Source organism: Tachypleus tridentatus, chromosome 7 (assembly GCF_004210375.1).
Source record: "Tachypleus tridentatus isolate NWPU-2018 chromosome 7, ASM421037v1, whole genome shotgun sequence".
Taxonomy (NCBI): Eukaryota; Metazoa; Arthropoda; class Merostomata; order Xiphosura; family Limulidae; genus Tachypleus; species Tachypleus tridentatus.
The window spans coordinates 81,871,344-81,934,374 of record NC_134831.1 but is presented as its reverse complement, the minus strand read 5'-3'; the positions used below and the strand labels follow the sequence as shown (position 1 = coordinate 81,934,374).

At 30.8% G+C, this 63,031-nt stretch overlaps 1 long non-coding RNA gene across 1 annotated transcript; it reads right to left on the bottom strand.

Moving 5' to 3' along the window:
* Positions 1-23,303: 23,303 nt before the first annotated feature.
* LOC143258041 (uncharacterized) lies at positions 23,304-24,262 on the bottom strand. Its single transcript, XR_013032109.1, has 2 exons — positions 24,162-24,262; positions 23,304-23,844 (listed from the first exon to the last, which is right to left on the bottom strand). It is a non-coding gene; the product is annotated as an uncharacterized LOC143258041 (long non-coding RNA).
* Between the last annotated feature and the right edge of the window lie 38,769 nt (positions 24,263-63,031).

Here is a 63,031-nt window from a genome sequence, read left to right as displayed (position 1 = left end):
TTTAAAAGTTTCAAAATCATGATGAAATTCATAAGAACAAAAATATTCAATTTACCTATGTCAGCGTTTCTACCACATGAAATAGTGAAAACGCTCAATATACAACCGCGAATACATTCATCTGTGTCTGAACCTACATAGGTAACAATGGATAAAAGGAAAGTTCTCACAACTTGTAAATGTGATACTTAGAACGATAATAAATGAATTTATTGTTAACCATTGCAGGCATAACACGGATAGCACATTATATAGCTTCGAATAATATTGTATTAATTTTGCAGTGTTTTGTGGAAACCTTCAAAGTATAGTTCTTAACGTCCCTAACTTTAAAATGCTAAAGATAGAAAAACAATTCACCGTAGTAAGAGCTGAGCAACCAATATATAGGAAAACATAAGCCTTCAATTGACAGAATGCACAAAGCTGTGTTTCTGTGGGCAACACGCTTTTCTTGTACCAACTTAAAATTTACCTATTCTTTGTATACTTGAAACTACCATCTTCCCACAGATGTTTGCTCTATGCGCCATAGATACCAGGAGAATAAACAATTTTCCGTATCCTCCAGTATCTGATGCTGTCGTTTATTCTCTACAATATAACGTTTGTTACACTTTGAGCCAATGACATACAATTTTCAAATTTATCTGTTAGCTTGTTCACTGGCTACTCTCGATTTGAATTCAGAAATTAAGCTCTTACCTAAGTGACTTTGGGTTATTGTTCAAAACTATTGAGCTCGCCAGTTTGACATACTCTGAATCCGTACTTGAGCTACATCGACGTCACCAACTGTTTTTGGTGTTCCAGGAAGAAAATACGTCATATTTTTTTTTATTGGACATATAATTTTTCTCACAAACGTAATTTAATTATAATTTTTTTGCTCAGCTTTCGTTCTTCAAAAAAGAACATATCTTGTTTCGTATTTTTGAGTGATGTGAATTTTGTTTCTATAAATATATATGAGAACAAAAACCTCCTTCCAGCAGGAAATTAGTGAAATTAACATTATTACACTAAGACATTTGTCGTTATCTTTCTCAAATAAATAATTTCATTTTTTATATTATTTTTCATATTATTTTTTCTATATTTATAAAGTTTAAAACTCTAAACATGGAATTTAACCGTATACTGAATAACCTCCACCATCGTGTTATTCTTTTTCACCTCATCCGTGTCTTCCGCCTCCATACCCATAACCTGACTGTGCTAACAAGAGGTTATTTTGATTGTTAGAAGTAGAATCTATTTGTTTATTACCATCGTTTTTTGACTAGAGAACATGTCGCAAAAAATTATATTGAAGCAGTAGATAAATAACATAACGTTAATGTGACAAGGAGTTAAAGAATTTGTGAAATATAACATAAACTAAATTTTTGTGATGATGATAAATCACTGAAAAAGAATTTTAAACATTAGTTATTGAACATTATTGTTTACAATGATCACTGTAAGTATGAAACAAAATCTTTCTTAGCTCTGCGGTAAATTTTACAATAATAACAGTTTAAATATGGTTTTTGTAGGCATACCATTTTCCGTCTAAAGAATTTTATTATCGAATGTTTACTTCAGTCTCGGTTTAATCTCTTCAAACTGTAAATGATAAGAGTGCAAAGAGAAAGTGGACGAGAGCTTGTAGAACAATAATTTCACTCATGAAAAGCCCAAGATTATATAGTTGATGCCCGCTGTGTCACGTGAAAATGTGGCATCAAAACGCTACGTTAATGTTCCACTTGTGTCCAATCACAGTACGAAATACAATGCAGAAAAATTCTCTGTCCATAGGATGAGATAGAGCTGCAGTGGTCTTTTCATATGAAGAAGGAAACATCCGTGTAAGGAAAGAATTACTAATAATATTTAATATCATCAAACACAAATACAGCTAGGATTGATATAGGTTGGCTAAATAACTTTAACAGAATATTTATTTATGTCTGAGGTAATCTGATGGTCATAGTTTTCCATCATTGAATTTTTTCTATCTTATATGAAAAACAAACAATCAAAACACATCAAGTGAATTCTGATATAGATTACACTTATGTACGCAGTAACAAAATGTCTTAAAAAAGAAAATATGAGTGTTTTATAATAACGAAGTCATATCATAGTAATCTTCACTTGTAAATATAATAAATGTAATAATAACATGTTAAATTTTGTCCTGCCATCGAAATATCTCGAATGTTTTCTTCGAAATTAGGATACTTGCACCACAAAATTGATGAGATGTCTATCATTTTAAAAGTAATTTGATAAAATACGGCCATATCAAACATTTATAATGTATTAATCTGTTATTTTAATTTTGTAACTCATTCAGAATTAACTTATGATATTTGTTCCTCTTTGCATCATTGTATTTTAGACGTAACAGCCTTTTTATGTAACTTTTTTCCTTTCAAACTCAATGTCATTGTCAAAACACATATACGACAGATAGAACATTGACCTCAAAGGACGTAACATTTAAAAGGATAAATTTAAAGAAGCCCTGAACTATTGTGGAAAAGAGTGTTTTATTATAATGAGTGATGAGGATAAAACCCACTTGTGGAGAAATATATATGTAAAACCGCTAGTTTTGGTTTAGAATTTTTTTTATGTAGAGGGACCGAACAACGTTTTGACTTTCTTCGGTCATCGTCAGGTCCCAAAAAAAGTAAGAGATAATTGACCGATAGCTGACCATATGCTTGAAAGGTGTTGTGTAACTGCGTATAGAAATGTAGAGGGTATGCTTAGATGTTTGATTATATTTATTAATATAGGTATAAAGGTGTTCCTTTGTATTGGTTTATTTTGGGCTTGTATTGCTGCATAAGTAAAGCTTCTTTAATTTTGCGTTTGTTTATGTTTGTTTCTTTATGTAGATAATACTTATTGATGTTGATGAAGTATTGTTTTATTTTGTCTAATTCGTCGTTAATGTCATCTTGTGAACGGGAATAAAGCGATCAAATATCATTTCTTAACATTTTAAATACAAGAACCAAAACACAATTTAAAACAAAAATCCATCGAAAAATCATCCATACTGGAATCTGCATTCCTTTGGACTCAGCATATAAAACAAAACCTAAACTCAACATACCAAAAAACAAAATAAACACAGCCATAAAGCTATGCTCACTAGATAAAATTAACGACGAATCAGAGAAAATAAAACAATATTTCATCAACATCAATAAGTTTTCTCTACAAACCGTAGAAAGGATAATACGAACACATCTAGACAAAAAGCAAAATCAACTAACAAAAGTAAATATATTCCACGATTAAAAAGTCACGAAACCATATACTGGTGCATACCATATATTCCGGACATCAGCAGAAAAATAACCAACACTTGGCAAAAACGAAAACAAAATATGACATTCCAGTTGACACTAAATTTATTCAATAACCAGGCAAAAATCTATGATCACTATTATCTAAAAACTACACTGACAAACACCACACCAACATTGTTTATAAAATACAATGTGATAACTGCCATGACTTCTGTATTTGAGAAACAAGTAAAAAATCGAAATCAGGTTCAAAAAAATCACCTTCTCACGTTTTCGAACATTGCAAATCAAATAACCACAACATAACCATAGAAAAGATCCAAATACTAAATAATGAAACAAAGTTAACTAAGAGTTACTTATAGAACAACTCAAACCAAAATAAACCAATACAAAGGAACACCTTTATACCTATATTAATAAATATAATCAAACATCTGAGCCCATTACATTCCTATACTCAGTTACAAACCCCTTTCAAACATGTAATCATCTATCGGTCAGTTACCTCTTTCTTTTTTTTGTGAACCTGACGATGACCGAAGAAATACGAAACGTTGTTTGCTCCTCCACAAAAGCATTTTCTCAACCCAAACCAGCCGTTTTTACACATATAATATATTATTATCTCATTTGAATTTGTATTTTATTTATGTAGAATTAATAAATCATTCCCAAGCATATTTTATCATTCAGCTTTCTGGTATATCTCTAAACTAACTTAGGGACAGCTAGTGCAGACAGCCCTCGTGTTGCTTTTCGAGAACTTCCAAACAAACCACACAGAAGATATTTCATTGTGAAAAGATTTATAAATTATACTATTTATGGTATTTATTTTCTAATTTATAATTACTGTTTCTCCGTTGGAATTTATCGTTAACCATTGTAGACAAAGTACGGATAACACATTACATAGCTTTAAATAATATTGTCTTAATTTTCTAGTATTTTGTGGTAAACTTTCAAAGAACGTCCCAACTTTTAAAGTGCTGAACAAAGAAAAAATCAAATGACTGAAGGAACAGCAGAACAACCAATACCTAGGACAACACAAGTCTACTATTGACAGAATGCACAAAGTTATGTTTCTGCGGGCAACACGCTTCTCTTGTACCAACTTAAAATTTGCCTATTATTTACAGTCATGTGAAAAAGTTAAAACATCTTATGAAAGCCTGTGTATTTGTGTAACATTTTGGATATATACATATTTAATATAAATTTCAACAATACTGAGAGACTATAAGAATATAACTAAACAATTAAAACTGAAGAAATACAGGCTTTCTAACATTTAGTAAATAATTCATTATATTTTACATATTTAAATCCAATGAAAGTAAACAGAACAAATATGAAAGAGAAAGTTATTATATTGTGCTTCATTAATGTTTAATATTGTTCTTTTAGAATAATTTATTTTATCCTAACAAACTTCCCCGAAATATACTTCATTATTGTAAAATTTGGATAAAAAGAATAGTATGAAAAATGTATTTTACATAATTTCTTTTATTTATTACTCTTACTTTTTATGACAAATGCCTTAGCAGAAGGAATGAGTAATTTAGTATTTTATTTTTAATTCCTTATTTTCTTCAAAACATAGTTATTTTAATTAAATAAGCTGTGTGAATCATATTATGACCCAAACTGTTCTGATATTTTTTGAATACGAAAAATTGTTGTGAACACCAGACTGTAAGGCCAATAAGAGAATTATTTAGGTCTCTTAACAACCAATTCTCTTTCCAATTTTCTTTCTAATGTAGAAAAACTTAATATAATTCATAATTTTCCTTAATTGTCCTTTTTTATATGAGAGTCAATTCTAGTTGCACGAAAAATTAAATTTTCACTCGGATACACGATGTTGATCATATTTTTCTTTGTTCATCTTTATTTCTTCAAATAAGAATATTCGTTGGTTCATGTTTTTGTGTGATATCACATTTATTTATCAAAATATATCAGCACAAATTTGTTCATCCAGTAGGACTTTAGTCATGTGAAAATTAATATTATTACACTAAAACATTCGTCGTTATCCTTCTGAGATAAAAAAATCATGTTACTAATTTTTGCTCTATATTTTCAGTTTAGAACTCTATAAATGGTAGTCAACTCTTTACTTGGACTAAACCTCAAAATATGAATATTAATTACCACTATTCCTCTGGTGTAAACTTTAAACGTTATATAGCTTATTTGTTATTTGTAATTAATTATTAAACTAATTTACAAGCGGCTTATTTTATGACACCCATATGAGTAAGTGATTAGGTTATAAGGACCCAATATTCAATTGCAAGCATGCGGAAGAGTGTAAATAACTCGTTGTGTTGCATTGACTGTGTTCATGACGAAATTGCCAACCATAGCCAGGTTGGTTCTACCTCGTATTCTGAGGTTCGCGGGTTCAATTCCTGTCACACAAATCATGCTCGCACTTTGAGCCGTGGGGCGTTATAATGTGACGGTGAATCCAACTATTCGTTGGTAAAAGAATAGTCCAAGATTTGGCGGTGGGTGATGAAAACTAGCTGCTTTTCCTCTATTATCACACCGCTAAATTAGGTACGGCTAGCGCAGATAGACTTCGGGTAGCTTTGTACGAAATTCAAAAACAAACATGACGAAACATCACCTAACAGCGATACAATGAAACTATGGGTCATTGTAGAGATTACTGTTTTTAGTTATCTCATTTCAATTTGAATTTAGAACTAATAATTCATTCACAAAAGAATTAAGCTAAGAGTTCATAAGACCAAATTGTTACAGAAATTTTGAAATAAATAGAGATATATACGTATTTTAAACATAGCGCATTTTTTAAACAAAATATTGTTTCCTTAAAATTCACATGAAGATATGAAGTTTATTTTATTTGAAATTAAGCACAAAATGATAAATAGGGTTCTACCAACCCCAGATATCTAAATTTGGTTTTTGGCATTTATTCCATCCTAAAGATTAAAGCATGTGTACTTATGGAACAAAATCTGTTGTCCTTTAAGACGTTATGATAAATGCATAAATTTGGTAGTTTTCATAACTTAATATAATATTTTTTTATTTTCTTTATTTGTTGCTAAGCACAAACCAAAAGAGACTGCTATCTGTGATCTGGTCACTTGTATCAAAACCCGAGTTTTATACTCATAAGCCTCAACAGTTAAATTACCGTTAAACTACTGGAGATAACTTTTTGGAAAAGATTGCACAGAGAAAATAGAAGCATAGAAAGATTGAAAGTTGAGTATGTAGAAAGATTTACAAATTTGGAGAATACTTGCTTTGTTATGGAGTTTATAAGTGTTGATTTTATAAAACGTCAATTTAATTTGGAGGAAATTCAAAGATTTATCATATAGGTTGTAATTTTCCGTTTCTTCTGTCATTTAACAGTATGAAAATATGTACTATGTTCAAGAGTTTGTCTTTCACACTTAATTAATATGTTTAAAGTAAAGAAGAAGTTATTAATTTTTGTGATCAGAGTCTTAATTGCGCTATTCAAGGATAACGATGGTATACAAGAAAGATTAATTCAAGGAGGTTTTATAACATTAAACGTCAAACTCAGACACCATTAAAAGTAACCTTTCATATTGTTATTCGAGCACTATATATTATTCTTAATGTTTTGGTTTTCTAAGAAATATCCTTTATTGTTACACAAAAAATGCAGATATTTCATACATGTTTTGAAATATTTGCGAAACAAGTGCTAACTAGACCGGGAATTCAATAAAACAAATATTTTTCGACTTGGTAATGAACGTGACATGATTATTAAAATATAAATACATACAGAATTCTATATTTTATTTAAAACCTAATTTAGAGAAAATGACTATATCTTCATGGAACTTTATTAAACATATTAAATGAAACAGTCTTATATAGGCTTGTTTTGTCAAACTAATAAAGTCTTTTGGAACTACACTATATTACCTAAACTTAACACAAGATTACTCATGAAAATTTTAATAGTTCTTAGAATATTTTACTGCAATGAAGCAATGGCGTGAACGTCTATATAACTATCAATCTGTAGATGTTAACGAAATAATAAATACGATGGTGCTACGTACTGTTCTGATATTTAAAAAATATCTCAAAGGCAGAAGTTGAGATTGAGTCTTATTAAATGTAGCGTTGTGTATTGAGTGATATCACAAACAAACTTCTATAAAAGCATTTTTACATTTCGGTTGTACTGAAGATTGAGTAATATACCGAAATGAAATGTTGTACGTACAACATTCATTTTTTAAACAATGGAACACAATTTTTAATAAGAACATGACTATCTTAATGCCTATATGTCAGAATTTGATTGTATCTTTTCTTGATGTAATTTAATATATAGTACTGAAAAATTCAAATACTCAAAATTTATCTTTGAATAACTGAAACTACTTTTTTAATATATCAACTTATTACAGTTTACATACGTAAACTTCTGAGCTCTTCAAATTGAATTAAGTTTTTACCGAGATTTGTAATTACTAATTACTATTAGTGAAAATATGAGTGGTCAGTTATTGGGTCATATCGATTAACCTGCTAGAAAGAATATTCATATTTAACAGAGCGTATATTTTCAGAACTTAAATAAGTGTCCTAGAACGTAAGGAAATAAAATAATCTTACAGCAGTTTTGAATGGCTATATATGAGAAATTAATATTAATGGTATAATTATTTTAATAAAAACAATATATGTAATAATTCCGCTAACAATACAAACAATAGCTTATTGAAATGTTTTAGACTAAACATACTTGTTAAGAGAAGATACTTACTATATTTACGAGTATGAGGTGGGCCCTGTATGGTCAGGAGGTTAGGGGCACTCGACTCTTTTTCACTGTGTAGCAGGTTTGTTTTAACGTAACAAGATATATGTATGTTTGTAAAAATTAGTAACAAAACATGTAATAAAATTTTTTACCCTAGAGCATCAGCATTACGATGACAGGCGTTTCTTGGAAGGACCACGTAAGGCATAAAAATAATCCACAAGTTACTTTGCAGTTGATAATATAGGTTTGTACGAAATAAAGAATTTTAACGACAGTTTGAACCCATTCATTAATTGTTTGTTTCAAAGTAAGACGTTGAAAATTAAACGATATTATCAATGAAACAGTCATACAGTAATTTTCGCGTCAACTCTTTATAAACTCCTGGTATCCTGTTATCAACAACTAAAAAACACAATGTTTAAAGGTGGTGAAAATGGTTTAAGATACAAAAACTTGTCACACAGCTTTTTCTCTTCTCACATTTTACTCTTGGTTAATAGCTATTACTTTTTTAATTTCTGTATGTTTGTTTGGAAGTTTAGCAGAAATCTAAACCATGGTCTTTCTGTGCTCTACCCAGCAAGGATTTCTACTGTTTTTGTTTACAGACATCCCGCTGTGATACATATTGGATTTCCAGTCCTCTTTCTTAAGCGATTGTTTTCACTTCAATCTACTATTTCTCTTTTATTGTGTGCGTGTTTCAGTGCATCCAGCAATATGAACAATGACTTGGAGAAATATCTCAAACTAAAAACAGTTCTCAACACACGAAATTTTGACATTTTCGACAAAGTGGTGGGCGTAGCACAGACATGTAGTTAGGGAAGCTCGACTAGTATCTGATGGTCACGGGTTTGCTCCATCACACCCAACATTGTCGCCTTTCCAGACATGAGGATGTTATGTGACGTCAATTCTAGTATTCGTAGGTAAAAGAGTAGATCAAGAGTTGGCGGTGGGTAGTTGTGACGAGCTGTTTTTCCTCTTGTCCTATACTGCCAAACAAGGCATGACTAATGGAGATATTCCTGGTGTAGTCTTACAAGTCTGACATAATAAGAAAGTTTTCTTCAATGGTTCAAACTGTATCAATCTTTATTCTTTTATAGTGTGGTTCTTGTCCTCATATAAGAGAAGAAATGATATTGATATTATCGCATATTAGTTACCAGGGATGGACGACATTCATTGTTGTCGCATATTAGTTTCCAGAATGTGATGAGATTGACTGTTGTGAGAAGTGAGTTAACGGTCGGTTGAAATTATTTCAATTGTTGTAGTACATGCGTTGACCAAAGTAAATATAAAAAGATATTATACAGGTTGTCCTTGATCCAACTGATGTAAAAGATTATTCTTTAATCTACCATATGAGTTTCATCAGCTATTATGGAATAACATTCGATTGTCAGGATATGTACATATCTATTTAGATTATTTTTTATTACTCTGATATTTTTAACTCCATTAATTAGCTATCATTTTGTGACAAAATTTGTTCGATTTATTATTCTATGAAATGACACGATCACATTATTACAAATATTTGTTCTGTTTATGGAAACATGCAAAGAGATAAAGTTGTAAGAATGTAATACTTCGGTTATTGTAGAAAACTGAGTGACATTGTGCTTTTAATGTATATGAAAGGTGGGATGGTAAAATTTCTTCATGAAAACATTAAAGTTTCGAGGCTTTAGTCTAACAGAGATAAATTGATAAAAGTTCGTGTATTTGACCTGAAGAATACGTTTTTTGAACAGGTATAACTTAAAGTTTCGTTTGTTTGTTTTTTTGAATTTCGCTTAAAGCTACTCGAGGGCTATCTGTACTAGCCGTCCCTAATTTAACAGTGTAAGACTAGAGGAAAGGCAGCTAGTCATCACCACCCACCGCCAACTGTTGGGCTACTCATTTACCAACGAATAGTGGGATTGACTGTCACATTATAACGCCCCAACGGTTGAAAGGGCGAGCATGTTTGACGCGACGGGGATATCGAACCCGCGACCCTCAGATTACGAGTCGCACGCCTTAACACGCTTGGCCATGCCGGGCCTAAAGTTTCGTTCTCTGTAATGTACACAAGTCGTTTATTTCTACGTATACAAAAATTAATAAGAAAACATTCTCTTATAAACATTTTTTACCAATGTTTCAACATTATAAAAATTATTTATTGAAAGTCCATATAATGCGTAAAAATGAGAAGAATGGATGGGGAACAAAATTTTGCAAATGATAATATACGGTTGTAGGAAGGAAAGTGTTTCAAAGTCGGTTTAAGCCAATTAAATTGTTGTTATTTTCCGATTTAGACAATGGGAATTCAAACACGTTCTAACTGAAACAATTATACAGTCGTTTTTGCCTCTATCCTTTTTAAGTTTTTACTATTATTTTTACAAAAACAAAGTGTATTCTGTCTTGAACAACTAAGAACAAAATGCTTTGTAGGGGAAGAGAATTCCGGTTAGTTTAAGAAATATTAAGTTGTCATATTGTTGCTTTTACATTGTGTTTCATTTCTGTTTATAGTTGTCGTTTTTCTCTTTATGTTTGTTTCGGATATTGCGACATTAATATTTATTTCTCCGAATTTTTTAACTCCATTAATTAGCTATTATTTTGTAACAAAATTGTTCGATTTATTATTCTATAATATGAGTCGATCGCATTATTATAAATATCCGTTCTGTTTGTCGAAACGTGCAAATATTAAAGTTGTAACAATGTAATACTTAGGTAATTGTAGAACACTGAGTACTATTATATTTTTAATGTATATGAAAGATGAGACGGTAATATTTCATTATAAAAACCTTAAAGTTTAGACACTTTCATCTAATAGGGATAAATTAATTCATAAATTTTCGTATACTTTGACCTAAACAACACGTTGTTTTCAACAGATTTTGCTTAAACTTTCGTTTTTTGAAATGTGCACACGTCGTTTATTTGTACGTATAAAAAAATTAATAAGAAAAATACTCTTGTAAACATTTTCACATTAGTGCTTCAGCATTACGATAAAAATTATTTGTTGAAAGTCCTTATAAAGCGTAGAAATGACACGCATGGATTGGGACAAAGAGTTTGCAATTGATAATACATGACTGTACGAAAGTAGAGTTTCAAAAAACAGTTTGAACGAATTTAATTGTTGTTTGTTTCCAAGTAAGACATTGAAGAGTAAACCATGTTATAAGTGAAACAATCGTGTAGAAGTTTATGTCTTAGCCCTTTATAAACTCTTAGTATTATTATAATAACAACAAAGTGTATTGTAACATCTAACAACATAATGTTTTCAAAGAAAAGAAATTTCGGTTAGTTTAAGAAATATAAAGTTGTCACATTGTTGCTTTTACTTTGTATTTCACTTGTGATCTATAGCTATCGTTTTTTCTCTTTCTGTTTGTTTATTTTTATGTTTAGTACAAATTTACACAATGGATTATCTCTACTTTGTCCAACACGGGTATCGAAACCTTGTTTCTGGTGTGCAAGTCCACAAAGATTCCGCTTGGCCACTGGTGGTATTTCCAGTTTTATTTAATGATAACAATGTTGTCATATATTGAAGTGTTGAACTTTCAAATGCGTTGATTATGTAGTCATGGTCAGTTTTTATAGGGACGAGTGTGACTTAGTGGTTAACTGCTTGGATTATGAATCCCCGCATCCATGGTTGGCTTCTATCCAGATGAGAGTGTGCGTTAAGAATGTGTCAAGAAACCCACAAGTCGGTGATATGAGAGAAGCCTAATTATTGGTTATATGTGAAATAGGCCAGATTTCTTGTTTGTTTTATCGGTTCGAAACTATGAAAGGCTTTCGTTGAACGTTTGACCAAACATTGTGAAACAAACTATTACATTATTTAAAGAAACACATTATTTGTGGTATCGCTTAAAGTTTAACCTCAATTTTTTAGCGAGTTTTATATATTTGTTATTTTTTTTACTTCAACTTTTTTACTTAATATTGCAAACTAAATTATTCGTTTTACTTGCTATTTCTGGTTATGACCATCACACTTTTAATATTCGAATGTCAACTTAATCGCTATTATCCACGTATGTCAATCGGCAGGCCACTGTTATTCCATTTGCACTGACTGCCGTTATTTCACATAAATATTGTATTGAACAATAACACTATGAATGAAGACTTTACAGAAATCTATTTCCGTTGAATAGCAATTTATGTTTTGTTTTATCAAGTGTGGTAAACAAGATTATAATAAGACAATGTTATTTAAAATGTTCATAATTTTACCCTTTATAAATTATGATTTAGGTCAAAAAAGATAATTCCATATCAGTTTAACAGAAAGTTTGGGACATCATTTGTCATAATACCAACTTTCAGCCCTTATATAGCTTTTATAGAAAAGTTTGTATCGCACTAGAAAGGAAAACAGCCTCAAACAACAAACTATCGCACACGGTCTTGTGCCACGTTAGAAACCATGAGAGATACAGGAACAAGAAACGATGAGGAAGAACTAATTTTTCCTTTTCATCACAATATAGTAAAAATACTTTTGATTACACCTTATGTTTTACACTGTAAAGTATTTATAAATATAAATCTTTTTCTAATTTTTGTATAAGTTATCAACACTCCTTTTCAATTACTTTAAGTATGGTTATATGGATTTGTTATTCGCGATATCTTGATAGCTTTTAACAAACTCTAATACTATCTTTTATTTTAATTTATAGTTTATTTCTTTTTTTGTTGTTGTCATTATGCAATTTGTTTTTTATTAGTTTTAGCATAGTATATCTTATTTGTTCTCGATTTGCTCAGATATTTCTCTTACATATCAATTGAGGTTTCTGAATGAGAACATTTTTAGCAAAGTGCAGAATATAAAGTTCATGTGTTTGGTTCATTTTAACCTAACGTATATGTTCGTTTATTGACATGCTAATAAAAAGCAAATAATATAATAAAATAGTTGTTGCTAAATTTCTTTAATTTATGTATATACATACAATGACCAATATGAAATTTAAAATAATCTATACCTGTACAAAGTGTGTTGTTAGGCTGTAAAATAATAAAGTTTCAGTTATAAATATTTTCTGCTTTAACAAGAATACGATAAATTACAGACGACAACTAGTAAATTCTCAAAAACGGTATGCACATGCTTTAGTTATAATGGTTTGGGTTTCTAAAAGTTTAGATACATCACGATACAAATTACTTATAGTAAAAGCAACTGGATTATCACCAATCATATTCACCTCTTCGAAAACCTTCAGTACAAATCCTCAACATTTTCTAATTCTTGGCCTTCTCGCAAAGAATCCAAAATCGCCATTCAATCCTGTTTTCTTAGGACGACGATATCGTCCAGCACCATATTAATCAAGTGGATGTGACTTTACTACAGAGAGGTCATTTACGTTGTTAGAAGTGTACTCAATTTCTTTAAGATCTACGCTTCTCACAAGAGTAAACATCACAAAAATTATTGCAAACCATTGCAGCTTTCCCTAAATAAAAAATCGGTATATCTTGAAGCAATAGATAAATGACATAATATGTTTATAGATGTTTTATTTTGACAAGAATTTATATCGTTTAGAGAAATATTACATCGACAGAATTGTTCCAGTACTGATAAATTACAATTAATGTATTTCAAATATCGAATATTCAAGGATATTGTTAAAAATGATCAAGTTCAATATAAAACTAAAACGTCCCTAGCTTTAAAATAATTATACAAATAATACCAGATTGAAAACAGTTTTGTTCGCTTACCATTTTCCGTCCCGCAAATATCATTACCGAATGTTTACTTCAGTCTTGGTTAAGTCTGTTTACACTGTGAATGATAAGGTAGATGAAGGTCATAAAATATCAAAACGTAAGAATTAGTTCATTTCTGAGAAATACACTAAACTATCAGGTATGTTTCTTTGTTGTTTTTTTTGGAAATTCGCGCAAAGCTACACCAGGGCTATCTGCACTAGCCGTCTATAATATAGCAATATAAGATTGGAGGGAAGGCAGCTAGTCACCACCACCAACTGCCAACTCTTGGCCTACTCTTTTATCAACGAATAGTGGGATTGACCGTGACATTATAATAATCCCATCGCTGAAAGGGCGAGCACGTTTGATGCGACAAGAATTCGATCCCGAGAACCTCGTAGTAGGAACTGAACCCCTCAACCTACTAGAACATCAAGGGCCTCAGGTATGTTAGAATAAAACAGAAAGCATTACTTAGGTAACTATAAAATATAAATAAGTATAATTTGTATTACGCATTTGTCATTATGATTAGTTAGTTATTTCAACTGCTTGAGAATTCACTTTAAGTTAATAAATTCTACTTAGTGAGATGATTTACATAATGGCGAGAGATCTCATTCTTTTTGGGCTACAGTCGTAACCTCACACCACTTCAGACCGATAAAATTTGTCGTGAAAACAACTGGTGTATATCCCAGAATATACACTGGGTTCGTTTATTCATGCTGCAGAGTGTGGCGTGTTTATTGCTTCGAGTGTCCAGCTATCTGATGGAATTTCGAAAATGAAACTCATAGTATCATTGGTAATTAACTGTATTAAAAACATGCACATACTGAACATACGAATGTGAGTTCTTTATATATATATATACAAAAAAGGAAACTTTTAATGAATTCATTTATTTTAATTCTATGCGAATACAAAGTTGTGCGGAATTTGTTAGTTTTTTAACATATTTATTTTCAATGATTTCCTAAATATGGAAGTACTAACGGTACGGCTATTTAATTGGAGTGTTGGAGAAATTATGTGTTTACTGTTTCATCAGTTGTGAATTTAAATTTACTTGCAAGTCACTAAGGTTAACTATTTATTGTTTGTTACTCGATAATTTTTATCATTGATCTATCTGTTATTTTTCTCTTGTCTAACTTAAAGACAGCTAGTGCAGATAGTCTTTGTGTAGCTTTTCGAGAATTTCCAAACAAACAAAACCAGAAGATATTTTAATTATGAAAAGATTTTGAACTAGTTATATCGAAAGCTCTGGTGGTAAGTATAGTCACAGTGATAAGTTAAAATATTGTGATTAAAATTAAAGAAATATTAATGTAAGTCAATTTAAAAGGGTGTATGACTTACTTAATGGCGAGAGGTCTCATTTTTTGTGGGACTACATCAAAGACGTCACAATGCTACATATTAATTAAAAGTGGTATCAAAGCATCAGGTGTTCGTTCTATAAAACAGTAAGGGATTACAGACGGTGTAATAGGTTTCTTTATTCATTCTGTTGAGTGCAGTAAGCTTTTGCTTACTCGCGATTGCATCCATTTGTTAGAACTCACAAAATAATACTTATAGCGGGTTAGGTAATCATCTCGATTAAAAAGTAGGACACACTGTTCTTTGGGTTCTTTGGTTTAAATTTTTGGGCAAAGCTACGCGAGGGCTATCTGTGCTAGCCGTCCCCAATTTAGCAGTGTAAGACTAGAGAGAAGGCAGCTAGTCATCACCACCCACCGCCAACTCTTGAGCTACTCTTTTACCAACGAATAGTAGGATTGACCGTCACATTATAACGCCCATAGGGCTGAAAGAGCGAGCATGTTTGGCGCGACGGGGATGTGAACCCGCGACCCTAAAATTACGAGTCGCATGCCTTAACACGCTTGGACATGCCGGGCCCGAAAAAAGAGAAACAAAGACAATTACTTTAATATTACTTAATTATGTTGTATGTTAAAAAAAATAAACATCCTAATTTTAAATGAAAGAGAAATTTGGATCAAAGTACTTATACGTATGATGAAGGTGTTTTGAAAGTAGATTTTTCTATGCTAAGGGTTAATGCGATAGCATGAAAGAAAACCCGTTATTCAGTAAGATATTATGGCAGGTGAATAAACTTTGTGATTTTCACAACCTAACTTGATATCTAATTTTTAAAGACTCAGGTCGGTATTCAACAAATATGCGTAAAACTCAAAACTTAAGTTTCCGTTAAAATCCTGTAATTTTATTTTTGGAGAAAACTGCGTGTAGAAATTAGGAGCGTAGAGGGATTGAAAGTGTACGTCGCAGAAAATATAGGGCTAATTTTTTGTTTAATGAATTAAGGGGTGATTTTATAAGAAGTCAGTTTGATTTCGAAGAATTTATAGATTGAAAATATAAGTTGTGATTTCCCCTTTGCTCTGTCATTTAACAGTAAGAAAATATTTATTATACCCATGGTTTTGAGTTTCTTACTTCATTAACATATTTAACGCTACAGAAAGGTTGTTTAACTTTTGTAAGTGGAGACTCACTTTGATAAATCACATAAAGAAAATGAATGTAACTTAAACTAACTCTATTATTCTTAATAAATAAAAACGTGATATGCAGTCTTCTGTTGAGAAACTCATGAAATTGTGTGCAACTACTTTTTCCTACTTAAACCTATCTAATACCAGATTAACCATGTTCGTTTGTGTAAAATTTTGTGCATAAATACACCAGGGCTATCTGCGCTAGCTGTCCCTAATTTACCAGTGTAAGATTAGAGAATAGATAACTAGTCATCACTACCCACGGCCAAATTTCGAGCTACTATTTTACCAAAGAATAGTGAGATAGACCATCACATTGTAACGACCCTACGACTGAAAGGACGAGCTTGTTTTATGTGACGATATTTCGAACCCGCGACCCTCGGATTACGAGTCGATTGCCAAAATCACCTGTCCATGCTGTGCATCTGAATATGTATGTACACGTACTGATAGTCGGAAATTTCTCCTAAAGTATCCAAGCTCATAATAAGTTGTTACAAAACACTAGAATGCCTATTTTTTTTCTATTGTTCCTACTCTTAATAATATAGCTTTTTCTAATTTCTGTATAACTTCAAAACATTCCTTTTCAATGTCTTTATATGTGAATGTATGGTTTGAGAGTAACTAGTGGACATTTTAGAGGATCTACATTACTTAAATATTATTTTTATTTTCGAGATTATTTATTGTTTCGTTTAAAAATTGTTGCTATCATAAAAGTTGTTCGCTATGTTTTCAAGTACAGTGTATTTCATTTGTTCGAGATGTAGCCCTGAAAGAGGAGTATTACTGATTCAACAAAACTTCTTTTCAGGTCGCTACTATCAGTGATGTCGAGAAACCCACTTGTTGAGAAATGTATATGCACAAACGGCTCGTTTGGGTTGAGAAAATATTTTACATAGAATAGCGAACAACGTTTCGACCTTCTTCGGTCATCGTGAGGTTCACAAAGGTCGCTACTATATCCTTCACCACAAAAACCTCATTTTCTACTATTACCACAACCATCAGCACTACCGTATCCTGCATATCCTCTACTACCGTACCATCATTTCGTCACCTCCGTATTTCCCGCCTCCATACCCACAATCTGACTGTACAAACAAAAGGTCATTTTTATTGTTAGAAGTTAAATCAATTTGTTTATCACCATCATTTCTGGCTAGAGCACATGTTACAATAATTGCAAATTATTGCAGACTTACCTAGACGAAAAACGGAATATAGTGAAGAAGTAGATAAATAACACAACAGGTTATTTTAATGTGACAAAGATTTAAAGCATTTGAAGCATATAGCATCGACTGAATACTTGTGATATTGATAAATTACTGATCAAGGATTTTAAACATTAAATATTGAACCTTATTGTTTACAATAATCACAGTGAGTATGAAACAAAACTGCTCTCAGCTTTGTGGTAAATATATTGATAATACCAGTTTAAATACAGTTTACGTACACTTAACATTTTCTGCCGAAAGAATTTCATTACCGAATGTTTACTCAAGTCTCGGTTCAGTCTCTTGAAAATGTAAATGATAAGCGTGCAAAGAGAAAAAGAGGGAAAGAGCCTGCAGAACAACGATTTCACTGATGAAAAAATACGAAGATTATATAGTTGAAGTCTGCAGTGTCACGTGAAAATGTGGCACTCAGGACACTACGTGAATATTCCACTTTCGTTCAATTACAGTACGAAATACAATGCAGAAAATATCACTTTTTCTCAGAAGAATCAAACGCTGCTGTAGTCTTATAATATAAAAAAGGAAACTTTCCTGTAAAGAAAGAATTACTAATCATATTGAATAACATCAAACACATATAAAACTAAGAATTATATTGCCTGGCTTTAAAAATTTCATAGTATCAACTTATAGTGTCAGCAACGATAAAAATTCGTTTAGTAATATGACCATCACATTATCTGAGACATAAATATTATTACAGTTTCCCTTCACTGAGTTGTTCTGTCCTAGATAAAAAACAAACAAACAAACAAAACTCATCTACTGAATTCTGATATAGATTACATTAATCTACGCACTAAGAGTGTTGTATAATAACGAAGTCATACCATGGTAATCTCCACCTTTAAACAGACTCAACGTGATAATAGTACATTACTTTTTTGTCCTGCGATCGAAATATCTCGAAAATAAGACACTTACGCCACAAAATTTGATGAGATGTCTCACATTTTAAAAGTTGCTTTAAGAAATACAGCCACTTCAATTATTTATAACGTATTAATATATTATTTAGAATTTTGTAAATCATTCAGAATTAACTTGTGATATTTCTTCTTTTTTGGATCAATGTATTTTAGACGTCAAGCCTTATTTTGTCACTTTTTCATATAAAACTTTAATGTCATTGTCAAAACACATAGACGACAAATAGAACATGACCGCTTATGACGTAAGATCTTCAAGGCAAGATTTAAAGAACTCCTGAGCTATTTGTAGAAAATGATGTTTTATTATCTCATTTGAATTTGAATTTTATTTATACAGAATTAATAAAGCTCTAGCAAAAATTAAGCTAAAATTTCTCAGGTCAAATTCCCATCATAAATGGAATGTATTTTTGAAACATAAAGTTATTTTTTAAGATAAAAAAAGTTAACAATAAGGTTCTGCCCACTAAAGAAACTTTGTAATTTTCACAACCTAACTTAATTTTTAATTTCCAAAGACTGTGTTTGATATTCAACAAATAGATGTCTTTTCTTCTCACTTGGGCCTGGCATGGCCTAGCGCGTAAGGCGTGCAACTCGTAATCCGAGGGTCGCGGGTTCGCGCCCGCGTCGTGCTAAACATGCTCGCCTTCTCAGCCGTGGGGGTGAATAATGTTACGGTCAATCCCACTATTCGTTGGTAAAAGAGTAGCCCAAGAGTTGGCGGTAGGTGGTGATGACTAACTGCCTTCCATCTAGTCTTACACTACTAATTTAGGGACGGCTAGCACAGATAGCCCTCGTGTAGCTTTGTGCGAAACAAACAAACAAACAAATCTTCTCACTTGATTATTTGTTGCTAAGCAACATATATTGCGATCTCTGGTATTGACAACACGTGTGTCAAAACACGAGTTTTATACCGGTAAACTCCAATGTTACCGTTAAACGACTGCGGCTTTCTTTTGGGAAAAAACTGCATTAAAGAATAGAACCATAGAATGATTGGAAGCGTATGTCGAAGAAAGTTTTTCAAAATTGGAGAAGGCTGGTTTTGTTATGCAGTGTAATTAGGGGAAATTTTTAAAAAAGTCGATTTTATTTAAAACGAAATATAGATGTAAGATTAAGTTGTAATTTTCCCAATCTTTTGTCAAATGACAAATTCAAGAAGTTGACTTATCTACTTCATAAGCCCGTATGATGTAACATAAAGGTTGTTTAATTTTGTAAACAGAGACTTAATTGCGCTTTGCAAGAATAAAACTGGTTTATTTGTAAGATTATTTCAACTAAATTTCATAACAATAAACATCAAACTTAGACACCGTTAAAGTAACCTTACATATTGTTATTCCAGTACTATGTATTGTGATTATTGTCTTGTTTTTCAAAGGAATATCCACTATTCCTAAATCAGGAATACATGTTTTAAAATATTTCTGGAATTTAAGAGCTGTTTCATAAATCGTCGATTTTAAATAAACTACAAAAATTATTTTCCAATTTATAATTATATGATTTTGTATTTCAGGGTATTATCTTCATAACTAAAGTGAAAGTAGCTACTTATTACAGAAAAACATGAACAAACTAGGTCGTGAATTCAAAAAAAGTAAATAAATATTTTCTTCAAACTGGTAGTGATTGTTACATAATAATGATAATATTAATTCATACAGACGTATTTATTCACTTTAATAAATATTTAAAGAAAATTATTATAGTTTCAACGAACTTATCAATAATGTTAAAGGAAAAAGTCATATTTAGTCTTCTGTTTACAAACTAAAATCATTTGAAACCTTTTCATCCCATATTAACCTTTCTGATACCAAATTACTCATCAGCTGTTTAGAAGCTCTTACAGTTTTCTGCTATAATGGAGTAAGTTTGTCCCTTTTTGCATAACCATCTTTCAGTAGATCTGAAGCAAATAATAAATATTGTGATGCTACGTACTGTGTTGAAACGTAACAAAATCTCAAAGGGAGAAGATGTGATTGTGGCCTTTGAAGTGTGGCGTAATGTGTTCAGTTGTATTTGAAGCAAACTTCCCGAAAAGCATTGTCACATTTCGTATGTTTAAGATTCAGAAAAAAACGAATATAAATCTGGTACGGGTAACAACTATTTTTAACAATAGCACACAATTTTCGATAAAAGTACCTTCATCACAACAAGAACATGACTTTCTCTACAACTGTATGACGGAATTCGATTATATCGTTTGGATGTAATTTTAAATATAGTTATGAAAAAGTGAAGTTCTTGAAGAATTATTTTTAACAATTATCGCTATTTTTATGGGATTTTTATATGAATAAAATTTGTTTATTATTTCGTCATTTTAGTTAATGAGCCTACAGTATAGTTATCTCTACTAGTGTAATTAATTACCGTACAAAGATCCGTCTAGAGCGGCGTTTTTACTGCTATTGGAAACATGTCTGGTGCAACAGTGGATCAGATAACTAAAACTACGGGAAGGAATATGAATACCTTATCAGTGCTTATATTCTCAAAAATGCCCACCGCTAGTACAGCAGGAAGTCGACCGTTTAACAACGCTACAATTAGGGGTTCGATTCCCCTCGGTGGGCTCATTAGATAGCACGATGTGGCTTTGACACAAGAAAATAAACTATTCTCAAACCTGAAGTGAAATCCTTAAAATTTATGGCAATCATAAAAGAAATAATTCATATTACAGTCTAGTATTGTTATCTATAGCCAAGTAATATGAATGGTATGATTATTTTCAATAAAAAAGTATCTAATAAGGCCTCTAGCGATATAAAGAATAGTATAAAAAAACATTTTAACCTAAATACAGTTGCTCAGAGAAGAAACTTGCGACGTTTACAATCAAGTGATGGGCAAGGCATGGCAAGGTAGTAAGGAAACGATCGACTCGTACTCTGAGGGTCGCGGGTTCGTATCTCCGTCACATCAACCTCGCTCGCCTTTTCTGACATGGGGTAGTTATGTGACATCAGCCCTAGTAATCGTTGGTAAAAGTGTAGTCCAAGAGTTGGCGGTGGATAGTGGTCACTACCTGTTTTTTCTCTTGTCCTACACTACCAAATGGGGGACGACTGGTGGAGATAGTCCTCGTGTAGTCTTACAAGTTTAACATAATAAGAAATTTTCCTCACCAGCTCAGGCTATATTTAATCTTTGTCTCTTTTAGTGGTATATCGTCTTCATATACGTGAAATGGTGATATTAATATGACAGCATATAAGCTTCCAGGGTTGGAAGACATTCTTTGTTGTAGCATATTAGTTATCAGGCTGTGATGAGATCGACTGTTGTAAGGGGCCGGCATGGCCAAGCGCGTAAGGCGCGCGACTCGTAATCCGATGGTCGCGCTAAACATGCTCGCCCTCCCAGCCGTGGGGGCGTTATAATGTGACGGTCAATTTCACTTTTCGTTGGTAAAAGAGTAGCCCAAGAGTTGGCGGTGGGTGGTGATGACTAGCTGCCTTCCCTCTAGTCTTACACTGCTAAATTAGGGACGGCTAGCACAGATAGCCCTCGAGTTGCTTTGTGCGAAATTCCAAAACAAACAAACAAACAAGACTGTTGTAAGAGGTGAGTTGACAACTGAAATTATTTCAAATGTTGTAGTGCGTGCGCTGACCAAAATAAATATAAAAAAATATTATACTGGTTGTCGTTGATCCAACTGATATAAAGGTTTATACATTTTTATAAATATTTCTCCTGTTTGTTGAAACAAGGGAAGAGATAAAGTTCTAACTATACAATACTTCGTTTATTGAAGAACACAGAGTAATACTGTGTTTTAAATGTATTTGAAAGATGACACAATAACATCTGATTACAAAAACGCATAAATTCATGAAAATTCGAATACCTTTAACTGAACAACTCGTTGTTTTCAACAGATATAGCTCGAACTTCCGTTTTGTGAAACGTACACAAATCGTTTATTTGTAGATATACAAAACTTTACAAGAACAAATACTCTTATAAGCATTTTTGCAACGGTGCCTCAGCATTAGGATGACAACTATTTGTTGAAAGTCAATATAATGCGTGAATGACATGTATGGATTGGGGTAAATGTTTGCAATTGATAGTATACTGTTGTTAAAGAACCCATTTAATTAGTATTTATTCAAATTAAGCAGTTGAAAATTAAGCCGAGTTGTAAATAAACGAATCACACAGTCGTTTTTGTTTAATCCTTTATGAGCTCTATTATAATTATAGTAACAACAAATTGTATTCTCTCATAAACAAATAGAAACATATTTTTTTTGTACGGGGAAAAGAATACTAAATTGTTTGAAAAATACAGAGTTACCAACTTGTTACTTCCAACATGAGTGTCGTTTGTTGATTATAACTGTAACTTTTCGATTATGTATGATTACACAGTTTTCTTCCTCGCGATTACGCCTCTAATACTAAACATTATTTTTTGTTGTTGTTGCTATTGCCATTATTCGAGTTGTTTTTTGCTTGTTGTAACTTCTCGCGTTCCCCAGATATTTCTCTTTCTTCTCATTTGATATTTGGGAATGAGAAATATTTTAACAAAGTACAGATTATAAGGTTCATATGTTTTGTTTATTTTTATACTGGTTTGTTGCCATGTGCCACTAAAAACAATTGAAATAAAATAATAACTGTTGGTAAATTTCTTTAATTTATGTTTTTGTAAGTAAATAATTACAATAACCAAAATAAATTTAAAATATTCTACAACTACCTTACGAGTATTGTTAGGATGAATAACAAAGTTTCACTCATAAATATTTCCAGGTTCACCAAGAATACGATCAATTAATTCTCAGCACGTTAATTCTTAGAAACTGTATATGCATGCTCTAGATTCAATGATTTGAGTTTTTAAGAGTTTAGATACACCAGGATATAAAATACGAACACTAGAAGCAACTGGATCATAACCATTAATATCAACCTCCTCGTCTAAAACCAAATTCCCACTTCATGGGCTACTGTATCCTACTCTTCTGCCACCGTATTCACGTCTGCCATACAATTGTTTTTCATGACGATTATATCTTTCATCATCACCGAGTACACTATATTTGTCACGCCGATATGCATAATCGGCTCCATACTTATAACGTGGCCTTCCTACGATGAGGTAGTTTTGAATGTTAGAAGTGTAGTCAATTTCTTTATGATCCTCACTTCTGACTAGAATAAATGTCGTAAAAATTATTGCAACACATTGCAGCTTTTCCTAGACAAGAAAACATTATATCTTGAAGTTGTAGATAAATTAAATAATACGTTAATAGAAGTTATAAATTAATAAGGGTTTACACCATTAAGAGAAAAATAACTTCGACAGAATTTTTCCAGTATTAACAAATTACGGATAAAGGATTTCAAGTATCAAATATTGAATATTATTGTTGATAATGATTATAGTAAATATGAAACAAAATCTTTCTTAATTTTATGGTAACAATACGGATACTAACAGTTTAATTACAGTTTTGTACCCCTACCATTTTCGGTCTGTAGAATCTCATTACCGAATGTTCACTCTAGTCTCGGTTCAGTCTCTTCCAACTCTAAATTATAAGAGTGCAAAGCAAGAGAGGGAGAGCTTGTAGAACAACGACTTTACTGATGAAAAACACAAGATTATATAGTTGAAGTCTGCAGTGTCAACGGAAAACGTGGCACATAGAACGATACGTAAATGTTCCACTTTTGTTCAATCACAGAACGAAATATAACACAGAAAATATCTCTGCCAATAGAATTAGAGAGAGCTGCAGTGATCTTATAATATGAAAAAGGAAACATACGTGCAATGAAATAATTAGTTCATAGAGTTCATAGTGAATATCATCAAACACGGATAAACTACGAACAACAGGTGGGCAAGATATAATTAACTGTGTAATATTATGCAGTCAGTAATGACAATATTTTCAGTCATATGACTAACAGATTTTCTCAGACAAAAATAATGATACAGTTTTTCATCATTTTACTGTTCTACCTTGGATAAAAAAACTTTTCAAGTGAATTATGATATTGATTACCTTTATCTACGTAGTAAGAAAATTTCTTAAAGCAGAAAATAGGAGTCTTTTATAATAACGAAGTCGTATCAAAGAATTTAAATTTTAAATTGAATTAAAGTAATAATAATACCTTAATTTTTTGTCCTGCCATCGAAATATCTGGAGTGTTTTTCCTCGAAATTAAAACTTTAACGCTACGAAATTGATAACATTTCTGACATAATAAAAGTTGTTTGTTGAAATGCGGTAACTAATATTTAGAATTTTGTAAATCATTTATATTTAACTTCTGCTGTTGCGTCTTCTTTGCATCATGAAATTTTAGATATTGTAACCTTATAATGGAACTTTTCACAACCTTCTAAATAGTGCATCGTCAGGTAGATAAAGGTTATAAAAAGATGAAAACATAAGAATTAGTTGATTCCTTAGATATACACTAAATTTCTTAAGAATGTTAGAAAAAAAGAGAAAATATTACTTATGTATCTATTGGATATGGATCAGGGTATTTTATAATATTAGCTAGTAAGTATGTTTAGTTATTCACTTATTCCTAAAAATTCACTCTAAAGTTAATAAACTATTCTTAGAGGTATGATTTAATGAATGGCGAGAGGTCTCATTCTAGTTGAGCTACAGCAGTGACCTCACACAACTCGAAACCAATAAGATTTGTTGTGAAAAAAACTGGTGTATAACTTAGAATACAATACAGAGGCTACAGACCATATACTGGGTTAGTCTGTTCATGCTGCCGGGTGTGGCGTGCTTATTTCTTCTAGTATCAAGCCATCTGATGGAATTTCGAAAATGAAACTCATCGTATCATTGGTAATTAACTCAGCACATGCTGAATAGACGTATGTGGATTCTCTCTCGATACATATATAATATATTTAAAAAGTCGAAAATTGCTAGTTTTGTTTCACGTTTCTGTTGAATGGTTTCTTGACTATGGAAGAACCAACGGTATGGGTATCTTTGAACTTATACAGTGTTTAATTGGAGTGTTGCAGAAATTATGTATTTAATGTTCCATCAGTTGTAAATTTAACTTTACTTGCAAGTAAGTTGTGTAAACTACTTATTGTTTGTTACACTATAATTTTTATAATTCAGCTAACTGTTATGTCTTTCTACTGCAACTCAAAGACAGCTAGTGCAGATACCCCTCGTGTAACTTTTCGAGAACTTCCAAACAAACCAGACCAGAAAATATTTTAATTGTGAAATGATTTTGAACTAGCTATCTTGAAAGCTCTAGTGGTAAGTATAGTCACAGTGTTTAGTTTATTTATATTGATTAAAATTAAAAAAAATATTCTTGTAAGCCAATTTTAAAGTGTGTATGATTTACCTAATGACGACAGGTCTCATATTTTATGGGCTACAGCAAAGACGTTACAATGTTACAGACCAATAAGAATTAACATGAAAACATCTGGTGTTTGTTCCATAAAACAGTACAGTGATTAAAAACAATGTAATAGATTTATTTATTTATTCTGTTAAGTGCAGCGTGCTTATTTCCTCGAGTTTGCATACATCTGTTGGAACTTTCAAAATAACACTTATAGCGTTGTGGGTAATTATCTCGATCAGAATTAAGGACACGCCGTCCTTAGTATTTTTTGGTTTGAATTTGTGCGCAAATCTACACAAGGGCTATCTGCGCTAGCCGTCCCTAATTCAGCATTGCAAGACCAAAAGGAAGGCATCTAGTCATCACCACCCTCCAGTCTGAATTTTCTACTCTTTATAATAAATTATTTAATTATTTTTGTTATTTACATATGTTTATTTGATCGAATCTTCAATCATCTCAATTGTTGAGAAATCACATTTTAATTACATTGTTTTCTTTATTACCAACAAGTCATTAATTAATAGCTATAGAGCCATTTTATCTTTTATAGTAATTTTATACTCCGAGAACATATAAGAATACGTATATTAGCAGATAGAATTCAAATTGAACTAATTAAGAAATTTAAACTTTTTTAAAAAATGCAGTTATAAAGACCTTCTTATATGTGTATGTAAATACAAAAGCAGTAGAAAAAATTTTGATAGTTGCTAAAAATAAACACCAGTATAAAAAACCTTGATGTTAGAAAATATTGGAAGTTCTTAATAAAATCATTTAGCCAGTGAAAGGTTCCAGCACTTTCGGTTATGTTGACGTTATAAGCGTGATGGTTATTCTGTTATTTAGTTTAATGTATTCTTCTTGTAAGGGATAAATTTTACCGACTTGTCTTCATGATGAGCAGTTCCATATCACGTGTGACTATGTTTACGTCCCTGCCGTTCAGGTGATATATTTATTAAGTGTTATTCTGGTAGATAATACCAAATTTCAATTTGCAAGTCTAAGTCCTATATGTATATTTATTAGGTCGTTTGAGTTGTTTGGACGTGGTCTACAAGCTACCGTTACAGGGATTAGCTTTAAATTCTGTTGATAGACAATTCGATTCGTGTACGTATGTTCGTACTTTAAAAAAAAGTGATAATATAGCATTTGTATTACAAACATAAAACCTTCATTGAGGTAAAGTACTCGGTTGTTGAATTTCATCTTTGGACAAATTTATTAGAAGACTATTTGCTCCAACGGACCATAATTTAGCAGTGACATACTGGAGGGGAAGCAACTAGTAATCACCACACATTATGAACCCTTGGACTACTTTTGATATAATTACAGAGCGTTTTTAAATATGATATATAAATTCTTATTTTAATACCTAGTTCACAGTAAAGAAAGGACTAATATAATACAAAACGAATATACCAAAGAATTCTTCATTGCTAGTATGTTACACTTTTCAATCTTTCTGGTTTATCAGTACAAGATGCAAAAAATATGACTGTTTCACCTCTAATTGAACATTAAAGCTCAAATATTTCATCACTTGTACAGTTGTAAAGTATAGTTTCGATTGTTTTTGCGTCAGGTTAACATTAAACAAAATTATGTGTTAATTTGTTTATTTGTAATTAATTATTATAGGAAAGGTTTTTATATATGAAGTTTGATTCCGTTTTTGTCTCATTGATTAATATTTATGATATGCTACGCCTAGCAGTGGTAATAAACCGTAAAGAGGCAAAATTACATATAACACTAGAGAGTGCGGTCGATTAAAGAATACAATAGTTAACTTTATAAGTTTTCCTTTTGAGATAAAAGAAATAATGGAATTTAAACCTTTATCTGGAATAAAACTAAGTTAATTTTAAAATGTGAAGAAAAATTACCAAAATGTGTTTGGTAAACATTAAATGAAGTAATACATTTTAACTTTTTTGTTATTTGTAATTAATTATTAAATCAATGTATCTATGTTGAATAACGGAAAGTTAACAAATGTCCAAAATTCAATACCAATCAATGGACAGAGTGAAAATAACTTTATATTAACTGCTTTTGCGTGATATGAATTTTGTTTATGTAAATGTGTCAGCACAAATTTGTCGCCTGGCATGGCCAAGTGCGTAAGGCGTGCGACTCGTAATCCGAGGGTCGCGGGTTCGGGACCGCGTCTCGCTAAACATGCACGCCCTCCTAGCAGTGGGGGCGTATAAAGTGACGGTCAATCTTACTATTAGTTGGTAAAAGAGTAGCCCAAGAGTTGGCGGTGTGTGGTGATGACTAGCTGCCTTCCCTCTAGTCTTACACTGCTAAATTAGGGACAGCTAGCACACACAGCCCTTGAGTAGCTTTGTGCGAAATTCTAAAAAACAAACATCGTCGTCTTTCCAAGAGGAAGTCAGTCAAGTGCAATTTAACATTATCACAGGAAAACATTTATCATTTTCAGATAAAAAAATCATGCAAGTATTTATTCGCTGTATGCATTCCGTATAGAACTCGACAAAAGTAAGTCAAGTCTTTATTTTGACTAAAATGAAATTTATTTCAAATGTAAATGACAATAGCCAAAATGCGTCCTGTTTACACCAAACAAAATAATATGTTTTAGTTTTTTTGTGATTAATTGTTAAACCAAGTGTTTTTCGTATTTCCCTATGTGAGTGATTAGGTTATAAAGACCCAATATTATATTGCAAGCAAGCGACAGGTTGAAAATTGTTCAATGTGTAGAATTGTCAGTGTTGGTGAAGTAACATCACATAGCAGCGTAAGAAAGAAACCTCGAGTTATTATAGAACATTGTGTTTTTAGTTTTCTCATTTGAATTTATTAATGCAGAATTAACAATGTTTTCACAAATAAATGAAACTAAAAATATTTTAGGTCAAATTGTTAACAAAAATTTTAAATAAAGAGAAATTTATACTCGATTTCTTGCAGCGCAAACTCTACTCTCTATGTAAAATTTTGTAGACGGCCGACAGAACGTGACTACACTTGTCCTAGTGTATTGAAAAATTCTATGTGGTTCCGAAATCGTTTTAATTCAATACACTCAATTATAGAGATAATTTTAATTAGCTCACTGGTGTTTTTTAATTGTCTGGATCATGATACTAGTTAGTATGGTTCTAAGGTCCAACATCTTTTAAAATGATGTTTACTTTGAAAACGATAAACACAAAAAACTTGTTCATCATACCATGAATTTAAAGCAGCCATACCGCGTTGTTCTCTTCACTTCATTTGGTGGTAGGAAATTGTTTGTATAATTTGTTATTATCTTCTATGTTTTTCCATAAGAAAAGAAATGAGATTCGTTGTTTCTGCTTACTTTATTTAAATTTTCGGCCTGGCATGGCCAAGTGTGTAAGGCGTGCGACTAGTAATCCGATGATTTCGGGTTCGCGCCCGCGTCGTGCTAAACATGCTCGCCCTCCCAGCCGTGGGGGCGTATATGTGACGGTCAATGCCACTATTCATTGGTAAAAGAGTAGCCCAAGAGTTGGCGGTGGGTGGTGATGACTAGCTGCCTTCCCTCTAGTCTTACACTGCTAAATTAGGGACGGCTAGCACAGATAGCCTTCGAGTAGCTTTGTGCGAAATTCAAAAAAAAAAAATAAATTTTAAGACCTTAGTTTTATAGATAATTAGAGTAATAAGTTGCGTGTTTAGAAATATAACAAAATATAAATATGATGATTATGAAATACTAGAAAATCTGGTAATCGTCTGACACCATCAAACAAAAAATGTCCTTTAGAAAAGGAACAAATAAAAACTAATAGTGGTCAGCTTGTTACAGTGATCATTTTAATATCTCTTTGCAGCGAAATACATTCTTATAGAAATTAATGGCTGAGATTATTAATTATTATTTTTAACTGATTTTTTATACACTGTAATTTACACTGACCATCTCAATGATGAGTACTAACGTTTATATTAATCAAAACCTTAGTTTATTATTAGCTGTTGTTCAATATTTTCTTCATGTGTAAAAATATTTATTTACATCATATGGGGGAAGGTACTGTAAAGAGTCTGACTGTCCCTCTTGTTATAATAACTACAACTTGGCCACTCATTCCAGTGTGAAGATATTAGAAGTGGATTTTAAGAGAAAAAACTGTTTGTATGTTAGCATTTCTCCCACAAGCAACAGTTAAAACGCATACAATACAATCGCGGATATATTCATCTGTAGATAAGAACCTACAAAAGTAAGTTAATTTTAAAGTGTGAAGAGTAATTACCAAAATACGTTTGGTTAAATTTAAACAAAGTAATATATTTTAACTTTTTGCAATTTGCAATTAATTATGAAACCAGTTTACAAGAGGTTTATAAATAGGTCACCTAGTGAGTTAGCGGTAAGTTTAAAACACAGAAGATTGAATTGCAATCATGGCCAGATGGTTAAGAAGCGCGAGTTTACATCTATATCACATCCCAGTCTACGTTATTTAGATATTATTTTTAAAAGCTAATTTATTAATTTTTGATTAAAAATGGTTTCCATCATGTAACTTGCCTGTTATGATTTCTAGCATTTAGTGTTTCACCTGTTCCAGATGTAGCTCACAGAAAAATTAAATTTGGTACTACTAATTCACAATAACTTATTTTTATGTCGCTACTATATCGTTCACTACCAAAACCTAATTTCCCCAACCATCATATCCACCAGTACCACTGTATCCTCCATATTTCTCTTCCAACACCTCTAACTGAACATTTCTAGAAAGACGTTCAACTATTTCATTACTTGTACAGGTATCAGGCATTTATTTGTATTGTTTTGGTAATTTTTATGTGTGTTTAAATAAAGAGGTGAATAAAATCTATTGTTTTTTTAATTCATATTTGGAAACCTTACATAATCAATAGGCGAAAATTGCGTTGCCATCTTACAGCAAATATATGAACTAATATCACTGCAAACACATAAAACATAATCTGTGGTTATTCGTAAAATACATGAGATATATTACAAACCATAAATCATTATTAAATTAATGACAGATTAAAATATTAAATTTCCTCTAGTTTTCAAAGTTTTAGAAATAATTCATTTTATTTGTATATATTTCAATCCAATGAAAATAAACATAACAAATATGAAATAGAGAAAGTTATTATATGGTAGTTCATTTATATTTAATATTTTTATTTTAAAATAATACATTTTATCTTACAAACTTCACAAAATATTCTTCATTATTTTAAAATCGGGGTAAAAGAACAGTTGAAAAATGTATTTTGCATAATTTCTCTCATTTTTTACTATTATTTTAATGATAAATGATAGTGGAGAAAGAATGAATAATTTTGCTTTTTAATTTGAATTCCTTAATTATTCTAAACATACTTATTTTAATTAATTTAGCTGTGTGAATTATATTATGAAATTCTGACCCAAGTTGTGCTGATAAACCTTGGATACGAATAACTGTCGTCAACACCAGACTGTTAGGCCAATCAAAGAATTCTTTAGGTCTCTCCCCAACGAATTCTCTTTCGAATTTCTTGGCCCAGCATGGCCAAGAGTGTTAATGTGTTCGCATCGTAATTCGAGGGTCGCGGGTTCGAATCTCGGTTGCACCAAACATCCTCGCCATCCCAGTTGTGAGGGCGTTATAAAGTGACGGTCAATCCCACTATTCGTTGGTAAAGGAGTAGCCCAACAGTTGGCGGTGGGTGGTGATGTCTAGCTGCCTTTCCTCTATTCTTACACTACTAAATTAGGGACAGCTAGCGCAGATAGCCCTCGAGTAGCTTTGCGCTAAATTCAAAAACAACCAAAAAACAACATTCGAATTTCTTTTTTAGTGGAAAAACTTACTAAAATTACCGTTTTTCTTTAATTATTCTTTTTTATATGAAAGTCAAATTCTTCACAATTCTAGTTACACGTAAACTTAAATTTTCAGTCGAAAACACAAAGTTGATCATATTGTCTTTTGTTCGTCTTTATTTTTCAAATAAGAATGCTCCCTAGTGGCTCAGCGGTATGTCTGCGGACTTCCAAAGCTGAAAACCGGGTTTTTATATCCGTGGTGGGCAGAGTACAGATAGCCCATTGTGTAGTTTTGTGCTTAATTCAAAAACAACAACAACAACAAATAAGAATATTATTTGGTTGATATTTTTCAGTGATATGAAATTTGTTTATCTAAATATATCAGTACAAAATTGTTCTTCCAGTTCGAAGTGACTCAAGTGCAAGTTAATATTACCACACCAAAACATTTGTCGTTATCTTTCTGAAAAAAACAAACAAACATGTTACTATTTCTTGCTCTGTCTATTCAGTTAAAACTCTATAAAGGGAAGTCAAATCTTTACTTGAACTAAAACTAAGCTACTTTCAAAATGTGAGTTACAACTACGAATATGCCTGTCATAAACGCTAAACGTAATAATATAGTTTAACATATTTGTTATTTTTAATTAATTATTAAACCAGTTGAGAAGTGGCTTATTTTTATGTCCCCATGTCAGTTTTCAGTAAGGTTATAAAGAGACCTAATATTCAACTGCAAGCAAGCATGGAACAAAATCAATTATCCAGTAAGATATTATCATCAATGAATAAATTTGGTGGATTTCACAATATAACATAATATTTAACATTAAGACACTCTGTTCGATATTCAATAGATAGATATAATTTTTCTTTTTTTATTTGTTGCTGAGCACATACCAAAACAGTCTGCTATCTGTGATTTGATTACTTCTTCTATCGAAACCCTATGTTAGGATGCTAGCTTCATAACTGAAATAGAGTTAGCTACCTAATGCAAAAAAAAAAACACACCAAAAAAACAGTTATAAAGTAGACCGTGAATTTAAGAAAACAAATATTTTCTTCGACTTGGTAGTGAAAAGTCTATATTTGATTTAACAACCAGTTTAGAGAAAATGAATATATATTCATCAAACTTTATTAAACATATTAAATGAGAACAGCCATACTTAGGCTTCTGATAACAAACTAATAATGTGTTTTGGAACTACTATATAACTACTGAAATGTAATACAACATTACTCATGACATGTTTAGAGCCTCCTAGAGATTTCTACTGTAAAGAAACTGTGTCGTGAACGTCTGTATAACTATCAATCTGTGGATGTCAACGAAATAATGAATACGATGGTGTTACGTTCAGTTCTGAAATTTAACAAGATCTCAAAAGCAGAAGTTGTGATTGAGTTTTATTAAATGTAACGTTGTTTGTTGAATGATATCACAAACAAACTTCCATAAATAAAAGTTGTACCTGCAACATCCATTTTTTAACAATGGAAAACAATTTTTAATAAGAACATGATTATTTCGATGACTATTTGTCAGAATTTAATAATATCTTTACTTGGTGTAATTTTGTACATGGTACTGACAAATTCAAATAATCAAAAATTATCTTTTGAATAACTGAAACCACTTTCAATATATCAAATTATTACAGTTTAAATGCGTAAAATTTTGAGATCCTTCAATAGAATCAAATTTTTACCGGGATTTATAATTACTGATTACTGTTTGTGAAAAATGTGTGGTCCGTTGGTGGGTCATATCGAATTACCTGCTGGAAAGAATATTGATATTAAACAAAGCGTATATTTTCAGAACAGATATAAGCTCCCTAGAACGTAAGTAAAGAGTAAATGAAATAACTTCATGTTCGACTTGATTTGCTATCTATAACAAGTTAATGTTAATTGTATGATTATTTTTAATAAAAATATAATATTGCATGTAACAATACAAACAATAACTTTCAAAATGTTTTACACTAAACAAACTTGCCAGGAGAAGATCTTTACGACATTTACGACTATCAGGTGGGCTCTGCATGGTCAGGATGTTAGGGGCGCTCGACTCTTGTTCATTGATTGGTTCGCGGATGATGACTGTGTTCCTTCCTTCTAGTGTTATTCTTCTAAGTTAGGACGGCAAGCACATGTAGTCGTCGTGTAGCCTGAGAAGTTTAGCATAATATGTTATGTGTATGTTTATAAAAACTAATAACAAAAACATGTTATAAAAATTTTTACACCAGAGTTTCAGCATTACGATGACAGGCGTTTCTTGAAAGGAAAACGCAAGACCTAAAAATAATCCGCAAGTTACTTTGCAGTTGATAATATACGTTTGTACGAAAGAAAGAATTTCAAAGAGAGTTTGAACCAATTTATTTATTTTTTTTTTTTTGTAAAACGATGAAAATTAAACCATGTTATAAATCATACAACCATACAGTAATTTTTGCCTCAATGTCTTACAAACTTCAATTACTTCTACATCAAACATTTTATATTAAATATTATATATTTTTAAATCAACAAAGTGTATTTTATCATGAACATCTAAAACAAACCTTATGTTTTGTGGGGGAAAATAGTCCTAGTTAGTGTAACATCAGTTGTCAAATTGCTGCTTCTCTTCTCGCCTTTCACTCCTGATTTGTAGCTATTGTTCTTTTCCCATTTCTATACGTTTGTTTAGCACAAAACTAAACTATGGTCTTTCTGTGCTCTGCCCACCAAGGATTTCTACTATTTAAGTTTACAGACATTCCACTCTGATACTAGTTGGATTTTCAGTTCTGTTTCATTATAACATTATTGATATAGATTGAAATTCTGAAATTTCATATTACAAAGATTCTATATTACAGTACTCAAGGGCGGTTAACATAGAATCGGGTATGGCTTAATGTTTTCCTTCCTGGTCTTCGAATCCACGCATCCATGGTTTATTTCTAGAAACATATTGTATTGGTTATGAAATTACAGTTTTACTTAATTTTCGTAACCGATTTTTTTATATTTATTATCATTTTCACTTCAATCTGTCATTCTGCTTTTATAGTGTGTATGTGTTTTTTATATCAAAGTCCATGATTGAAGAGTCAAATAATGTTTCTCCTTAAGTAGGTAAGCCCATAATTAATTCTTACGTAGCACAATAATGTTTTTTTATTTGTTTTATTTACGTGATTTATATAAATAATTTATGTGATTTATGAACATTTTTATAATTTATCATAAACACTCCTTTTCAAAGACATTATGTAATGATGTCTTGTTTTGATTTTCGCGATTACTAGATATTTTTTGACGGTCTACGTTACTTACACATTATTTATATTTAACAGCTTATTTCTTTTTGGTTTCAAAAATTGTTGATATCGTGTAAGTTGCTTGTTTTGATTTCTAGCATAGTGTAATTCATCTGTTCTAAATGTGGGACTAACAGAAGAATTACTGAGATATTCCTCTGTATCCTACTCTCCTGCTACCACCAATTAAATATCCATCTTTTTAGCCACAGCCACAATAACCTTCTACCCCAATACTTCCTCCATCAACACTTCCTTTTCCAGTACTACTACATCCTTCACAAACAAATTTTCCACTACCAACAATCTATATACCTTGTTTTCCACTATGTCAGTTTCTTCCAGCACCAACGTATCCTTATTATCCACGACCTCCAGATGCATACCCGGCTCTATACCTATGATGTGACTCTGCTACCGAGAGATATATTAATTGTTAGAAGTGGATTTAATTTCTTGAAGATCTTCGCTTCTGACTACATTAAATATCGAAAAACATATTATAACACATTGTAGCTTTCATTGTGAAAAGACGGTATATATTGAAGTTGTAAATAAATAACATAAGACGTTATTAGAACTTTAATTTGACAAGGCTTTTACACTATTTAGACAAATATAAAATCGATTGAATTTTTCCGCTGTTGATCAATGCTGATAAAGTATAATAATATCAAAGAGTAAACGTTATTGTTTACAGTTATCACAGTAAATATGAAACAAATTCTTTCCTAGTATTGTGGTAACAATATGGATACTTCAAGATAGAATACAGTTTTTATACGTTTACCATTTCCTGTTTTTGAATTACCGATTGTTCACTCCAGTCTCGGTTCAGTGTATTCAAACTGTAAATAATAAGAGTGCAAAGAGACAGAGAGAGGCCTTGTAGAACAAATACTTCAAAATGAAAATCCCATGATTAAAATGTTGATGTCTGTAGAGTCACGAGAAAATGTGTCATTTAGAACGTTACTGAAAGTATCAGTTTTGTCAATCACAGTACGAAGTACAATCAGGAAAATATCTCTGCCAATAGGATGAGAAAGAGCTATTAGCCAAAACAAGGGACAGTAACAGAGACATATGAATACTAAGGGTCTATCCTTTCTCGAAGAGTCAATTCCCTTCATGGAACGTGTAAGTATAAAGACCCATAGCTCAAAAGACCGTCTTGACCAGGTTGCTAGGGCGCTCTATTCGCAATCTGCGTTTCGCGGGTACTAATTCACGTTCCACCAAATATGGTCGTTCTATCAGCTGTGGGAGCGTTATTACGTGATGATCAATTCAACTAATCGTTGGTAAAAGAGTAAGACAAGAGTTCGCGTTGATTACTAAATGCCTTCCTTCTATTCTCACACGGCTAATTTAAGACAGCTAGCTCATGCAGCCGTTGTGTAACTTTGCGTAAAATTTAGAAATAAACCATGGTTTAAGGCTAGAATATTTAGTAGAACTGAAATTGGAAGTCGCATCCGTTAAATCGCAAACAAAGCTCTTTAACCATTACCCACGTGGAAAATGTAATCGACCATTACTAAATATGACATACAGCTACTTAGTTGAATACCTAGTCTACTGTAAATGAAAAACTAATTTAACACATAACCAGAATGTCAACGATCTCTTTACTACTAGTATACTCGACTTTTTTCTATCTTTCTCCTTTATAAGTGTGTGTGCTTTTCTTTATACCAAAGCCACATCGGGCTATATGCTTAGACCACCAAGGAGAATCAAACCCATGATTTTAGCGTTGTAAATCCTCCTTTATCAGTACAAGTATAGTAAACATATAGTGAAAGTCACATCAGATGCAAAAATGTTTATCTATTTTTTTACTTGTACAGTTGAGAAATATTTGTTAGAATTGATTTTGGCAAGAATATGTGTTTGTTCCAAGAAATAGCGAAATAAAATATATTTATTTAAATGTCGTAATTGTAATCTTAACTTGCAAAGTTATGGAAGAAAAATATGTCGCTATCTTACATCAAAGATATGTATTAATTCCCAGACAAAAAACAAAACATAACGGTCATTTGTTGTGATTCTAAAATAAGAAATATATTACGAATTATAAAAGTTTTGAAATCATAATAAAATTGATAACAACTTAAAATATTCAATTTCTCAACATATGATAAATAATAAATTATATATTTTAATATTTTAAAACAATGAAAATAAAAGAACACATGTGAATTGAAGTTAAATATTTCTTAATCTTTATTCCTATTTAAAATTTTCCGTTAAAATAATTTATTTTCTACTTACAAAATTCATCGAGTTACTTATTATTATTTCAATATGACGGTAAAAAGAGCAACTTGACCAATATACTATACATAATTGTTATTACTATTATTTTTCATGAAAAATAAATATTTGTCTACACTTGAAGATTGTATATTTTTCATGTAGGGTGAATCCGTTTTCAGCATTTTCATAAATGTTACGAAGTTATTTCAATAAAATGCTTACACCAGTGAGTTCGCGCGATCTAAGAATGCTTTATGTCACTACACAACGAATTCTCTTTTCATTTTCACTTCTGATGAGAAGAAAGAAAATCAATAACATGCATATTTTTTAAGTTATTCTATTACATTAAAAGGTAGAATACGTCATATTTTTGAAATATACCGTTTACCCAATAACGCAATTTGATTATAGTTTTATTTGTTCATGTTTTGTTCTGGAGAAAAGAACATATGTTGGTTCGTATTTTAAGTGATGTGAATTTCGCAGAAAATCAGTCAAGTTAACATTATCATACTAAAATATTTGTCGTTATCCTTCTCAAATAAATAATTTAATTTCATTGACTTTTGCTTTATCTGTTAAGTTGAGAACTTTAAACATGGAATTTAATTCTTTATTTAGACTAAACGTAAGCTAATTTCAAAATGTGAAGAGAAATTACCAAAATGTGTCTGGTTAAATTTAAACATAGTAATATATTTTAACTTTCTTGTGATTTGTAATTAATTATTAAACCAATTTACAAGAGGTTTATACATATGTCCCCTGGTGAGTTATGGAAAAGTCTATAATCACAGAAGACTGATTTGCAATCATGGCCAGATGGTTAAAGCACAGGACGCGTAGTCTGCGGAGCGCGAGTTCACATCTCTGTCAGGCTAAATATGCTAATCCTTTCAGACGAAGGGCGTTATACATGACGGTTAATCAAACTATTTGATTAACGGGAGAGTGATGATAACTAGTTATCATCATTTAATCTAGCAGTCCTGAAGTAGAGACGTCTGAAAAAAGACAGTTTTCTTGTTGCCTTATATATTTAATAAAGGATGTTTAATTTTCAACATTTCAAGCCATATTCAAGTTTTATTTAGTTAAATTGGATTATCAAATAAGAGAAGTGATGACATTAATTGCATATAAGTTACAAGACTGAAGATATAGATTGTTTTAACAGGTAAGTTACCAGACTGTGGTGAGAAATTATTTGGCTTTTTGTAGTGTACGTTTTGGACAAAATAAATATCATAAGAGATTATCCTGATTATTGTTGATCCACTGACATGATATTTTATATATCGTGAATCAACTACAGTAAAAGCATATGTATATATACTTATAAGTTCACTTCAATTCACTATATATTTATCAGAATTTTAACTACATCAATTAACTATCATTTTACGACAATTGTGATAGGAAATAGCTCTGTCATATTATTATAAATATTCCTTCTGTTTTGCGAAACAGATATATAAATAAAGTTGTATAAAATTGAGTAATATTGTTTTTTATGTAAATCAAAGATGGGACAATAATATGTCATCATGATATCAGATTTCAGTTCTTATACAGCTTGTTTTAGCAAAATTTGTACAAAAGTTGAGATCTCATTGAAAATAAAATATACTCAAACAAACGAATATCGTATACCCTCAGGGGGTGAAACAATTATAAGTTAGAGATTTCTCAAGACTTACTGAGAGCCACGTGAAGTACAAGAAAAACAAACGATAAAGGAGAATTAGGTTTTCATATTTAAAAACAACATAGTGAAAAACATTTTTCCTTATTCCTTATGTATTTTAATTTCAAGCGACGACCATATTGTAACAGTCAAATCACGTTTCATCTAAAGTACTAAAGAAAAGAGTGCCTTTTTATCAATACTGTTATTTATACAACCTTTTCTAATTTATGTATAGCTTTCAAACACTTCTTTTCTATAACTTTAGTTATGCATGTATGGTTTTCTTATAATTGATTACTAGACATCTTTTGATGGTCTACATTACTTAAATATTATTTTTATTTACTAATTTATTTGTTTTTTGTTCAAATATGGTTGCCATTATCTATGTTACTTGTTATATTTACTAGCATAGAGAGTTTCTTAGTTCTAGATGTAGCCCTCAGAAAAGATTGACTTTGAAACTACTAATTCACCGAAACTTATTTTTCTGTCGCTACTATTTCCTTCACAACCAAAACTTAATTTCTCAATACCACCACATCCATCAGCACCTCCGTATCCTCCATGTTCATCTTCTACGACATCTAATTGAATAATTCTAGAAGGTAGGCAATAAAATATCGAAAGTTACATCAGACGCAAAGACGTTCATTTATTTTATTACTTCTACACTTGTAAAGTATTTGTTTGTATGGGTTTGGTATTAATTCATGTTTTTTTCAAGGAAAAGCTAAATCAAATTTATTATTTTACAATTCATATATTGAAATCCTACATAATCAGTCGGTGGAAAATGCGTCGCCATTTTAAAGCAAATATATGAACTGATATCACGGAGAGAAAAAAGCGTTATCTCTTGTTATTAATAAAATACATGAGATTTATTTCGAACTATAAGTAATGAGGTTTTTATATATGTCCCCTAGTGCGTTAGCAGTAAGTTTTTAAACACAAAAGATTGAATTGCAATCATAGCGAGGTGGTTAAGGCACTCGACTCGTACTTTACTGAGCCCAAGTTTACATCTCTATCACATCCCAGTCTACATTATTTAAATATTATTTTTATTTACTAAAATATGTATTTTTTGTTTGAAAATGGTTGCCATCTTGCAAGTTGCCTATTATGATTTCTAGCATTGTTTCACCTGTTCCTGATGTAGATCTCAGAAAAGATTGAATTTAGTACTACTAATTCACAAAAACTTATTTTTATATCGCTACTATATCGTTCACTACCAAAACCTCATTTTATCTAACCACCATATCCACCAATATCATTGTATCGTCCATATTCCTCTTCCTCCACCTCTAATTGAACATTTCTAGAAGTTAGATAATGAAATATGAAATGTCACACCTCATGCATAGACGTTCATCTATTAAATTAGTTGTACAGATGTAAAGTATTTATTTGTATTGTTATGGTAATACTTCGTGTTTGTTTAAACAAAGAGCTAAATAAAATATATTATTTTATAATTCATATTTTGAAACCTCACACCATCAATAAGAGGAAAATTCATTGCCATCTGACAGCAAATATATGAACTAATATCACGGGAAAAACATAAAACATTATCTGTTGTTATTCGTAAAAAGTGAGATTTATTACAAACCATAAATAATTATTAAATGAACGACAGATTAAAATATTAAATTTCCTCTAGTTTTCAAAGTTTTAAAAATAATTCATTTTATTTGTATATATTTCAATCCAATGAAAGTAAACATAACAAATATGAAATAGAGATAGTTATTATATAGTAGTTCATTCATATTTAATATTTTCATTTTAAAATAATGAATTTTATCCTTACAAACTTCACAGAAATATTCGTCATGACTGTATAATCGGGTTAAAAATATCAGTCTGAAAAATGTATTTTACACAATTTCTCTCATTTCTTACTATTATTTTAATGATAAATGCTAGTGCAGAAAGAATGAATAAGTTTTATTTTTTATTTCAATTGTTTACTTGAATTTTAAACATAATTATTCTAATTAAATTGTCTGTGTAAATTATATCATAAAATTTTGACCCAAGATGTTTTGTTGAACCTTGAACAGGAAAAACGGTCGTCAACAACAGACTGTAAGGCCAATTAGAGAATTCTTTTGGCCTTTCAACAACCAATTCTCTCATTAATTTCATTTCTAATAAAAAAAAATAATAAAATTCACTTTTTCTTCAATTGTCCATTTTAAATGAAAGTCAAATACTTCACAGTTCTAGTTGCACGTAAAATTAAATTTTCACTCGAAAACACAATGTTGATCGTATTGTTCTCTGTTCAACTTTGTTCCTTCAAATAAGAATATTCATTGGTTTATGTTTTGAGTGATATGAAATTTGTTTATCTATATATATCAGCACAAAGTCATTCTACCAGTAAGACGTCAGTCATGTTGAAGTTAATATTACCACAGCAAAACATTTGTCGTTATCCTTGAAGGTAAAAATATTATGCTGCTGGTTTTTTCTATCTATTCAGTTTAGAACTCTATAAATAGAAATCAAATATTTACTTGGACTAAAACTAAGCTAATTTCAGAATGCAATATCAATTACCACGTAGTAATTAAACGTAGTAATATTCTTTAAGTTATTTGTAACATGTAATTAATTATTAAATCCGTTTACAAGTGGGTTACTTTTATGAACCCCATAGAAGTTAGCGATGAGGTTATAAGAACCCACTATTAAATTGCAAGTGTGCGAAAGAGTGGTGATATTTCATTGTGTAGAATTGACTGTATTGATGTCGTATCGGCCGAGCATGGCCAGTTCGGTTAAGGCGTTCTATTTGTATGTTGAGGGTCGTGGGTTCGATTCTCCATCACATAAAAATACTCGTCCTTTCAGCCTTGGTGTCATTATAAGTTTCGGTCAATCCCACTATTCGTTGATAAAAGAATAATCTAAAGGTTTGCGGTAGTTAGGGAGGACTAGCTGCTTTTCCTGTAGTATTACACTGATAAATTAGGGAAGGCGAGCACAAATAGATCTCGTGTATCTTTGCGCAAAATTTAAAAACAAACATGACAAAACATCACATAGCAGAGATACAATGAAACTTTGGACCTTGTTAGAGATTAAAGATTTTAGTTATCTCATTTCAGTTTCAATTTTACAATTCATTCACAAAAGAATTAAGCTAAAAGTTCCTAAGGCCAAACTGTTAAAGAAAATTTGAAATAAGTAGAAATGTGTTGTTATTTCAAACTTCTTTTCTATTTAAAACCAAGCCCATTTTTGAAACACAATAATATTTCTTGAAGATTCACATCAAGATATGAGTTCCTTTTTAAAATTAAACACAAAATTACAGATAGGGTTCCACCAACCACAGATATCTGAACGCAATTTTTCGCGTTTTAAGTGTGCAAATATTCATCTCTATCACTTGTGCATGTGTGTGTCATTATATGTACCTCTTCCAAAGGGTAAAAAAATATCATATAAACCTTCTAAGATGTTGATGAAACAATATAACATTAACGGTTAATAGAAGATTTCATAGGTGTGAAAATAAGTAATTCTACCCACATTAAATGTGTTTTGAAAGGCATGTATTCCATCTTAAAAATTAAAGTATGTGAGAGCGTGGAACAAAATCAGTTATCCGTTAAGGCATTATGATAAATGAATAAACTTGGTAGTTTTTCATAATATAACAGGATATTGAATTTTTAAACACTCTGTTCGATGTTTAACACACAGATTTTTTTCTTTTGTTTATTTGTTGCTAAGCAAACCAAAAGAGACAGCTACATGTGATCTGGTTACTGCTTATATCGAAACCCGAGTTTTATATTCGTAAGCCTCAAATTTAAAATACCGTGAAAACATTAGAGGTATCTTTTTGGAAAAGATTATGCAGAGAAAATAGAAGAATAGAAAGATTGAAAGTGGAGTATGTAGAAAGTTTTACAAAATTGAGATTGCTGGTTTTGTTATGTAGTGTTACAAGTGTCGTGTTTATTAAACGTCAATTTAATTTAGAAGAAATTCATAAATTTAAAATATAAGTTGTAATTTTCCTTTTCTTCTGTCATTTAACAATATCAAAATATCAGTTATGTTTAAGTGTTTGCCTTTCCTACTTCATTAGTGTGTTAATGTAAGAAAAAAGCTATTAATTTCTGTAATCAGAGTCTTAATTCCGCTTTGCAAGAATAAAGATGGTATGCATGTAAAATTATTTCAATGAGGTTTTATAACATTAAACGTCAAACTTTGATACCATTAAAAGTAACCTTCCATATTGTTATTCCAGCTATATATATTGTTCTTGTTGAAATATTTCTGTAATTTAAGAACAATTTATTGAATCTTCGAAATTAAACAAATTGCATATGTTAATTTCTAAGTTATTATTAATTGAATTTCTATTCAAGGGTATTAGCTTTATAACTGAAATAAAAAAAGCTACATGATGCAGAGAAACAAGTACTAACAAAACCGTGAATTCATTAAAACAAATATTTCTTCGACTTGGTAGTGAATGTGACATAATTATTAAAATACAAATTCATACAGAAGTCTATATTTGATTTAACAACTAATTTATAGAAAATGAATATATCTTCGTCGAACTGTATTAAACACATTAAATGAAAACAGTCACACGTAGTCTTCTGTTGAGAAACTAATAGTCTTTTGGAACTACTCTTTACAACATACACTTCTTCTAGGTTACTCATGAAATACTTAGAGATTTTTAGAAGTTCCTACTATAATGAAGCAATGCCGTGAACGTCTATATAACAATCATTCTGCAGATGTGAACGAAATAATAAATATGATGAAGATACGAACTGTTCTGAAATTTAACAACATTCAAAGGCAGCAGTTGTGATTGAGTGATAGTAGATGTAGAGTTGTGTATTGAGTGATATCACAAACAAACTTACATAAAAGCATTTTTACATTCTGGGTGTACACAAGAGTGAGAAATAAACCGAAAATATATGTTATACTAGCAACATCCATTTCTTTAACCACAGAACAAATTTTTTAATAGGAACATGACTATATCTATGACTGTATGTCAGAATTTTATTATAACTTTTTTGATGTAATTTTACATCTAGTACTGAATTAAATTCGACTACTCAAAAATTATCTTCTAATAACTGAAAACACTTTTTGACATTCCAAATTATTTCAGTTTACATGTGTGAAATTTATGAACATTTTGAGCACTTCAAATCGAATTAAACTGTTACCGAGATTTATAATTACTAATTACTGTCAGTGAAAATACGTTTGTTACATTTGTGGGTCATATCGATTAACCTGCTGGAATGAAGGGTAACATTTATCGGAGAGTATATTTTCAGAACTGAAATAAGCGCCCTATAACGTTTTGAAATAGTAAATGAAATAATGTCAGTTTTCAATTTCTATCTATAAGAAAATAATGTTAATGTATGATTTTTTAAAATAAAAACAACATATGTAATAATTCCTTTAAGAATACAAACAGTAGCTCGACTCTTTGTCATTGGGTTGCGGGTTCGTGTCTCCTTCACATAAGATATGGTCGCCCTTTCACCCGCAGGGTGTTATAACGTGAAGGCCAATCTCCCTAATCATCGCTAAAAGGTGTGGTGATGACAAGTTGCCTTCCTCCTAGTGTTGTACTTCTAATTTAGAAGGACAACAAGCATATGTAGTCCTCATGTAGCCGTACAGCTTTAAATAACAACATATGTGTATGTTTATAAAAATTAATAACAAAGATTTGTTTTAAAATTTTTTACACTGGAGCATCATTATTGAGATGACAGGCGTTTCGTGAAAGGACCACGTAAGGCCTAAAAATAATCTGCAAGTTACTTTGTAGTTGAAAATATACGTTTTTACAAAGAAAAAAATTGAAAATAGTTTGAATATATTTATTTATTGTTTGTTTCAAAGTAAGATGTTGAACATTAAACCATGTTATTAATGAAACAATCATACAGTAAATTTTGAGTTAACCACTTATAAATTCCTACTATTAATATATTATCAACAAAGTGTATTCGATTATGAACAAATAAAAACACAATGTTTTAAGGGGGTAACGAATCCTCGTCAGTTTAAGATACACAAACTTGTCAAATTGCTTCTTTACTTCTCGCATTTCCCTCCTTATCTATAACTATTGCTTTTTTCCATTTCTGTACATTTGGTTCAAGTTTAGCAGAAATCTTAACTATGTTCTTCTTGTACTCTGCCTACCAAGGGTTTCTACTCTTTATGTTTACAGACATTCCGCTGTGATACATGTAGGATTTCCAGTTTTATTTAATAATAAAAGTATTGATATACATTAAAATCCTGATGTTTTACATGACAAAGCGTCTATATTACAGTAGTCGTATGGCTTATTAATTATCTTCCTGGCCTTTGAATCCACAAATCCATCGTTCTCTTCTTGAAACATGTTGTATTGGTTATGAAGTTACGACATTTACGACAAAGTCGTGGGCTTCGCATAGACATGAAGTAAGGGAAGCTCGACTAGTATCTGATGGTCACGGGTTAATATCTCTGTAATTATTTCAATTGTTGTAGTACACGCGCTGCCAAAAATAAATACAAAAAAGATATTGTACTAATAGTCGTTTATCCAACTGATATATGTTTATTTTTTTAATCTACCACATGAGTTTAATCAGCTATTACGGAATAACTTCCGATTGTCAGGATGTATACATTGCTATTCAGGTTATATTTGTTACTCTGATATTTTTAATTAGCTGTCATTTTGTGAGAAAAATTGTTCGATTTATATTTCTATGAAATAAGACGATTACATTATTATAATTATTCATTCTGTTTGTGGAAACATGCAAAGATCTAAAGATGTAACAATGTAATACTTCTGTTATTGTAGAACACTGAGTAATACAGTGTTTTTAATGTATATGAACGACGGGACGGTAATATTTCTCTATAAAAACGTTAAAGTTCAGAGACTTTAGTCTGATATGGATAAATTCATAAAAGTTCGTAAACTTTGACCTGAACAACTCGCTGTTTTCAAATGGTATAACTTAAAGTTTCGTTCTCTGAAATGTACACAAATCGTTTATTTGTACGTATACAAAAATTAAAAAGAAAAATTCTCTCATAAACATTCTTACAACAGTGCTTCAGCATTAGAATAAAAAGTATTTGTTGAAACTCCATATAATGCGTTATAATCAGATGCATGGATTGGGACAAAACGTTTGCAATTGATAAATAATATACGGTTGTATGAAAGAAAGAGTTTCGAATTCAGTTTATACCAATTTACATGTTGTTTGTTTCCAATTAAGACATTGGAAATTAAACCATGTTCTAAATGAAATAATCATACAGTCGTTTTGGCGTCCACACTTTAAAATTTTCTACTATTATTATAATGACAACAAAGTGTATTTTGTCATGAATAACTCACAACATAATATTTTCTAAATGAAAAGAATCCCGGTTAGTTTAAAAAATATAAAGTTATCAAATAGTTGCTTTTACTTTATGTTTCATTTGCTACTAATAGCTATCGTTTTTCCCTTTACGTTTGTTTGTTTTGATGTTTAGCACAAAATTATACAATGGGTTATCTGTATTGAGTCCAGCAGGGGTATCGAAACCCTGTTTCTGGTGTGCAAGTAGGTTTAAGTAGTACAGAGAAGATTCATACTACTTCATGAATTTGTCAGCAGAAAACTACATATCACGTTTTCATTTATTAAGATTAATAGAGTTAGTTTAACTTATACTCATTTTCTTTAAATAATTTATCAAAGCGAGTGAAGACTTGTCTATCAAGTCTATATTTTAATAATTGTGTCACGTTGACTACCGAGTGAAAGAACACATTTGTCTTCTTGATTTCACGGTCTAGTTTTTATCCTTTTCTCTGCATCAGGTAAGCACTTTTATTTCAGTTATAAAGCTAATACCATAAAATAAAAATTCATATACTAATAAATTGGTAAATAATTTATGTAATTTATTTAAATTCAAAGATTTATGAAATTGTTTTTAGAGTCTTGAAATATTTCAACACCTATATTCCTGCGTTGCGAAAAGTTACATAATAAGGCTGTTTTGTCTAATAATAATGGATATTTCTTTTAAAACCAAAATATTAATCACGGGAGTAATACTGAATAACAATAAGGAAGTTTACTTTTAATGCTATCTAGATTTGACGTTTATTGCTATAAAACCTCGTTGAAATAATGTCACGTATATACCAATTTCATTCTTGCAAAGCGTAATTAAGTCTCCGAAAACAAAAGTTAAACAATCTTTCTATTTCATTAAACATGCTAATGAAGTAGGAATGTCAAATCCCTGGACATAGTTAACATTTTCTTACTGTTAAATGACAGAAAACAGGGGAAATTTCAACTTATATTTTCAATCTATAAATTCATCGAAATCAAACTTCTCATAAAATCCCCCCTTAATTCATGAAATAAAATATCAGCCCTCTACCTTTTACGACGTACACTTTCAATCACTCTATGCTCGTATATTCTACATTTAAGTTTCTCCAAAAATATACCTCCATTGGTTTAACGGTAACTTAAGTTTTAAGGCTTACGGATACTTGTTTAATACCGAATTGAGTCTTTAAAAATAAATGTCAATTTTGGTTGTGGAAACCACAAAGTTTATTCACTTATAATAATACCTTATTGAAAAACGGATTATCTTCCACGCTATCTCATACTTTAACCTTCAGCATAGAAAAATCGACATTCAAAACACATTCATTATAGGTATAAGTACGTATTTTCAGATATATGAAATTTTCTATTAACCATTAATGTTATATTCTTTCATAAATATTTTATAATGTTTATATCTCACCTTTTATTCCATTGGTAAAGGTAAATATATATTCGTTTTTTTTTTTTTTTTGTAATTTCGCACAAAGCTACTCGAGAGCTATCTGTGCTAACCGTCCCTAATTTAGCAGTGTAAGAAGGAAAGGCAGCTAGTCCTCACCACCCACCGCCAACTCTTGGGCTACTCTTTTACCAACGAATAGTGGGATTGACTGTTAAATTATAACGCCCCCACGGCTGAAAGGACGAACATGTTTGGCGTGACGGGGATTCGAATTCGCGACCCTCAAATTAAAAGTCGCACATCTTAACACGCTTAGCCATGCCGGGCCCGTATATATTCGTAAATTCGTAATATTCTCTGTTGGTCACGATATAGATAGAGACCATATTCCATTCTTGTGTTTCTTCAGTCTCACCTTTCACGTAAACAAAATTAAAGTAAAAGATAAATTAAATTATAAAAAGTCATAGACCACATATTACCAACTGAAGTACTAAACTTCGCCCCGGACGGATCAGATATAGATGCATAAAGACATATAATTTCTGAGTGCTTAAAACATGCAGCCAACAGCCCTATACCGAAATGTAAATTAGAAAATGGAAATCTTTAGAACTATCTCCTGCGCTGTGTGGACAGCTCTGTAAAAGTGAATTTAAGATAAGTCTAATGTTGAAGTGTGTTCATTTATAAGAGAAAAAGGGTATTTAGAAATAGTAAAAGTGATTAAAATTTCTCTTTTATTAAAATTTGCATATTTATTTTTTAAAATATTACATAATTAGGTAATGTTGAATCATTGGTCTTTGTTTCTCTTTCCTCAATAAATGAAATAATGAACTAACCATACACAACTTAAAAATGAAGTATTGGTTGTTCTTTAACAATTTAATATTAAGAATGTCTTTGTTATTTGATTTTGTAACTATTAATTTATGTTATAATGAAAAGATAAGAACTAACGGGCCTCATTCTCAGTTAGAGGCCAGTTAATAATAATTTTAGTTGCACAACAAAGATGAAACCTCAACCAAATATTTATTATGTAATTATGTCTATTTTAATTTCATTAACATTATCAATAGATCGTTGTTGTGGTTGTTGTTGTTGTTATTTTGAATTAAGCACAAAACTACACAATGGGCTATCTGTGCTCTGCCCACCACGGGTATCGAAACCTGGGTTTACGCGCGTAAGTCCTCAGACACACTGCTGAGCCACTGGTGGACATCAATTGTTCCATATATTATAACTATAATAAAGTTTTGATATAGTTTCATTTTGAGACTTGATATCATTGTTGATAATCTTTCGAAATCAAGAAGCTGATAATTTCGTGAATTTTGTAAAGGGATAAATTAAATATGAGCATTTTTTTAAAAAAGATATGTAGAAACTAATCAATTTTATGCTCGTTGTGGAGACATGTGGAAGTTTTAGTTTTCAAATCATTTCCCTCAGAGAGATACAGAAACTAACAAATTTTATGCTCGTTTTGGAAATATGTAGTTGTCTTCTGTATGTAAGAACTAGAAACAACAAAAGAGAAACTTTTCACTACCACGTTTCTTATTTTCTTATCCATTTTTACTTGGGTTGGTTGTATACAGTGCGTTTTCACTCTTGCGAGTGAGAGAAACGTTGACAGTAAAAGAGATATTTTTGTTAAAAACCACTTCTATTATGTTCAAATTAGAGCGTTCTGGGTAGGTGGCTGTTATCATAACAAGAAGAATAGTCAGTCTTTTTACAGAACCTTCCTTCTTATAATGTAAATAAATATTTTTACAGATAAAGAAAATATTGAACAACAGCTAATAAAAAATAACATTCTCATTTATGTAAACGTCATTACTCATCATTGAGTTGGTCAGTGTAACTTATAATGTAAAAAAGATCAATTGAAAATAATAATTAATAATCTTAGCCATGATAATGTATTTTGCTGCAAAGAAATATTAAAATGATGGCTGTAACCAGCTGATTACTATTAGTTCTTAATCATTCATTTTATTACGAACATTTCTTGGTTGACGAATCAGAAGGCTACTATATGTTTTAGTATTTAATAATGATCGTACTTATATTTTGTTATATTTCTAAACACGTTTCCTGTTACTTGAATAGTTTATAAAACCAAAGTTTTTAATATTTAAATAAAGTAAGTCTCACTCCTTTCTATTACGAAAAAACACCCAAGTTAATAATAAGTTATACAAACAGTTTCCTGCATCAAATGAAGTAAAGTGAACAATATGGTTTAGTTGATAGAATGATCAAGTTTTTATGTTTATCTTTTTTAACGTAAGTATTATTTTCAACGATGATGGATCTAAAAATCTTTCTAACTAGAACCGCCATCCAGAACATTATAAAAAACGTCAGTTAACTAATTAAAATTATTTCTCTAATTAAATGTATTGAATTAAAACGATTTCGGAACCTCGCCGAATTAACAAGTACACTACGGTATGTACGGTCACGTTTTATCGGCTGTCTATAAAACTTGACAACAACACTAGAGTTTGCACTTCAGAAAGTCGAGTATAAATTTCTCTTTATTTCAAATTGTCACTAACAATTTAACATAAGAAACTCTTAGCTATTTTTTGAATGCATTGTTAATTCAAATGAGATAACTATAATCCCAATTTTATACAACGACCCAACGTTTCATTCTATTACTGCTATGTGATGTTACTTCACGAACACTGACAATTTTAATACAAAGAGCTATGTTCACTCTGTTCGCTTACTTTTATTTGAATATTGGGTCCTTATAACCTAACCGCTAACAGAGATGGAGGTTATGAAAATAAGCAACTAGTAAACTGGTATAAAAATTAATTACAAATAACAAATAAGTTAAACTATATTACTACGATTAAAGTTTACCAGAGACGTATTGTAATTGTTGTTCACATTTTGAAATTAGCTTAGTTTCAATCTAAGTAAAGATTTGACTTCCGTATACAGAGTTCTAAATGAATAGATAGACCAAAAATTGTAACATGACATTTTTATCTCATAAGGATTGGGACAAATGTTTTGGTGTGGGAATATTAACTTGCACTTGACTGATGACCTACTAAGAGAACGATTTTGTGCTGATATATTTAGAAAAACAAATTTCATATCACTCAAAAACATGAACCAAGGAATATTCTTATGTGAAGAAATAAAGACGATCAGACAACAATATGATCAAATTTATGTTTACGAGTAGAAATTTAATTTAACGTGCAACTGGAGTTGTGAATTATTTGACTTTCATATCAAAAACAATAATTAAAGAAAAATATGAAATTTACTAAGTTTTTTTATCACTGAAAAAGAAATTGAAAATAGGATTCGTTGATGAGAGATCTAAATAATTCTCTGATTGGCCTATCAGTTTGATGTTGACGACAGTATTTTCTATTCAAGGTTTTTCAGCACAACTTGGGTCAGAATTACGTAATATAATTCAAAAAGCTAAATTAATTAAAATAACAATGTTTAGAAGTAAATCAGGAATTAAATTTTTTAAAAAAATGCTCATTTTTTCTGTACTGGCATTTTTCATTAAAATAAAGTGATAAATGATAGAAAATATGTGAAACACATTTTTCAGACCGTTCTTTTTACCCAGAGTTTACAATAAAGAAGAATATTTAGTTGAAGTTTGTAAGGATAAAATGAATTATTTTGAAAGAAAAATATTAAATGTGAAAGAAGTACAATATCATAACTTTCTTTATTTCATTTTTTTCTGTTTATTTTCGTTGGATTTAAATACATAAAATACAATGAATTATTTACTAAATGTTGAAAACTAGAGAAAATCGAATATTTTATCTGCCATTAATATAATCATTATTTTTGGTTCGTAATATATCTCCTGTATTTTACTAATAACAATAGATAACGCTTTTTTTTCCATAATATTACTTCATATATATGATTTAAGATGACAACGCATTTTCCGCCTACTGTTTATGTGATATTTCAATATATGAATTATAAAGGAATGCCTTTTTTTTAGCTTTTTCTTGAAAGAAACATGAATTAATACTAAAACCATACAAATAAATACTTTACAACTGTAGAAGTAATGAAACAGATAAGCGTCTTTGCGTCAGATGTAACTTTCGATATTTTATTATTTACCTGCTAGAATTGATCAATTAAATGTGATGGAAGAGAAATATGGAAGATACGGTGGTGCTGGTGGATATTGTGGTAGTGGAAAATGAAGTTTTGGGAATAAAGAACACAGTAGCGACACAAATATAAGTTTTGGTGAATTAGTAGTACCAAAGTGAATCTTTTCTGAGGGCTACATCTGGAACAGGTGAAACTCTCTATGTTAGAAATTATAATAAGCAACATACATGATGGTAACCATTTCTGAACAAATATAAATAAATTAGGAAATAAAAATAATATTTAAGTAATGTAGACTGGTAATCAATAATAAAACTGTACATGCATACCTGAAGTCATAGAAGAGGAATGTTTCAAAATTATACAGAAATTAGGAAAGACTCTATAAATAACGTATTAAGTAATAAAGGCACTCTTCTTGAGTAACAACTAATTATAGACTTAGGTACTTTTAGTACTTTGACTATTAAAATATGAATTTTCGTTATTGAACACTGAGATTTCATTCTTTATTAAAATTATATATATCTTTGTATCGAAAGTAAAAACAAAAGGAACAAAGAAGAATGTTTTCTACTATGTTGTTTTAAACATGAAAACCTAATTCTCCTTTATCGTTTGTTGTTTCTGTTTCTCACATGGCATTATAATTGTTTTACCCCTGAGGGTATACAATAGTCTTTTTGTTTGAGTATGTTTTCTTTAAATGCGATCTCAGCTTCTATACAAATCTTGCTAGAACAAGTTGTATAAGTTCTGAAAGCTGATATCATGAGAGATATTATTGCCCCACCTTTTATCTATATGAAGAAACCAATATTAATCAATATTATACAACTTTTTACTTTGTCTGTTTCGCTAAACAGCACGAATATTTATAATAATATGATCGAGTCATTGGATTTTTAGTGAAAATTGTATGTCCAAAAATATGACGTATCAGCATTTTAATATAATAAAACCAATTTAAAAAACAAAATCACACATTTTATTGATTTTCTTCTTGTCACCAGAACTGAAAGTAAAGAGAGAATTCGTGGTGTAGTGATACAAACCATTATTTGATCGCCCGAACTCTCTGGTATAAGCTGTAGTTTTTCCTCTTTTCGGCTTATTAACATAACTTGTGTTAGAATGTAATAATATTAATGAAAATGCTGAAAACGGAATCACTCTTCATAACTAAAAATATACAATCTTCAAGTGTAGACAAATATTCATGGAAAATAAGAGTAATAACAATTATGTAACATATATTGGTCAAGTTGTTCTTTTTTTCTTGATATTAAAATAACAGTAAATAACTCGATGAAGTTTGTAAGTAGAAACTAAGTTATTTTAACGGAATCTTTTAAATAGGAATAAAGAAAAAGAAATGTTTTCTCCTTTTCATAAGTGTTCTTTTTATTTTCATATGTTGAGAAATATAGGAAATTGATTATTATAAGTTGTTATCAATTTAATCATGATTTTAAAACTTTTATAGTTCGTATTATGTCTCTTATTTCAAAAAATCACCACAAATGACTGTTGTTGTTTTTCTTGCCTGGAAATTAATTCATCTATTTAGCGGAAGATGGCGACGCATTTAACTTCTATCACTTTGTTAATGTAAGATTTCAATTACGACATTCAAATGAATATATTTTATTTCGCTATTTTTAGAACAAACATATATTATTATCAAAGTCAATTCTAACAACTATATTTTAACTGTACAGGTAACGAAATAGATGAACACTTTTCCATGAGATGTGATTTTCACTCTCACTATAGTTGTACTAAAAAAGGAGGATTTACAACGCTAAAATCATAGGCTCGATTCCCCTAGGGCGAATAATCATATTGCACGATGTGGCTCTGCAACAACAACAACAAAAACACACACTGATAAAGATAGAAAAGTCGAATATACTAGTAATGAAGAGTTCTTTTAGATTCTAGTTTTGTGTCATATTCGTTCTTCATGTACTGTAGACTAAATATTCAAGTAAGTAGTTGCATGTCATATTTAATAATGGGCAATTACGTTATCCACATGAGCAATGGTTAGGGAGCTTGGCTTGCGATCTGACGAATGCGGCTTCCAATTTGAGTTCTACCAAGTATTCTAGCCTTAAGCCATGGGTTATTTCTGAATTTTGCGCAAAGTTACACAACCGTTATATGAACTTAACTTAGGAGTGTGAGAATAGAGGGAGGAGAAGAGAAATTAACGCCAACTCTTGTCCTATTCTTTTACCAACAATTAGTAGAACTGATTTTTGAGTTTCACCAGAAATATTTTAAATTATAGACGACAACTTGTGAATTCTCTAAAACTGTATACACATGCTTTATATTTGTGGTTTTGGGTTTCAAAAATACCAATATTAAAAGCATCTGGATCATCACCTTTCATATCCACCTCTTCGAAAACCTTCAGTACAAATCCTCATCGTTTTCCATTATTGTATCTTGGTCTTCTCCCAATGAATCCAAAATCGCCATACAATCCTGTTTTTCCAAGACGACCATATCCTCCAGCACCTTCGAGTCCACAATATCAACCACCTAGAGATGCAAATCCGTCTCCATACCCTTGACGTTACTCTGTTACCGACAGGTCAATTTAATTGTTAGAAGTGTACTCAATTTCTTTAAAATCTTTGCTACTCTCTAGAGTAAACGTTGCAAAAATTATTGCAACATGTTGCAGCTATCCTCAGATAAAAAAAGTGAATATCTTGATGCAATAGCTAAATGACATAATATATTAATACATGTTTTATTTTGACAAGATTTAAAGCATTTAGTGAAATATCACATCGACTGAATTTTTCCAGAACTGATAAATTACAAATAGTGGATTTTAAATATGGAATATTGAAGGTTATTTTCCGTCCAAACAATTTGATTAACAGTCTCGGTTCAGTCTCTTCACATTGTAAATTATAAGCATGCAAAGAGAGAGCGCTTGTATAACAACGACTTTACTGATGAAAAACACGATTATTTTGTTAAAGTCTGCTATCAGAACATGTACACAGATTTTCAGAGGACCGTTATGGCCATGTGTTAAGAAACACAACTCGTACTCTGAAGTTCGTGAGTTCGAATCCTCGTCACAACAAAGAAACTCCCAGTTTCAGCCGTAAGGACCTTATAATGCAAAGGTCTATTCAACTATTTATTGGTAAAATGGTATTCCAAAATTTAGTTTGGTTGGTAATGACTACCAACTTTCTTTTCACTAAGAAATTTGAAAATCATGTATTTAAATTAAAAGATTCATGAAGTTGTTATTAAAGTACGGTAATATTTCAAAACTTGTATTCCTGCATTGCGAAAGGTACATAAAAGTCTCTCATGTACGTATATAACAATTTCATTCTTCCAAAGTTCAATTAAATCTCCGATTACAAAAGTTAAACCAGCTTCCTTTTACATTAGACATGCTAATGAAGTAGGAAAGTCAAATCTCTGGACAGAGTAAAATTTTTCTTAGAGATAAAGAACCGAATAAAGAGCAGTTAACAAATGTATTTTTAATCTATAAATTCCTCTAAATTAAAGTGCTTTTATAAACTTTCTCTTAATTCATGAAATAAAATACCAGACCTCTACTTTTTACGACGTAAGCTTTCACTCTACACTCCTATATTCTACATGCAGTTTTTCCAAAATGAAACTTACACTGGTATTACGGTAACTTAAGTTTTGAGTCTTACGGATATTTGTTGAATGCTGAACATAGTCTTCAAAAATTAAATATCAAGTTAGGATGTGGAAACCACAAAGTTTATTCACTTACAACATTATCTTCCTAGAAAACGGATTTTCTTCCATGTTATCGCATACTTTAATCTGTAGTTCTGTTTTTATTAAACGCCATTAAAATATTTGTCTCAGAGTTTTTATAGCTTCATTAACCAAATAAAATCGGTTTCCAAACTTTTAAGCTCTAAGCATAGATAAAACGACTTTTAAAATACATTTATTTTAGGTATAAAATACTTATTTTCAAATATATGAAATTTTCTATAAACCATTAATATTTTATTCTTACATCAATATCTCAGAAGGATTAAAATTCGTTGTTTGTCCCATTAGAATAGGTAAATATATACCTTTACATACACACACACTAATAGTACAATCTAATATCTGCTAAGTTTCAACGCTAGAAACTAGATTTAGATATCTGTGGTGGGTAGAATCTTATTTGTTATTTTGTGCTTAATTTTAAACAAAAAATCCCTTCATATCTTCATGTTAATTGTAAGCAAAAAAATTTTGTTTTAAAAACAACGTTTAAAATAGAAAATTTAAAATGCATATAAATTTCTATTGATAAGAATTTGACAGAAGGAACTCTTAACTTAATTCTTTTGTGAATGAATTGTTAATAAAATTCAAATTCAAATGATAGAACTAAAAACATTAATCTGTACAACGGCCAAAAGTTTCATTCTATCGGTGCTAGGTAATGTTTCGTCATGAACACAGTCAATTCTACATAATGAGGTCTTTCCACTCTGCCCATTTGCTCCGAGTTCAATATTGGATTTTTATTAACCTAACCGCTAATTCACATAAGGTCATAAAAATAAAACTCTTGAAAACTAATTTACTAAGTACTTACAAATAGCAAAGAAGTTAAAGTATATTACTCCCTTTAAAGTTTACTAGAGACATTTTGGTAATTGTTATTCACATTTTGAAATTAGCTTACTTTCAGTCCAAGTTAAGATTTGACCTCCATTTATAGAGTTCTGAAGAGAATAGTTGGAACAAAAAATAGTACCATGATTTTTTTATCACAAAGATAACGAGAAATGTTTTAATGTAGTAATATTAACTTTCCCGTAACTAATTTTCTACTGGAAGATTGATTTTATGCTGATATATTTATATAAACAAATTTCATATCATTCAAAACATGAACCAACGAATGTTCTTATTTAAGAAATGAAGATGAACAGAGAAAAATATAATAACTTTGTGTTTTCGATGGAAAATGTAAATTTTCCTGGAATTAGAATTGTGAAGTATGTTACTTTCGTATAAAAAAGAATTATTAAGGAAAAATATAAATTTTAGTACGTTTTTTTTTCACCAGCAAAGAAATTGAAAAAGAGGATTCGTTAGGTAGAGACCTAAGGCATTCTCTGATTGTTCTTACAGTATGGTGCTGACGATTTATCAGCACAGCATGGGTCACTATTTCTTAATATTACTCACATAGCAAAATTAATTAAAATAACTATGTTTAAAAATAAATAAGGAATTAAACTTAAAAGAACAAAATTATTCTTTCTTTCTGGACTCCACTTGTCATTAAAATTAATAGTAATACATGATAGAAATCATGTAAAATACATTTTTCACTCTGTTCTTTTTACCCCGAATTTACAAAAATAAACAATATTTCGGTATAGTTCAGTTCATATTAATTGGAGTTAAATATATTAAAATACAATGAATTAGTAACTAAATGTTGAAAACTAGAGGAAACAGAATATTTTAATTTGTTATTAATTTAATCGTTATTTATGGTTTGTAATATATCTCATGTGTTTTACAAATAACAATATATGACGCTTTTTTACATGAAATTAGTTTATATATTGATGAAAGATGGTGACGCATTTTCTGTTTATTGATTATGTAAGATTTCATAATGTGAATTATAAAACAATAAATTTTATTGAGCTCTTTCTTTAAACAGGCACGATGTAATACCAAATCCATACAAACAAATACTTAATAACTGTACAAGTAATGAAAGAGATGAACGTCTTTGCATAAGATGTAACTTTCGATCTTTGATTATCTATGAATTAGAAATGTTTAATTAGATGTTGTGGAAGAGGAATATGGAAGATACTGTGGTGCTGGTGGATATGATGGTAATAGAAAATAAGGTTTCGGTAGTGAAGGAATTAGTAGCAACGTAAACTTCAGTTTTTGTGAATTAGTAGTATCAAAAGCAATCTTCTCTGATAGCTACATATGGAACAGGTGAAATACTCTATGGTAGAAATGATAACAAATAACTCACATGATGACAACTATTTCTAAACGAAAGGATAAATAAATTAGTAAATAAAATGAATGTTCAAGTAATGTAGACTGTCAAAGTTATCTAGTAATCATTAATTTTAAAACCATACTTAAATTGCTAAAGTCATTGAAAAGGAATGTGTGAAAGTTATAGAGAAATTAGAAAAGGCTGTATAAATAATCGTATTGAATAAAACAGAGGTACTCTCTTCCTCAGTAACAATTAATTATAAACTTAGGTTCTTTCTCTCTCTTGAGAGTAAAAAATATAAGGAATAAAGAAAAATGGTTTTCACTATGTTCTCTTTAAAAACGAAAACATAATACTCCTTGATCGTTTGTTGTTCCTGTATTTCACTTGTCCCATCTTTCATATACATGAAGAAAACAATATTACTCAATGTTACACAACTTTATCTCTTTGTCTGTTTCGCCAAAGCGGACAAATATTTATAATAATATGATCGAGTCATTTCCTACAACATTTATTAAAAGTATTGTTGTCGTAAAATGAAACTTAATTCACAGAGTTAAAATTGGGATAAGTATATATTAACCTGAATCGATTGCATATGTTTATATACATATCCTTCTACTAAATTTGATTCACGATATATAAAATTTTATTATATTTACTTTGTCCAAAACGTATAATTCAACAAATCAAATAATTTCTTGTCAAAGTCTGGTAGCTTTCATGTTAAAACAATCTCTCTCTTCACACTCTTGTAACTCATGTGCAATGAATGTAACCACTTCTCTTATTTGATGACAAGAAATTCAACTTAAGTCAATAAGACTTGAATATGGCTTGAAATGTTGAAAAACTATTTTCTTATATAAAACAAGAGAACTTTTTTTTCCAGACGTCTCTAATTTAGCTCTGCTAGATTAAATGAAGACAACTAGTTATCACCAATCAACGTCTCCTCTTGGGTTACTCTTTAAGCAACAAATAGTGGAATCGACCATCACATTATAACGCCCCTTCGTCTGAAAGGATGAGCATGTTTAATATGACAGAGATGCAAACTCACTCTCCGTAGTGTAAGCGACGATAACCTTAACCACCTAGCCATGACGGGCATGATTGCAAATTAATTTTCTATGTTTATAAACTTACCGCTAACTCGCCGGTGGACATATAAATAAACCTGTTGTAAACTGATTTGATAATTAATCATAAATAGCAAGGAAGTTAAAATATATTACTTTGTTTAAATTTAATTAGACGCATTTTAGTAATTTATCTTCACATTTTTAAATTAGCTTAGTATTTATCAAAACAAAAGATTTAAATTCTATGTTTAGAGTTCTGAACTTAATAGATAAAGCAAGAGTTAATAAAATGAAACTATTTATTTCAGAAGGATAACGACAAATATTTTACTGTGATAATGATAACTTCACTGATTTTCTTCGGATTGTTCTGATACATTTATATAAAGAAAATTCACATCACTGAAAACTACGATCCAACATATGTTCTTTCCTCAAGAACAAAAGATGAATAAAGAAAATTATAATAAAATTATGTTTTTCAGGAAAAGCTATATTTCGAGAAAAATGACATTTTCTACCTTTTGATATAATAGAATAACTTAAAAACAAAAATATGCATTTTATTGATTTTTTTCTTCTCACCAGAAGTGAAAATGAAAATTGAATTCGTAGTGAAGTGACATAAAGCATTCTTTGAGCTGTCGAACATTTAAATGAACATATATTATTTCACTATTTTTTGGAACAAACACATATTATTGCGAAAACCAATCCTAACAAACATTTTTAACATGCGCAAGTAACGAAATAAATGAAAATGTTTGCATCAGATGTGATTTTCTCTATCCGTTTACTGTAATTGTAGTGATAAAGAAGGATATACAACACTAAAGTCATGGAATCGATTTCTCTATTAGGACTGAGCATTTTGATCAATATGGTTTTGCTATGAAAAAAGCACACACGCTGATAAAGGAGAAAGAGTGAAAAGTCGAATATACTAGTAGTGAAGAGTTCTTTAACACTCTGGTTATGCGTTATATTTGTTCTTCATTTTCAGTAGACTAGGTGTTCAAGTAAGTAGGTGTGTGTCACATTTAGTAAAGGTCTATTACATTATCAACCTCGTCCATGGTTAGGGAGCATGACTCGCGATCTCAAGGCGACGGCTTCAAATTTCAGTTCTACCAAATATTCTCGCCTTTAGCCATGGGTTATTTCTCAGTTTTGTGCAATGTTGCGCAACGGCTATATAAGCCAGCTGTTTTAATTTAGCAGAGTGTGAATGGAGGGAAGGCATTAGTAATCAACGCTAGCTCTTGTTCTACTCTTCTACCAACGATTAGTAAAATTGATCATCACGTAATAACGCTCCCACAACTGACAGGCAGAGCATATTTGGTGGAACGTGAACAAGAACCCGCGACACGCTAATTGCGATTTGAGCGACCTTACTACCTGGTAATGACGGGCTTTACGGCCATGATTCTTTATACTTAAACGTTTCTTGAATAGAGTCGACTCTTCGAGAAACGAAAGACACCAGTAATCGCATGTCTGTGTTCTTGTCCCTTGTTTCGGCTAATAGAGCTGGAACACCAAAAGGAATCCTCGACGTCGATGGGGCTTAAGTACGGACTCAGAGTACGGCATCCTGGTGAGCTCGATAGCTTGGAACAACAACCCGAAATCACTTAGTATAGGTAAGAGCTTAATTTCTCAATTGAAATCATGAGTAGCCTTTAAACATGCACTGGCGATAAACCTAAGTTAAAGATAAAAAAATGTATATCATTGGCTCAAGATGTAACAAACGATATATTGTAGAGAATAAATGACAGCAAAAAACAACAATAGTTAAAAGACCTTCTTTTGTGTGACTGGGAATTAATCACGAATTAAGTGAAATAGCTTTTAATTTTAAACTTCCTTAACTGGTGTTTAACTTGATGACCAAGTTAAAAGTAAGGCAATGATCATCTTCACAGCTAGTTTTATCTGTTTCAAAAGTGTTAACCCTAGGTTTTTTATCAAGTATAAAGTGGGGAGACAAGTGGTATTTTTTACACAATCTGGCTAACTTGATTTCATCACTGATCATTGATTTATTATTGTAGCGTTTAACTGAGGCATCTAAAATTGCCATGTGAAATGATAACATTAAACATGTGATGAAATTATAAATTAGTGAAAGAATAATAATTAATTTGTCACAGTGGATTTCCTGTTTGTTCTAGATTATCTCCAAAAGTTACATGAGCTGTTATCACTAATCTGTATGTCTTACATCGTTATCTATCCCTACTTGTCACTAAAATGACATGAGTATGTGTAATAATTACCTAAAGAATATTTTCTTATCGCAGTGTGTACCAAAACTATAGTTCCCATATTTATTAATTATAACTACTTAATTTACCCATCGCAGTTAATTACGAACGAATCCTACTCAGTGATACCTTGTACTTAATCAAAGTGGACTTATATTCCTGCCCTTATTAATTAAACAGTATTTCCTAATCTATTTCAGTTAAGTAACCTGTTCTTTTTACACTAATCAAAGCTTTCATATCTCCCGTCTATAATAATTACATGAAATATTTGACAGAGAATCATTAGGACGGTGTTGAGTTTTTATCAAATATACAGAGTTTACTTAAACTAGTTTGGATCTATACTGTGTATTATTTGCTTTGAAATCAACGCTACAGTGTATATTTTTATTGTTTTTCGCAGAGAATGGAACTCCAGGTTTCATGGTTCAATGAAAAGTATGGCTTGATAAGTATCCATTATCTTACAATCACGACACTTTAATATTATTAATAATTTCTCACTTTGAGGAAGGATATTATGAAAATAAAATTTCATTTAAATTTACAGCATTACTGAGACAGTCAACATTCTCACATTCTGTTTACTGTTGAACATATACAAAAACAAAAGCTACTTTTCTAAAACATTCTTGCTTCTAATAGTCACCAAAACTATAAAGTAGATATCTAGCATGCAATCTTTTATGCTGGCTTGTAAGTATATTTCTTTAATTTTATACTTAAAATATTCAAACTTAACATTGGGACAATACTTACCAAGAGAACTTCCAAGATGGCTTGTTCAGAAATCTTTACTAGGAAAATATCGTTCTGTTTCTTGTGTGAGGAAGTTTTTGCTTTTTAAAAACTGTTGGGTGTACCTTATAGATTTTTGGCTGCTGATCAAGAAAATCACATCCAAATTTGCCCATTACGTACCGTTTTATCGAGATCTTCAGTTTTGTCATGTTTTTTTCTTCTATTTGTGTCCAAAAATTTTCGTTTCTGTAAGAGACCTATGAACATGGTTTTGTGCAGTCTGGATATGTCCAGACATGAAATAAAGCCGGGTTGAAACTGGTCACCAGGGAAACTAGTTCCACCATTCAGACTACAATAAAATATAACGTCAGAGAGTTACTTAAGATTTGTTAACGGTTCAGTGTGTTCTATTCGAATGATTCAGGAGTGTCATTGCACATTTAAACTGACGCGGTCATGTTGTCATGTTCTGTCTGCCTTTTGTGCATCTTGAGAATAACATTGGACTTTGCTTTGTGAAAACTCACATAATAAGGCTACCATGTTTAAAATACAATGATGCAACGAGGAAGAAATATAATAGTGTTACAAAACAATAAACCCGGCATAGCCAAACGTGTTAAGGCATTGGTCTCTTTACCCGACTGTCGGGGGTTTGAATCCCGGTCTCGCCAAACTTGCTCGCCGTAGGGGTGTTATAATGTGACAGTCAATCCCACTATTCGTTGGTAAAAGAGTAGTCTAAGAGTTA